General features: G+C 48.6%; 1 protein-coding gene across 2 annotated transcripts; it reads right to left on the bottom strand.

The window, feature by feature from the left end:
* Nucleotides 1-11,599: 11,599 nt before the first annotated feature.
* On the bottom strand, nucleotides 11,600-42,798 carry LOC119462539 (uncharacterized). Of its 2 annotated transcripts, none has more exons than XM_037723884.2 (8): nucleotides 42,689-42,798; nucleotides 33,117-33,655; nucleotides 31,719-31,845; nucleotides 31,173-31,291; nucleotides 29,269-29,424; nucleotides 27,915-28,212; nucleotides 23,259-23,408; nucleotides 11,600-11,741 (listed from the first exon to the last, which is right to left on the bottom strand). In XM_037723884.2, the coding sequence occupies exons 1-8, from the start codon at nucleotides 42,726-42,728 to the stop codon at nucleotides 11,623-11,625; spliced, it is 1,548 nt and encodes a 515-aa protein (XP_037579812.1). In that variant the 5' UTR covers nucleotides 42,729-42,798; the 3' UTR covers nucleotides 11,600-11,622. The 2 variants fall into 2 exon arrangements, with proteins under 2 accessions (XP_037579812.1, XP_037579819.1); XM_037723891.2 differs by having other exon boundaries at nucleotides 11,600-11,736; nucleotides 42,689-42,796.
* Nucleotides 42,799-60,948: the final 18,150 nt, after the last annotated feature.

Genomic DNA, 60,948 nt, shown 5'->3' with positions numbered 1-60,948 from the left:
GGCAGCGTAGAAGTGCCCCCCCCGCTCCCTCCGGCACTGGCTTACCGCTTCCTTGCTAGCGCGTGGGAGAGATAAGAGACTGTGCGGACGAGCGCGGTTGTTGGCAGAGAAGTGCCCCCCCCCCCCACCCCCCTGCTCCCTCCGGCGCTGGCTTTCCGCTTCCTTGCTTGCGCGTGGGAGATTGAGTGCGTTCGCTCTCCGTGATAGCGCGCCCGCACGCTTCCGCTGGGGCATACGGCGCGCGGCGAAGATTTTATCTATACGGAACCTCACGGTGACGCCGACGGCAGAAATCCGGTTGAAGTGTCCATATAATTGCTATCGCAATAAAAGCGTGCCTGCGTAGTGGCCATCCATGATTGCATAGATAGCGACCGCGATTTCGTCTGCAGTTGTTGCAGCGAGCGGTAGTTTCGTTCTGACTCGGGTGTGTGCGTCGGCCGTGTGCCTTGTACGGCCACGCTAGCGGCAAAAACGTGCGCGTCAGCGCGACATAATCTCGCGCGCTCTCGGAACGCGGAATCGCCGTGAGCGAAAAGCGTGCGATCGGACAGCGTTCAGAAATCCCTCCATAGAACCGCGAGAGAATCGTCGATTGAAAACCAGGCGCGCACCGGCGGTGGTCCGGTTGTGATGGCTCTATGACATCATCCTCGTTGCTCTTGATTGGTTCTTCATCTCGCGGCACGCGGCATTTGCCGCAGAAATGGGTCTCGAACTTATTTCGCGCGGCACGCCGCAAAACCCCCGATTCCTGCCGCTTTTGCCGCGCTCGACATGACGCGTTGCCGCGTTTTGACGCGCGTTTCTGCCGCGTGTTTTTGCCATAGCGTGGCCGTATTTACGGCCACGCAGCGGCAAAAGCTAAAGCCCCTATATATAAAAAGTAGCGCCATTCTTAGATCTTGCCGCCACCGCGCTCACCCCGGCGTTCCCTCCTCGCCGCCTCCTGTCGCCCCAGCCTCCTCCGCTCCCGCATTGGCCAATCAGTGTCACGTGGAAGCACGCGTTATGCCACGTACACACTAGCGGCAAAACGCGCGCGGCGCTCCGCCGGCGGCTAAACGCAGCAGCGGCAGGGCGGCCACACCAACCGGCGGCGCGCCGCTGCGGCAATCACGTGACAGACTAGACTCCTCTCCTCTTCTCGAACTATCCGGGAGCTGACGCGTGCAGATGATAGTGCGAAACTAGAAACAAGCGGTCGGGCGGGTCCGCGTGGCACCAGTTTCCCGCGCGCACGTCACGGAAGCGGGCCGCTCTCATTGGTCTCCTTTATCCGCGGCACGCGGCAAACCGCAAAAAATCGGTCCAGGAGCGATCCATGCCGCGGCAAGAAAAACCCGTTTGGCGGCTGCTTTCGCGGCGCGGTTCTTGCCGCCGGCGGCGCGCCGCGCGCGTTTTGCCGCTAGTGTGTACGTGCCATTACGCTTTTGTATATATTTTTCTTTCCAGCGCACTCCGACTGTCATTCTCGGGCCTGTGCGACGAAAGTGCTGTACGCACAAACGGATCAAACGTGTTAGGGACAAGAACTTCATTGTGATAGGATGCTGCTGCGCCTTAAATTGCCGCAACCGACAAGGCGAGGGCAAAAGGCTTTTTTTGTTTACCATCCGGCGTGCGCAAACGCTTGCTGCACACTTGATATTTGCGCCGTCTCGCATCGTCGCGTTGCTACTTCCAAAACGGCATCATTAAGACCAGTTACTGACTGACGAAGCAAAATCGCGCCTCAAAAACTTCTCCGCAGGGCGCGATCGAAGCTTTCCTCGGATTTCCTTTGGTAGCGCGTTAGCTGTCGTCTGCCACGGCAGGCCCGACGCTGGCGGCGCCACTGTCGATATCGCGCCTCGATCGCGCTGGTCGCGCCCAGCGCGATAGTGGAACGGAGGAGGAGGGAAGTGGATGGCGCTACTTTTATATATATGGGGGTTTTAGATATCGCGCCTCGATCGCGCCGAGCGCGATAGTGGAACGGGGGAGGAGGGAAGTGGATGGCGCTACTTTTTATATATAGGGGCTTTAGCAAAAGCGCGCGCGTCATGCCGCGAGCGGCAAGTTGCCGCGCGTCAGCGCCTTGCCGCGAAGGCCACCGTGGCAATAGCGTCTCGCCGCGCGACAGCGCGATATGATCTCGCGCGCTCTCGGAACGCGGAATCACCGCGAGCGATAAAGGTGCTGACAGCGTCCAGAAATCTCACGCGCGCCACGCCGCCCCCGATTCCTGCCACTTTTGCCGCTAGCGGTAAGTTGCCGCGAGGCCACCGTGGCAAGCGCGTCCCGCCGCGCGAGCAACACCTCGAGCGCTCGTTGTTTCATGCGAGCGACGACGATCGTCGATTGAATAAAACCCGGCGCGGACCGGCGGCGGTGCGGTTGATAGCTCCGTGACGTCACCTTCGTCGCTCTTGATTGGTTGTTCTTCTCGCGGCACGCCGCAAAACCCCCGATTCCTGCCGCTTTTGCCGCGCGTTTTTGCCGCTAGCGTGACCGTACCCTAGTGGCACGTACACACTAGCGGCAAAACGCGCGCGGCACACCGCCGGCGGCAAAACGAAGCTGCCGCAGGGCGGCCACATGAGCCGGCGGCGCGCCGCTGCGGCAGTCACGTGACAGCATAGACTCCTCTCCCCTTCTCGAACTATCCGTCAGCTCCGTCCGGGAGCTGACGCCTGCAGATGATAGTGCGAAAGGAGTTTCCGGCTAACACCGGACGCGAGTAAGAAACGAGAGGCTGGGCCTATTAGATCTTCTTGGAGGTTGCGATGATCTATCTTGGCAGGCGTTGGTTGGGGGACGTTGAGGCGGACTTGGGGGAAACAGGAGAGTTTATTAACATTATTTACAGTGAAAATATACAAAGTAATGAACAGTCATACAGTGATCGGCGGCCGGCAGCAAATCGGACGCTGCGGCCCGTGGCAAGAAGAGGAACCTTCTTGATTTGTCGCTCTTCTAACCCCTTCGGTCTCTCGGAGACTCGAAGAATTGAGGTTCTTCGGGGTCCCGTCATTTTCGGCCAATCGTCGAGCCAGCTCAGGTGTCGTCATTTTCCTCCCCTAGTATTGGCCCGTGCAAGTGCCGTCATATTCGGCCAATGGGGACGCTCCGAGGGCTCCATTGTCCGATGGTTGATTTGCCTCCGGCGTTGCCTCCTCGCCTGGAAGCGCTCAGCTGCCAGAGACCGGATGTTCTCGGAACGATCCTCCACAGCTGCAAAACCGCTTTGCTCTCGACCAAGGCCTCCTACCTGGAATCGTGCCCGTCTCCCGTTGCACTTTTGGGAAGAGTCGAGCAGGATGAGAGGCAATAGCTTGCTTGATGTGATGCGCATGATGGGGAGGGTGTCGCCAACCTGTCTAACGGGTCCGGTAGTGTGGTTGATGCGACTCGGCGCACCATAATTGACATGCGATGGCCTTTTGAGATGGTGGGGGAACTTGATTGATTCCGGGAAAGGGGTCCGTATCTAACAGCTCCTCCTCGCCCCGGAAGTTCGGAATGGCCGGTGAACTCAATTCGCTGGCCATGAGGAACGCTGAGGGAACATGTAGAGTACTGGTGACGAGCCTCGTGTGACGAATCCCGGGTCCTGGAGAACATACGTAAGACAAACGAAACATAGCGCTGCACCACGTGTAAGCGCAGGCTCTTCACCCCCGACTCGCCAGGCTATTACTTTATTAAAATCAACCCTGCCAAGATAGATCATCGCAACCTCCAAGAAGATCTAATAACTGGTGGCAGCGGTGGGATGAACCTTCGACCGAAGAATGAGCCTTCGACCAAAGGAGTCCTGAAAGTGAACAGCGAAGGATCTGGGAGCAACGAAGAAGTATGAGCCTTCGACCCAGGGATTCCAGCTGAACAACTGGAACAGCGACATCGAGGAACCTTCGACCAAAGTCCGGAGAAACTGGGAACATCGAAGAAGAACGAGCCTTCGACCCAGGGAGTTCCGAGGAACTGGGAACAGCGGACGGATGGATGAGATGGCGTGGTGCTGCATCCATGGGTGAGCGCGTGGTTTCTTCCTTTGATTCGCCAGACTTCAAATTTTGTGTTTATTTTGATTGTTCTGGGAATCGGGCATTTGTAGCATATTTTTAGTTTGCACAAATTAAGGAAACAGTTCTAGCCACCAGTCGGGGCAGCTACCATGGATCTCATTGGAAGATTGGCGAGGGCAGACTTGCTCTTGGTGTGCGAGGATTTGGGAGTTGAGGCGGAGGAAACAATGGAAAGGCCAGCCATCGAAAGGGCAATAATAGATAGTGGCTTTGATGATGAAAGCATTGAGATTGCTTGGGAGGTAGTACAGCGCGAGCGTGAGCGTCAAGAACGAGAGCGCGAGAGTGAACGTGAGCGAGAACGGCAAGCGCACGAAAAGGTAATGGCAGCCTTGAACAAAGAGATACAAGCGTTGATCGAGCGAAGACAACAGCAGCCAAAAACATTTGTAGGTAATGCGCAGCGAAAGTATGAGGAACTCGCTAGCAGATTTTCGTCAAAAGCCGAAGAGAAGAGTAGTACCTATGAGATTAGCAGCACGTTCATAAGTGAACAAAAAGTGTTATCTGCTAGAAATGCCTTAGTGGCAACAGAGGCCGTTGAAGGTCGTAGTAAGAGCGACGAGGTGCTGTGCCAACAAAGTACTGTAGAGACAGCTAGGCCAGCTGTGAATGAATTGGCACAGTCACCGTGTGTGTACGTCGCAGGTAACGTCCCCCAACTCCCGCAACCAACGCCTGCCAAGATAGATCATCGCAGCCTCCAAGAAGATCTAATAGGCCGGTCCGCATGACACCAGTTTTCCGCGCGCACTTCACGGTAGCCAGCCGCTCTCATTGGTCTCCTTCATCCGTGGCACGCGGCAAACCGCAAAAAAATTGTCGCAGTTTCACCCGAAAGGCGAAGCATCAATTGCGATAGCAAATTAGTAGAGAGTAAGTAAGTAAAATGGCTGAGTAAGAATAGTAGTTTTATCAGCTGTATAAACTTGGACATGCAGCAGCACCAGCAACGCGCAGAACTGTTGTCGACGCCGTCGGCGTTTTGCCCGCGTTCGCACCGAACGCGCGCGGCGTCTTTATATAAATACGCATTTGGTGCCGCAGCTAAACGTCCCCTCCCTCCCTCCCTCCCGTCCCCCCACAGCCTTTCGCGCGACGGAAGAAGTCGCGTTTGCTCTCTATATATGGAAAGGAGGAAAGATACGCTTAGGCTACGTTCACACTCGGGAAGCGGCAAGCGGGCGGAAAGGCCAAAGCGGCCGGAAAATCTTTTCCGCGCATGTCCAAGTTGTTCACATTTGTTTTGCTATCGCCGCTGCCACCGCTGCCGCTTTCGCCCACATCCATCTAGTCTGCGTACGTTTGTCGGCGTGGTGGCGCTCATTATCGCACCATTTCGAGCGGTATGTTCATTCATCGTCCCACCCGTCATCAAAAGTGTTCATTTCGCGCAACTTTGCGTGTCGTCTGCGACCTTCGGTAAATTCCTCGTAGCCTTTCCGTAATTCTCCTCATACGGGCACGGTAGCGCTGTTGAAGTCAAAGGTTGGTGCCTAGGCGTGATTATATTTCTTTAATAGCACTTATTTACAGGTTGTAATAATATTTCATCATTTCGTATTATTGGCGGCGCCTCCAGTACACCAAAGCTAAAACCCGGGCTGGCCCTTGTGTTGGGGCTCGCCGAAGCCTGCGCGTCCTACGTGAGACCTATGCTCCCAATCTATTGTCGCGACGAGAAAACCACCGCGCAACGAAAAAAAAGTTGCAGTGGCTTAGCTCGGCTATGCCAGGATATACGTAGCGTTAGCAAAGGTTCAGCTGATTATTCTTAGCTTTCCTGGTTGTCTAGATTGTCAAGGATTAGCTTGATTGTCATGCTTACTGCTGCTCCAATGACACACACGCGGTATACGTATTATGTGGCACATGTATATAGCCTTCTTCTGTTCATTCCTCCTACGCTCAACCGCTAATTGCCAGGCAACTACTTCGGGATCCGATGAGTCAAGCTTCTCCGTTCTTCTGCGCTGTTGAGCAGCATTTGCGCTCTCCTTCTCCATGGCTATACCACACTGGCAAACGCCAGTCAGAAGCGCAGCGGCTCCAGCGCAGTGTCAGACGGCGACTGCACAGCGAGCGCGCGCCGGCGCCAGTGCGTCTACCACGGCTACGACGTCACTCCTCTGGAATGCGCAGACCGGCGGCGGAGTGCGCGAGAGGTGCCGGCTCCGGTGGCTCCGGTGCGCAAGCCGTGTGACATCACTGATCCTTGCGCATGCGCAGCACGGCTCTTGATGTGCCGCGCGAAACGGGCTTGTAGCTCACGCTACAAAAGCGCCCTGCGACTTTTGCAACATACTGCGCCCGTGCGAGGAGAATTGCGGAGCGCCAACGAGGAATCTGCCCAACTTTTCTCTGCCATGAAAGTGGGAGAAGAATTTTTTTTTGTACTTCTACCTACTTGTTTCCTAGAAATGGACAATGAATAAACGGAAGACGCGGACACCTCCGAAGCGGCTGTGGTGGGTTCGCCCAGCTTTGCAAAAGCGCGAGAAGTTGGGTCACCCCAAGGCTTCGTTGCTGCACCTCCGGTCGCGCGACGTTGAATACTATTGCGAGTATTGCTGACAGTACGTTTTAGTACCACTCTTGTCGTAGAGAAAGTGGTGGATCTATAGATCGCGTCGAGCACCATCGCAGCCTACACATTTGGTGCCATGTACAATTTTACGACCGGATGTTTACATGCTAGTGGAGCTTCCGGTCGAGCGGAACGACTTTCCGCCGCGATTCCGCCTCGCCATGGCGAAAAAATCGGTCCGAGACCGATTTTGCTTTCCGCCTGGTTTTCCACCCGCTTCGCCGCCTAGGCGGGCGGATTTTTAGAAGTTTTTGCCGCTTCCGCCTGCTTCGAGACCAAGTGTGAACGTAGCCTTAATTCTGCAGCCCTTCAGGGAGCACGGCGCAGAACGCGCGTTTGCTCTCCGACGTGCGTTCGCTCCCTGTGAAAGCGCGCGTCCCTCTCGCCCTTTCACTCGCACATACATCGCCGTTGACGTCATACGGAACCTCACGGCGACGCCGACGGCATAAATCCGCTTTGGAGTGTCTATATAATTGCTATCGCAATAAAATCGGTCCAGGAGCGATCCCTGCCGCGGCAAGAAAAACTTGTTTCGCGGCTGCTTTCGCGGCGCGCGTTTTGCCGCTAGTGTGTACGTGCGTTTTGCCGCTAGTGTGTTTAGGGTACGGCCACGCTAGCGGCAAAAACACGCGGCAAAAACGCGCGGCAACCCGTCATGCCGCACGCGGCAAAAGCTGCAGGAATCGGGGGTTTTGCGGCGTGCCGCGCGAAATGGCTTCAGGTACATCCACACTAGCGACAAAAACGCGCGCGACACGACGCGCGCGGCAGACTGGCGCGGGCAACTTCGAGACCAATTTCTGCGGCAAATGCCGCGTGCCGCGAGATGACAAACCAATAAAGAGCGACGAGGGGGGGCGTCACGGAGCTATCACAACCGGACCGCCGCCGGTCCGCGCCGGGTTTTCAATCGGACGATCGTCGTCTCTCGCATGAAACAACGAGCCCTGGCGGTGTCCTTTTCCCGGCGCTCCCATGGGCGCTGCCATGTTTGATCACATGGTGTCGCGTACATTGCTTGCTTCAGCTGCCTCCGTGTTTACAATGCAAGTGCGTGACGCCGGTGCGGCGCAGCAAACCTCCGTTTCGACGCATATCGTCGACGGTGACTATTTGGCCTACACGAAGCTTTGGCCCCAGCTTTAGACGACATGTAAGTGCTTTCAGAGCTCATTACGCCTTGTCCAAACGGCACGAGCAGCGGGACTAGAAATGTATTCCAACCTGTCCAAATTTTCCGCTTATGAATTAAATCAGGATCACTGTGCGCGTTATTTATTTAGCAAACATTTTGAAGCAGCGGCTTGTCATGTTTCTGACTCAGTAAAGTTCCTCTGTGCGGCCACTATTTATTGTTTATTTTCAGCCCTATCACCCGCGGTTGTGCTCTGCTGCGATAGATTTCTTCTTGCGGCTCACAAAGCTTGGGATGCAAATGTTCTGTACTTTGTGGTAGCTTGTAGCAAAGGCGTATTATCGCTAGTCCCTCGCTTACCTTGTGGACCGTCACGAAACGTTCAGCTTCCAGCATTCGTGTCTTGTCGGTGTAGTCGCCGTTATACTCATGCTTCGGCACATTGATTCAAGCGTGCGCCCATTCACTTATTATTGATACGTTGGCGGCACGGCTTGTGTAAGTTTTCGTGAGAGTAGGGGTAGATGTGTAAATAACGTGCGAGAAACTTACTATGCCAGTAGGTGCCGTTACTTCCTTTTGTAACGAGCGGTACTCACTCTTAAGTTGCGGAGTTGAAGTCCTTTCTTTGGAGGTTAGCTATACAGCGCTGGTGGATGAATTCTTTTTTTATCCTCGAGGAAAGCCAGCATCGGGAAGGGCCGGCAACACAGGCAGTCCTTATGTAGCAGCGACGACGTAGGTTGATTATATCGTTTAATATGCGAATCAATATTTTTGCAGCTAACTACCGCGCACGTCTTCACTTTATTGTTACACATTTTGCAGCATGAATTGGGCACAGTGCATTAGCGAACACCCACTTGCATTTCCGACAGCTGATCGAACAGTCGCAGGGCAGAAGCAGTAGTGGTTTCGTATTCTTGTGCATTCGCTGAGGCAACGTATGGCGCCCCGCCGAAGGCGTAATCTCGTTGCTTTAGAGCAAACTGCTCTGCGAAAAGGGTCAATAGGGGCTTTATGCGCGCGCGTTCGGAGAGCGCGGGAAATCTTATCGCGCTGCCGCACGGCGAAACACGCTTGCCACGGTGGCCTCGCGGAAAGGCGCTGACCCGCGCGTTTTTTGCCGCTAGCGTGGCCTAGCACCGCAATGTCGCCGTTCATAATCGCGTCGATAGCGGCCGCGGTTGCGACAAACAGTTTCGGTTTGACTCGGTGCAAAGCTGTCGAGAATGAAGAGCACCGCCTGCATCGCGATGGACGTGCGATCTGTTGACGGTTAGCTACTGGCGAAAAAATAATTGGGATGTGCGCGCGGTAGTGCAAAGCGTGTCGCAAATGATGGTGCGCGCCGCGGCCGTGCTGCGAAGGAAGTCGCGAGGCCTCGATTGCTGCTGCGAGAGCCAATCAGTCACGAGATGACGAGAATTGCAGCTTCCGCACTGCTTTTGTGCAAAATAGCAAAAGGATTTGCTCATCCATTACACTAATAAAATCGTGCTGACGTAGTAAGCATTTGTATATTGTTTTCTGGGTACCCTGATAATTTGGCGTTCGGTTAATTCGGACATTTTTTTTTTGTTCCCGTGAAATTCGAATTAACTAGGTTTTACTGTAATATGGGATATATACTATTCGAACTATTCGATTCGAAATTTTTCGACCAAATCACTATTCGCTTCGAATTCGCTTCGAACCTCAAATTCATTATTCGCCCAACCCTACGAAAAGGCATTAGCATCGGAAAGGCATCGCTACAAAATACCAGCCCAGATCGCTCGTTCTTGTCGCTCGATCGCTCGGTTCTGGGCCACGATTTTGTAGCAATGCCTTATGGCTTATTCTGCGCTGCTGGACAATGGATTGGAGAGATCTTCCAGGATACTAGTCTTATCATCCACCGCTCACAGCCGGCTGATCCCGTTGAAAACGCGAGCGGACCGTCGCTCTGAGCACTGACAAAGCGCAATAAGCACGAAAAGGCATTATTACAGGCAAGGCATCGCTACAAAATACCGGCCCTGGAAATCATGAATTCTTCGCTCGCCGCCTGGAAGTGCTATGAGCGACTAGCCAATAGCGCGAAGCCGGAACAGGATGTACATCGGTCAAGTACTACCGATTGTCGCACGGAACGAGCAAACGACTAAATTTTGATACGTGCGAGGATAAGAACGTAGTTCAAGACCTTTAGAAATATTTATGCTGCTCTTTACAGTAAAACACATCAGCATAAATTAATAAAGCAGGGTCACGCCAGTTTCGGCGCGTATTTGCTGCCCTCATACCGGCAACACCGGGGAGACGTCGCTCAAAGTCGTCGCTCGCGTGCGGTCCAACTTGTAGGCGACGAGCGAACGCGACAGCCATCTCCATTGTGTAGCTTGTCGCTGTCGCGCGCAAGATCGCTTGCGTGCGGTTTATACTTAAAGGCACGCGCAGTTCCGTCTGTTGTCACGGTTGCTTCGGAGTTTGTTGTCGCTGACTTCTGCACTTGCACCTCTCTCTCTCTCTCTCTCTCTCTCTCTCTCTTTTTTTTTTTAACACGTTATTTACCCATTTCACACAATAAGAAGTCTTCGGGCACGCAGCCTTCCGTGTCGGATGTAGCAAAGCAGTGCACTTGTTTACATCGACATCTACAGCCACAGATCGTTGTTAGCGTCAGATATTGGGGGAAAGGTGCATCCCTGATATGAAATAATGTGAAAACACATAATAAAACACACACATCTGCGCATACTAGCCGCGTTGTTCCGCCGTCAGACGAGTCAGTATGAGCGGCTGAGCCCCTCTACCAAAGGCAACTCTGGTTCAGTTATATTTATTGGGCTGTTAATTTATTAGCGACTCTCGCTTTTCTTTAACTTGCTCATACTTACAGCTTGCGTGTGTCAAAAAGCATTATTTGAGAAAACTGTGCTCGCATAAGCGCTCATTTAAATACCGTGCTGTTCTCTCGCGAAAACGCAGATGGCATCGTTCACACTGGGTATACCTGAGCGAGGCGGCTGTTTATGCTGCTGTGCCGAATGCACCGTTTCTTGTTTGACGCAGAGGTAAACAGTGTATCTCTAGAATTACGAAATGTGCCAGCATAACAACACGTACAGACCCACCCATATACGACCCAGTGTTACAGCGCCATAAACGAGTACGTGAAGTCAGGCACACACTTTCACTACCAGCAAGCGAGGACCGACGCTGCAAGAAGACTTCGGCAGCAATGGAATGTTTTGAAGTGTTGACCAAGTGTAACGCAGGGGTTTATCGATAAATTTGCTATTATAGCCAGCATTGCAAGGGCAACTACAGCGTTACCTGTGCAGTCCGGACAAAGCCCTCGCCACTTTGTTTTAAAGTGGAGTTGCAGTCTTACGCTACGCAAGTTTTCGGCACCTCACCGACGTCGAGCTACCAGTGGGGTTTCAATGCGGTACATGGCACGAATGTTTGCAGTAGCGCGCTTCCGAGCACCTTTTTTTTTCCCCCTCTCGGGGGTCTCCCCCGAGAAGGGGCCGCGCGGCTGTGCGGGCGACCCTTCCAAAACGTTTCGCGACTAATCTGCCAGGGCAAGGCGCATGCACCGTCGGGCCGTGAAAGAGGCGGATTGTCTGCGCTATCGCTAGCCACCCTACTATCGACCCTTCGTTCGTCGTCACCTATTGTACTATACGGGATTATATAACAATTAAAATTAACAAATGTCAACGAATGAATTGCATTTTCTTTCTAGCTGCCACGTTCAACAACAGCCACAGTCAGTATCATTATGCCAGTCAGTTCACAGAAGACTGCACATAGAGGTAAATGCTGAATTTTATTTACATTGTCAATGACATCAGTACACACAGAAAGATGAGTGTCTTTTCCTGCAGTACGTATCTGCTTGGTGATGAATTGTTACTTGGTCTCCAACGTAGCTGTAGTGCTAAACTCTGTGCTGCAAAAGAGGTGGTTCCATCACTCAGTAACACCAGCATGCCATTTGCCAGCGAAAATCAAATGGGCAGAGGCTATAAAAGGGGTGTCCCTTATGCAGACTGCTGCACTGTGACAAATAATTTGTTCAATAAGGATACAACTTTTGTCTGTTACTTTCCCATAGAAGAGGGCCTTTTTATTTTTCAAATGATGGTGAGCTCTTGAGTGATCGGCATGAAAAAAAAAAAATTAACCTTGTAGTACACAACAAAGTAATGTATACAAAATGTTCTGCATTGATTCTCTTGCAGAAACATGACTACAAAATTGTAAGAGTTGGCATTTCATTCATCCACAGCAATTGCATATCCCTAGTGGTGTGCTCTGATGCAAAACTTCATGGATTTCAGAGTTACGGAGTGGGGCCCTCCATTCCATTGGGAGAGTGGAGATGCCCGTAATTCCACTCCTTCGAACTCCTCGAAATGGCGAGAGTTCAACCGTTCCCACTCCTTGAGTGGCTGAGCTGATCTATTCTTCTAATTCCAGTATATAAAATGCTTTCTCTATAATTGTTTATTACTTAAGCTTACCCCCTTGCGTGCCTAGCAATTAAAAACATTTTTGAAGTCGTAATGTCATAATGTTGCATATTTTTTTTTTCAGACAAGAACAACGAACACGCTTTGTGACCTGTTATTTCTGCAGTTGTTGCCTGTAATCTATTATGTACTGCTAAAAAAAAGCCTTTTCTCAGTTTTGGTTTCAGAAAAAAAAAATCTCTGCCTATGTGCAATGAAAGCTTCAGCATTAGCCCTTAAAAGAAGCATTCTGTGGCCACTCGGATGGTCGAAAGCACATGTCTATTCCTGATAAAGCGCATGCCTGGTCAATTCAGTACCCATACTTCAGGAACTAAATACATGAAACTGGACACAAATTAAAACATGTAAACCATCTCAACCAACAAGGTTAGCAAGAAGACGTGAAAGCCCTATTAGCTTTTACATGTTTTGTTTTCTAAAACATTGTATAAAAAATTAGAAGACATTAGAACATGTAGTCAAGGGTTCGTTGCATTATCCGCGCACAAACTAAAAAATGTCAGTTTCGCCCTAAGGGCGAAGCAATGAATGCGATAGCAACACAGCAATGTCATACGAAGTAAGGTGAGCAGCTTTGGTAGCAATATGAATTGTAGTAAACATGAGCTGATTAAGTAAGCAGGTGTGCTGCGGCGTAAGTAGACCGACATGAAGAGAGACTCGATGACCACGAGAAGGCGCGTGTGAAACGGTGGTGTTGATGAGAAGCGCTTCCCGTGGGCAGCGCGTGCGAAGGGACACACCTGTAGCGCTGCACTGCCGACCCGGGCAGCATTGCATGTGTAGCGTGCGTTGGAAAATGTGGCCCGACTATTACTAACTGATTGAACAAGCGTGGTGTGAGCGCGCACAAACAAACATGAATAGATCACACTGAATGACTGCAGACAACGACTGTCAAAACGCTGGCAGCAAGCGCATACGCCGCACCAACGGGCGAAGGTACGTGTGGTCTATCGCTTCAACGGAAACTGAGCGGCGAATGCACGGTGCATAAAGGTCAGCGCCGTGTGGAGATAAGCGACGGTGCGAGCGACGAGCGCGGTTGTTGGCAGAGAGGAAGTGTGCCCCCCCCTCCCCCCACCCTCCGCTCCCTCCGGCGCTGGCTTCCCGCTTCCTTGCTTGCGCGTGGGAGATTGAGTGCGTTCGCTCTCCGTCATAGCGCGCGTCCCCGCACGCTTCCGCTCGGGCATACGGCGCGCGGCGAAGATTTTATCTATAGGGAACCTCACGGCGACGACGACGGCGACGGCAGAAATGCGGTTGAAGTGTCCATATCATTGCTATCGCAATAACATGGTAAACGATGCTTGCAGTACTGGCGATATTGCGCTACCCAGGCGGCGCTGTGGAAACGCGGTCAACAGCGCCCTCCATGCGACGTTAGCGGTTTCGGGTAGTACAAAACGCGAAGCCCTGCTAGTGAATGCAAAGCGGCGCACTCAGCGAAGCAGACTGGGTTTGAGAGACTCGACTGCATTTTTGCTCCATTTATTGCATGGTTAAGTGAAGAACGGGGCGCACGTACTCTCGTCGAGATGAGACGGAGGTTACTCTCAGCAAACGCAGGTACCTTTTACGGTAGCTGAACACCCAAACACACGAAGAAATGAAGTCGGTACACAAAGCAAGCGAGGCCGCCTGTATAGCCCGATGACAGCGTAACTCAATGCGGAGAGCTACGACTAGTACTATCGAGCCAATTTCGTCGCTCGCCACCAGGTCGCAGCGCGGTGTGTTAAAAACAAAGGAGCGTAAGGTGTTGGTGTGTGGTATACTGCACTTTATTAAAACTCGACAACATAAGTTGCATAGCAGTTCTAGGAGAAATAGGATAGTATATAAAGTTCTAACTGTTGTGCTTTGTGAACATTAACTGTCTGAAATGGCGTCGCACGAACGTCCCTTTGTGCCTTCGCGATAAGAGACTACGTAGAAAAGGCACAGTCTATATCTACCGATGTGCTAACTGCAAATTCACTTGAGGCCTGCGTGAGCAGCAGGAAGCGAGGCGCGTTTGACTTACAGAAGCTTAACTGTGTCACCTCGTCGCCGCTAAAAAAGCAATTAAAAGTTGCTTTTTCTAAATGCACTTCAACCTTGTAATGCAGAAGTATAGAATGTGTGCAGAATACTGTGTTGTTCCTATGCTGCGGCAGAGGTAGTCTCTGAAAGAGCCCATACTCTGTAAAAAAATTAGAAATCCCATAAGTTGGCCGTGTCTAGTTTACTCTAATTGGCAAATTTACTAGTTTTGTAGTGTCGCTCAAGATTTAGTGCTGCATAACTACGTGCCAATTCCATTCCAACTTCATTCCGGAATCTCGGGTTCCGCGATTCCATTCGCATTACATCTGCCCGACTTGTGCCATTATTCCACATTCCTCAAGTTAATTATTTCCCAACTGATTACGTTGGCCAGCGTGCTTTTCGTATATATATATATATATATATATATATATATATATATATATATTGAACGAGATAACACTACAACATAGTACAATTAAAACAGCAGTCGGCGTCTGTTAATTTGATATCGTCAGGACATTCAGAATCCGAATTATATGATGTTCGAATTAAACGAGTTCGAAATATGTAGTGAAAAAAACGTTTAAGTATCTTGTACGGTGCTCAGCATCCGGTAACGACTTGAAGTGCCAACAAATCTACACCATAAAGTGTGGTCAGTAGTAGAGATACCGAACACCGGGTGATCGGAGACGAATATGCGAGAAGCCGCGCTGGTGGCGCCATCTTGTGGCGCAGACTTTTACCAGAAAGGACAAACAGCTATTGTTGCATTGACAAATCATATTCTACGTTGCTGCTGGTATAACGCGTACGCAGTGACGTAATCGTTCACATACATTTCCTTTTCTTTTTCTTTTTTTCGTCGGCGAGAACACCTTGTAACACCCATTTTGAGCTTTAAGTGATGACTTTAGTTTAGATGACTCAAGCTTCTCACATAAACCGGATGTTCGTGCAGGTGTCTATAGGAACACATCACCAGGGCGGTAGGAAACGACGCGGTGAGAGGCATCGTACCGATGTTTCCGATCGTCTTGGCTTGCTTCAGTGTTCATACGGGCGCAACGACGACATTGAGCAAGACGAGACACAAACTGGTCGCAAATGAATGGTGAAGTGTTGACGGGGCCAGAGAAGAAAGAAACGTCGAGTGATGAGGTTGGGTGGCGGCCGTGTACTAAGATAAACACGGAGAGTATCCGGGGGTCCGTTCAACAGATGTATTGTACACAAATGTTACAAATGGGAGAATCGCATCACAGTTACGATGGTCAGGTCGAATATACATGGATAGCATGTCGCACAGCGTGCGATGAAATCCCTCTGTTAAGCCATTGGTTTGAGTGTAGCAGCTAGACGTTGTCTTGTGCACGGTGTTGAACGCTTGCAGAACTTTTGATTATTAAGAGTGCTTGAAAAAAATGCCTTGTCTCGGTCGCTCAAAAGAATGTGAGGGGCCCCGTGACATAAGTAGATAGCCTGCAAGAAGAAGGCCGCTACCTCCGAGGCAGATCCTGAACGTGTTGAGGCTGTTTCAGTGTACGGGGTCAAGCTGAGGCTGTTTCAGCGTACCGGGTCAGCAGTGACGACCCATCTGTTGCCATCTGGAGTAGTTGGGAGGGTCCCGAAAAGGTCAATGCCGACGACAGAGAAGGGTTCTGCTGGACAAGAAAGTGGTTGTAGCGTCCCAACCAGAGCAGTAGTAGGTCGCTTACGGTGTTGGCAAAGCGTGCACGAGGCAACATATCTATAGCTATGCTCGTGGAAAGACCTGGCCAAAAAAATCGGCTGCGTATGCGCTCGTGGGTTTTGTGGTACCCCAAGTGGCCTGACGTAGGGTCATCGTGTGAGGCCTGCAGAACTTCAGCGCGAAGAGAGTGCGGTACAACGGGAACCCATCGATGGCCTTCCGGGTGAAAAATGTAACGGTAGAGCACGTCGTCTTCGAACTTAAATAGTTTGAGCTGTTTCCGTATCCTGGCATTAGGTGGCGATGAAACACTGCTAAGGCGATTGATGATACCATGGCAATAAGAATCGGTGCGTTGGTGAGTGGAAAGCACTGAAGGGCGGGTTGATGGAGTCAAGGAGGAAATCGGTGTAATAGACGATGCGCCCTCCGTGCGGCCAATTTGACACGGTGATGCGATGTGCTCCGATGATGGTGGTAATGGGCATCGTGAAAGAGCATCGGCACCTCGGTGCTTCCTTCCGGATTTGTAAATGACATCGAAATCCTATGCTTGTAATCGGAGTATCCAGCGGCCAAGGCGTCCAGACAAGTTTTTGATTGTCGACAACCAACATAGGGCATGATGGTCGGTCACAACCGTGAAATGTCAACCGCGGAGGTATGGACGAAATTTCTGAATGGACCAGACAACAGCCAAACACTCTTGTTCGATTATCGAGTACTTCTTTTTCGCAGAAGTCAGAACGTGGCTTACATATGCAACAACCTTCTCTCAAAATTCGCATTTGCGCTGCAGCAGTACGGCACCAATTCCTTGACGACTAGCGTCAGTGTCCAGTAATGTGAGTGCCTTGTCATCAAAATGACAAAGAACAGGTGGGGATGTTAGTGCGCGCTTGAGTTCTTGGAACGCGGCTTCACACTGATTGTTCCAATCGAAGGAACTGGAACTAGCAAGGAGCTTTTGGAGGGGCGAGGCAATGGTGGCGAAGTTCCGGATGAAACGTCGAAAGTATGAGGCGAGTCCAAGGAAGCTGCGCAGTTCTTCTGCACGAAGTGGGCGTGGAAAGTTGAACACTGCGGAAATTTTGTCCGGATCGGGCTAGATGCCGTCTTTGCTAACGAGATAACCCAGGACTTTAATCGAAGTGCTAGTGAAACGGCACTTATTAGTGTTTATTTGAAGTCCGGCATTAGAAACGCATGTGAGCACTTCATCTAGGCATTGCAGATGGTCACTGAAAGTCGAGGAAAACACGACAATATCGTCGAGGTAACATAGGCAAGCTTTCCACTTGAGGCCGCGAAGAACCGTGTCGATCATTCTTTCAAATGTGGCGGGAGCATTGCATAAACCGAAAGGCATGACGTTAAACTCGTAAAGACCGTCCGGAGTAGAAAAGGTGGTATTTTCTTTGTCCGCTTCGTGCATTGGAATTTGCCAATATCCGGAGCGAAGATCAAGGCTGGAAAAGTATTGCGCGCCTTGCAAAGCATCGAGGGCGTCATAGATATGGGTCATCGGATATACGTCCTTGCGGGAGATCTTGTTTAGCGCTGTTGTGTCTGGCGGGCCTTCGGGACAAGGGAGGCCGGCGCCGACTCAGACGCGCCAATCTGGCGCCCCTTTCTCGCGGCCGAGAATTGTCACCTGGGACTGAGGGATTAGCAGTTGGTCTCCGGGCTATCTCATGCGTCGCTAAACGGCAGCGTCGCCCCTTCGGTGCGGTTCCGTGATTTACCAGCGCCGCCCGAACCACGACGAGGTCTGGCGTCGATTGCGACGCGCCAAACTGACGCCCTTTCGAGAGAGCCACCGCCCTCCCTGGTTCCGCGAACTGACCGCTATGGAGAGGCGAATCTTGAAAGGGGCCAGTGTCTGGCAGTCCCGGGGGAACGACATCAACGTTCGGTTCCCAAGGTGTCAACCGCTGCCTGTGTTCGGGGGCGACCTAGCAAGATTGGAGGCGGAGCCCGGCGGGAAACGACGACACATCACGTGCGGGATATGGCTACCTGACCAAAGACTGTCATTGGCTAAAAGAACTAAAGTGTATTCCCTCGTCGAGTGAAAGAGGGAAACGGAAGGGATAAAACAGGGGACTTGAGTGTTATGGGAAAACGCTTGACGATGTAGAGAGGCTTGACCATGTAGGGACGCTCGACCATGTAGAACGCTCGGAGATGTAAACGCTACTTCATGCAAAGATGTTAGCACGTAGACGGCTCCAATATCATGGAGCCCTTCTTGTAAAATGCCATGTACAGTGTATATAAAACAGTTTTCTAATCTCCCTGGATATCTCCTCCTCTCGGCACCTGGCACGGCGCCATACATGGAACCCTTCGTGGCCGCACGGACATCGGCTTTCGCAACAGCGCACGGTAGTCAACACAAAATCGTACCGATCCATCCTTCTTCTGCACTAAAACGACGGGTGATGACCAAGAACTGGCGTAGGGACGTATGATGTTTCTTTTCAGCATATCGGCAACGTTCTCCTCAATGATTTTGCGTTCGGCCAGAGAGACTCGGTAGGGCCGACGGCGTACAATAGTCTGCCATCGGTGTCGATACAGTGGAAGGCAACGGAGGTCTGTCCGAGTGACAAATTATATTAAAGGAGGCCTGATGCTTCGTGAGGAGTTTTAGCAACGCTTCACACTGAGCAGCAGTAAGGTCAGAACTTATCACGGAAGCAAGGGCAGATGAAGCAGATTTGCCCTGTTGAGGAAGAGCTTGCGAGGCGGCAAGAGGAATCAGAGAGACTGCTTGGGTGTCCACATAACAGGCTACTGCAGAGCCTTGAGGTAGGAGGATTGTCTCAGTGGTCGTGTTCAAGGCGATGATTAATGCAGAGCTTTCTTTGAACCGCACCAGGCTGGAAGCGAAGACAATCCCACGGGCAAGAAAGACAGTGGCCGTAAGGAGTGATGAACACGGCGCCATTGGTGATGTCCGTAGAAGAGAGTCTTATGATTTGGTCGTGGCCGGGAGGCAGTACAGAATCGGCAGCAGTGAGAAAACGCACTTGTGGCTCATCGGCACTCCCGCTGCAATGAACGGTCTCGGTCATATAGACTACACGTTGGCGGCAAGAGATTAAAGTGGACTCTGACGAGAGGGAGTCCCAACCTAAAATTAGTTCATGAGTGCACGGGAATAAAATCGTTAACTTAATGTGATACCGGATACCATCAATGAAGACGCATGCTGTACATTAGGCTGATGGTCGAATGAGTGTTCCATTAGCCCCAATCAAAGATGATCCAACATAAGGTGTCTTCACTTTTCGCAGACGAGAGCACAAGTCCGCATGCATAACAGCAATAGTAGCTCCTGTGTCAATCAGAGCTAACAAACTCACACCCTCCACAGACACCAATAACATGTTCGATGGACTTTCAGGAGGGCTTGTAGCACTTCGCGGCGATGCAGTTTTCCCTCTAAAAAAGTTGTCGCAGTTTCACCTGAAAGGCGAAGCATCAATTGCGATAGCAAATTTGTAGAGAGCTATACGGAGTAATGATATTAGCTTTATCAGCTGTATAAACTTGGACATGCAGCAGCACCGGCAACACGCAGAACTGTTGTCGACGCCGTCGGCGTTTTGCCCGCGTTCGCTCAAAATGCGTGCGGCGTTGGTGACTGTTGCCGGAGCCTCTGATATAAATAGGCACTTGGTGCCGCAGCTAAACGTCGCCTCCCTTCCCTCCCCCCCCCCTCCCCCACGGCCTCTCGCGCATCGGAAGAAGGCGCGTTTGCTCTACATATATGGTGATTGTAAAGGAGGAAAGAGACGCCTACTTCTGCAGCCCTTAAGGGAGCACGGCGCAGAACGCGCGTTTGTTCTCCGCCGTGCGTTCACTCCCCGTGAAAGCGCGCGCCCCTCGCTCCCTTTCACTCGCACATACAGCGTTCGGCGCTCGGCCACGATTTCATCTCCATTGACGTCATACGGAACCTCACGGCGACGGCGACGGCAGAAATCTGCTTTTGAGTGTCCATATAATTGCTATCGCAATAAAACTGCCCTGGTTAGTTTTCCAGTCGCTGGACATGGAGTTAGGAGACAGGCCGAAGTGGTGAAATAGAACGTCGGAGCGGCGATGGGGAGTGGCGTCTCGAGGCACGTGTGTTGTGGGCGGTGTTGGAGAAGTCGACCGGATTATCGGCATAAGGGTGGTAGACTCGAGGAGAGGTGGCTCATCGCGTTCAAAGGCAGCGTAACCACGACGTTTGTCTTGCTGGTGGCGTCAGCAAAACCGAGAAATATGTCCTCGAAAGCCGCAGTATAGCATATAGGCCTCGACGAACGCCAGGCAGAGTAGTAAGGCGGGTTCGGTGCTCGGGCGACTATAGGGGCCAGGTGATCGTGAACAGGCGCAGGCGGTGTGATTGGAGACGGTGCGGCTGGCATTGCAGCAACCTGTGCGTAAGAAGCCGGTTGTGGGCAAGGAGAAGCATTAGCATAATGGGCGCGCTCTGCAGGGAGGCCAATTCCTCTTTAATAATGCCACGCAGGTGAGTATAAGCAGGTTGGACGTGAGCGCTGCTTCAAGGTGGTGAGCCATGCGCTTGCAATTCCTCACGAATTATGGCTCGAATGATGGACCGGAGCTCAATACTTTTTGCCAGGGGGTTGTCGGAAAAGTCCGGTTGCAAGCGACTTGATTGCAGGGCATCGAGGCGCTGACAGACGGACATGACGTCCGACATCGTTGAAGGGTTTTGAGCGGCGAGTGCGTTGAAAGTAGTAGATCCTATACCCTTAAGAAGATGTCGCACGCGGTCAGTTTCTGGCATGGCACTGTCGACACGGCGGCAAAGCGTGAGGATGTCCTCAATGTACGAGGTATACGACTCGCCATAATACTAGATGCGCTCAGACAGCCTCTTTTTCGCAACTTCCGAATGAACCGTGGGTGTGCCAAAAATCCATCCCAGCTGCTCCTTGAAAGAAGACCAATCAGGGAACCATGTCTTGGCTACTTGAGAGACGTAAAATGGTACGTTTGTTAACTTCGATGCCTCGTTCCAGTTATTGTACTCGCTGACACAATCGTAGTTGTCGAGCCAGTCTTTAACGTCCTCACCAGTCCAAGCCAGAGAAGATTTCAGGATCGCGATACCGATTGTTGGCAGGGCTGGGAGTGGGGGCGGCTAGCACTTGAACCGAGCTGGCGGACACTGTAGGCTGGTGTAGCTCCAGGAGAGATCTTGAAGTAGATTGAGGTCGAAGGGATCTTAAAGCACTTCCAGCACTTGAAATACCACGGTCGAGACGACGCTTTTTTCCAAGAAAGAAAGATGGCGCCGACGCAGAAGAACACGAGCTGATGATTGATGATGTTTTTTTTTTATACAGATGAAGATGAAGTCCGCATAAATGCTTACAATATATATATATATATATATATATATATATATATATATATATATATATTTCATTTATTTAACGACTGGAAACTATTACGCAGAAGCGACCTCCTCGATGCGTTCGCTCAGCAACTTTTGGCTCTGTGTAGCAACCTCGGCTCCTCTGCAGCAAAATCATTCGGAAAAATTTCCAATTGCATTGGTCTTTGTTCCTGTATGATGCAGCAACTCTCGTTATTCCTTATAGTATTCGACAGAAACGAATATTCGACAACTTCAAACAGTATACGAATTGAATAGCAAAGTCTATTCGATCCGTATTCGAAATTTCAAATATTTGCACACCCCTACTAATAAGCATTAGGTTAATGACAATTGTAGTGGTTTATCAGTATTAGATTTAACAGGACGGGGATAATAAGGTTAGACTAACAGAACTAGACCACAATATATCCTGTATCAGTCAAGTATAGTCCTAAAATGCCACTCTAGTCGACATACTGGTGCACCGGATAACTAGAGCGTTTTCTCACAGCGTGTCACAGTGGTATGCATGTACAGTGTGTGCAACCTTGTAAAGACTCGCACATATATCATATTAGCCTGATAGGCAGCACACAAAGAAAACTAATACATGTTAGATTAGTGCAAACTCCTGCCAAACAAATACATCACTACGTAATACGACTAATAAATTAAATTCTGGGGTTTTACATGCCAAAACAGCGATTTGATTGAGGCATGTCGTTGTAGGGGACCCCTCGGCTTCTTTGACGTACACCCAATGCACGGTACACGGCCGTTTTTGCATTTCGCCCCCATCGAACGCTAGGGCGTTGCGCTTAGCAGTGCAACGCCCTAGCCACTACGCCACCACGGTGGGTGTATAAGATTAATAGAACAATGAGTAATACTAATGTAAGAATATTTACTAAGGCCGGTTTAATGGTTAGTGTATGCCCATCGGCGACTCCCGAACAATACGATGTTCGACGTTATCAAGTCAGAAATAACGAGATTTTTCAAATGACGCGAAGCTCGTTTGAGCCTAGCGAGGTAGCAGCAGTAGCGAATAATGCGAGCAAAGCCTCGTAGCCTGTAACTGTTAGCTGTCTGCGTCATGAGGCCGAAGGCAATGGATGTATGACGCTTGGCGAGAGAAGATATATTGCCAGAGGAGTACGACGCACATCTAACTACATTTAAGAATTATATATCCCTTGTGTCATAGGTGCCGACTACGGGGGGAAGGGGGGAGTTACTTTTGTGCTTCAGTGCATAAAACAACGTTTCGTTAAGAAAGAAACTGGAACGCCAATGCATTTCTCCGCAAAGTTTGTGAATTAATATCCCGAAACTGGTGCCATCCTGACAATTCGTTCCAAGTGGATGCGCCTTGCGAACTCCACGGCTAGAATTTGTAAATTGCAATATGGGCCATACGGTAATTAGTTAAAAACTTAACTACTGCATTTTTGTTAATGTGTCTATTATGCATTTCAATTTTTGTGCAAGTAATGCCCGCCTCTTCGAGTAGACCAGCTCATGAACTAGAATTACACTATCTGCCACAGGCAACCTTTAAAATTTTGTGAAAGTGTTCGCTGAAACACCCTGTAGATCTGCAGGCCTCATATGGTTGCCAGTCAAGCTGTGGCGCACCATGTTTGAGTCACGATCGCTTTAACTACTTGACTTAGATTTGGTGCGGTTTGAAAACTCACAAAATATACTATTCGGATCACTCATCAGACCTTACTCTATATTGCTATATTAACATCCGTAGGTACAAGGAGCGTACGTAAAATTTCTTTAGTTGTTTACCTGTGTCGCAAGATCCCTTGGCCAAGTCTATGATGGTCGCCACAAGCGAGTTTGTAGTCTTCTGGAGGAAGTGTAGATTGAAGTCATTCAGCGCCGTGACGTCATCACATACTTCGTGATAGCACTCACGCATTGTCCCACGAAACGGTCCTGTGTTAGCAAACAAATAGCAGCAGTTGAAGTTAAGGCGCACAATTTTCAAACATCACTCCCGCACGTTTCCATTGTCGAATTACTCGTGCTTCGCGGAATAACTTTAGCCGTGCTTATAGCATCTCCTGATCAGTGTTGCCAACCACTTCAAAAAATCTGAGGACACCTACGCACTTCTTATGTGTTGTGAATACGAAAGCATTAATGTCCATTTGAACGCCGCTGAAACGGCGGACGATGACATGACAGCGAAGGAATTATCACAATGGCATGAAGGCGATGCCATTTGTAGATTATCCATTTGCCATTTGCAAATTGTAGATTATCCTTTCACAATCACAGCCATACCATTCTTACTGCAAACAGATGTTTAATAAGCGAGAAAATAACGAAAAACTGAAGGATAGGTGCTGACGCTCCTTCGAATTTCCCGCACTACACGTTCGTGACGTCGGAGATTACAAATGCAGGCCGGTCGCGATTGGTCGAGAGCGATTTATCGCTGTTAATAAAACGCAAAATGAAGTACACCGTAAACGTACATAAACAGCATTTGCCAACTTTTTAAACTGTTTCAAGCGAGGAAGTACAAGTTGAGCACAAAATTAAATAAATAAGAAAAAATGGCATGGCGATTCATCCGGTCGTGATAGTTTCGTAGTTTCGTTTTTGGTCAATGCATCGTCGCGCGCGCCTCTTCCGCTCTACGGTGTTTGGTTGCGTGTTGCGTGGCTCGAAAAACGTTGACTTCGCGGGAAACAGCCAGAAAATGCCTCGTGTGTGTAGTGTTGAGGTCTGTATAAATGCCCCAAGGCGCTTGCTCAGGGGCAGCGGCAGTGTTGACTCGATTGTGTCCTTTCATGTGGTGTCGCGCGGAGAGCCCCGGCTCCCCGGCGTTCGCAATGGCTCAGTGCTCTGCCGATGATAAAACGGCAAAAGAGCCAGAGAAACCGATGGTGTGCTCTCTGCATTTCTCGCCCTCCGATTATGTGTATAATCCTGCCCTCGGAAAGTATCTTGGCGTGCCCCAGATGCCATGGTCCTTTCTCGAGCAGCTGTTCCCTCAATGCGGCCTTCATCAAACCCCCTACCGGTGCCCCTGCAGCAGCAAACTGGCGGCTCGGTGAGTGCTGAATGTCATTAAATAAAGCCACGAAATAACCATACCGAGTACGTGCACAACTTTCTACGCTTGTTCTGTCGGGAACATCGTCTCCTGGCGGACCGGACGCTTCGCCTTCCGTCGACGAAAACGAAGCTCTCCTTTCCGCCGGTGCGGCCGGGGGCTTACCGCCATCGCACGCGGAAACACCTACCGCTCGAGCACGGAGGATCATTTCGCGCTCCGTTTCACTGAATATCGCTGAAATGCAGTCCTGCTTCCCTGGCAAGCTCTTCGTTACAAGGTTCAGCGGCAGCAACGGTATCCATCGCGGCGAACGCAAACGCAGCGACCATGCATGCAGCCATGATGCATCCAGTGCCTCGGCCGGTTACGCAAGCGGTGACGTGTCATGGCGCATTCTGATTCGCTGAGAGCAATGAAATCTGTGACGACACTGCTTCAGCGCCAAATCTGGGGTGAGAGAAATTGAGGAAGAGATATTTGGTCTTTGTTTACGAATTTCTCCGCTAATAACTCATATTTTTGCACCCAACAAAAACTGCATGCATTCCTGAAGGTCCCTCTATTATTCTAGCTTAACTTCCTGTTTCTCTTTAGTGTTCCTTCGTTTGTTTACACTGTCTGACAACCTGGCTGTCTTAATTCGCACTATAACCGGTGTTTGCACTACGTCCGGTACCGTGGAACCGCCTTAATTCGCACTATATACTTCGTTTGTTTTACACTATGCCTGGCACCGGCCAAACGGGCTGTCTTAATTAGCACTACATTCGGTTTTTGTTTGCACTATGTCCGGTACCGTGGAGCCGCCTTAATTCGCACTATACAGGATGTCCCGCGTAACTTTAACCAAGTCTTAAAAATATGCAAATTCCACGTAGCTAGACAGAACCAAGGTAATCTTGTTTGCCGTCGCTTGGAGATACTCTGATTAGTTTTTTTTGGCATTCCGCCTAATTACATAGTTAGTCTTAATTAATTAATCAACCTCTCAAATATTAGATGAAAAGTTGTAGAACAACATGAAAAACTCCCGATACAGCTTTCTGTTCAAGACGTGCTTTATAAAAGGGTTTTTCTGTGCGTCAAAGAAGCCCGCGAATACACGCAAAATTGCCGCGCGACTGGCCGCTCGAGGCACTTGTGGCCCAAGAAGGAGAGGCAAGGCATAATGGTATATGCATACAAAATGCTATAGACCGCTAATATAACATTGAAAAAAAAATGGAAGGGGGGGGGGGGGGAGAACACCTTGAGAAAACAACCAAAAATACACAAGACAGCAATTTTACCCAAACTAAATATTGAGAACGTGAGTTTCAAGTACCTAAATGAACTATTGGGAATGGCAGTTTCAAGTGATTCTGCAGAGTTAAGATAATGAAAAAGTGTGGCATTCCATTCTTCTATAGTTGTGGGGAAAAAGGATTACTTAAGGTGGCGGTCCCACTCCGGCGGCACGAGCCCCCCGTTTTCAGTAGTTTTGGAGCAACCGTGGCGGCTCTTCTACTTAGGATATGAAGTTGTCGTATAAACCATAGAAAGCTTAATTCTTGTAGATTCCAACTATATATAATATAAAGAAATTGATTGATGTGATTTAGAAATAAGTGTTCAAGAACAAGCATGAGATACATGGTTTTTGCGAACTGTGTCTTAGTTGTGACCATATTTAGAAGAAACTACCGCACTTACTGCATCGCGGCTTGCTCTGTAGCTTTAGGACATATTTATCTAGTTCCTAAACATAACAAGTTAATTTTGAATTTTTACTTTTTGGATAATTTGCTTTTAAAAATTGCCAAATATTGCAATCTTCTGTTGTAAACAGCCCGGCAACTACATGCTCAAGGAAGCTACATTTTGGATAAAGTAGAGCTCAAAGAATTTACATTTAGGACGCAAAATTTCATTCATGTAACTTTATTAGTTTTGCTAATAATGCGCCGAAATTAAGCAATATTTAGAATTCTGGTTTTATTTTTGCCTATTTTTGCGGGAAGGTAATAAAGCTACGAAGCTGCGCTTTAAAACTAATACAGGTACGTCAGTTAAATTTTGCGTCCTAAATGGAAATTCCTTGAACTCTACTTTATCCAAAATTTAGCTTCCTGGAGCATGTAGTTGCCGGGCTGTTTACAACACAAGATTGCGATATTTGGCAATTTTCAAAAGCAAATTATCCAAAAAGTAAAAATTCAAAATTAATTTCCTACGTCTAGGAACTAGATAAATATGTCCTAAAGCTACAGAGCAAGCCGCAATGCAGTAAGTGCGGTAGTTTCTTCTAAATATGGTCACAACTGAGACACAGTTCGCAAAAACCATGTATCTCATGCTTGTTCTTCAACATTTATTTCTAAATCACATTAATCAATTTCCTTATATTATATATAGTTGGAATCTACAGGAATCAAGCTTTTTATGGTATATACCACAACTTTATATCCTAAGTAAAAGAGCCGCCACGGTTACTCCAAAAGTACTGAAAACGGGGGGCTCGTGGCAAGGTGGGAATGGCGGGTTTTTCTGGATGCAGAAAGAGTGAGGTATGGGCTAGGGTCTAAAGAAAGTTTACGGTTTATTAATGAGTAAAATAATGTCGGTTGTAGCATTTATCGCCTCGTTTGAAGGGTGTGAAATTCATTAGTGCGCAGTAAATCGGTTACAGGCACTTCACGGCCGTATTTGGAAGAAATAAAACGAATGGCTCTTCCCTATATCCTCTCAAGGGCATTAGTGTTAGTTTTAGTGAATTGATCCCAAATAACGCAAGAATATTAGTTTGGATCGAATAAAGGATTAAACTGAGGAAGACATGCACTGCGTTAGTACAGAGTGGTACGTGCGCGCTGCACCAGTCTAATTTCGGCTGTATATCTTAGCAGTGTCTTCAGCCTTTAGGTAGACTTCCGAGTCACGAAATATTTTCCAGCGACAGGTGTAGGGTCTTAGGTGTAGGACTTAGGGTCTAGGACTAGGTGTAGGACTTAGGGTCGCACATGCATACATGGAACAGTTTCTATAGCGAATTTCAGACCAAAATAAACTCGCATATTCAAGTTTTTCAATTCATTTATCCGTAAACTTTCAACCACTTTCATCCTTTCTTTCCTTCTTTGTGCGCTACATGCAGTAATTTTGGCACGGAGCCGACTGCCTGTGACGTCGTCGCTGTTGGCTGGAAAAGTGGCTACTCCGAGAAGGGCGCGCTGGCTATCATTTTGAATGTTCAGCTGTTTTCATGATTTTGAAGACGCGATCGTCACCGCGTGCCACGCACCGCGCTTGTCTGTCTGCTGTGACTAAACATGGCGAGGAGTTCTTAAAACTGTGTGGGAAAGAGTGTGAAAGCATGCATAGGACGACCTCCTCACCGGTGTCCGTGAGCAGGATGGCGCTGAGGCTTTCTCTGTAGACGGGGTGGCTGTGGTACCAGAACATCACGTGGTCGCTCCGCAGGAAGTTGATATGCTTGGCAAGACTGGCTGCCTGCGGCTGTGGCCCCAGCGGGATAGCCAGGCTGTGCAGGCGGAAGTGAGGTTCGCCGTCGCGGCGCCAAGCACGGCCGAACGCCAGTGCCAACCGCTCGTCCATCCGCCACCGGGACATGCTGGCCAGAAAGTTGCCGCGGAAGCCGTCCGCCACGATCGCATTCGCCACCATCGGGCTGGCCTATGCGCACGAACGTCACGATGGTGATGTAACGGCGGTAAATTCTGCCAGCCAAACTGGAGCGCACTGCTTCATTCGAGCGCTCAGACAAGTGTGAATGGGACTGTAATACAACCATAGCCGTCTACTCCCTGCACCCCCCCCCCCGCCCCTGTCCTTGGGCGGGAGGGAGGGGGGGGGGGATGTCCCATGTTACATGTCCCATGTTACATGTCCCATGAGCGCCTTCTTGCTTTTGCCTTTTGTTGAACAGGGCACTGTGCTGTCTACCAGCTATGCTTTTATCACTCAGCATTGATCAAAAGAATGCAGCCTTTTGCTTTAAATAGGTGAGGGGAAGATATGCGTAAGCGCTAGAACCTTTACTCAGATTAACCATGTTTGTTAGCATCATGAGTTGTTAATAATGCCTATGCCTTGAAAAGCACAGTGCAAGATTTTGTGTAGGTTTTTATCCATTTCTAGGAAACTGTAACTGTTTAGGTGTCTTTGCTTGTGCTAAAGGAGAGTTCTGAAAAGAAACCTCATCATTTATGACTGTGTGACAATCAATACCTAGTAGATTTTCTTGTACAAAAGGAGAAAGGCCGTTAATATTGTTTCTTTGCACGCAGATTGCGTCATTCTTCCTGGTGCATGGTTCCTGGTGCATGGTTTCTGGTGCATGGTTGCTGGTCGTTTCAAGTCAGCTTTGGACCAAACAGACATTGCACAAGAGCCTAGCATCATACAGCATGGAAGACAAGTGTCAGAGGTTATTGAATAAATAACTAATACGATATTCCATGGTGGCTTTTCAATTTTTGTTGAATGTGCGCGAAATGCCCCGGGGTGGATAGAACGCGCAAAAGAAAGTGGATGAGAAAAGGGAGGGGGGAGATGCAAGATAGTTTGGCCTAAGTGTCTCAATGCGCTCCCTCTCCCCAGAGGGATCCCCAGAGGGAGAGAAAGCGCTTGGAGACAGCCTGGTTGCCCCCCCCCCCCCCCCTAATGAAAATCCCTGCGAACGCCAATGAATATAGCTGTGATACGACATATAAAAATGACTGAACTTACGTCATGAAAATCAACGGGAATGTCTTGAGAGTACATTGTATCGTTGTAGTGCAGGATGGTGTCCATAATAATGGCACCCTGAAACTTGGATCCATCTCGGAGTAGCTCGTTCGAGATCAAAAAGTCATGCACGAAGTAGTAACTGCCGATGCAGCCCTGCGTGTGAGAAACAAGCAATAACGTAAATCGATGCTATCAAGACACTATAATTACTGTTGCACCGGTTCTCTGCTAGCCGTTGTTTTACCGTTTAGGACTAGGTAAATGCATTTATAACATTATAGTCGTCGTGCTATACTACAGTTGTAAGTCAAGTCCTTTATACTAAGTTAAAGGAACTGACGTCCCTTGTAAACCTGCTCACGCGAACTCAAGCAGACACACTCGCCGTGGTGACTCAGTGGCTGTGGCGTTCCGCTACGGACCACGAGATCTCGCGTATGATTCCTGGCCACAGCATGCGGCGCCGCAACCGATGGAGGAGGAATGTGAAAACACGTGTTAAATCAGTTCAGGAGTCCTTTAATGAATCCATGCTAGTAAAAATAATGTCGCAGTTTCACCCGAAAGGAGAAGCATCAGTTGAGATAGCAACTTAGTAGAGAGCTATACGGAGTAAGGATAGTAGTTTTATCAGCTGTATAAACTTGGACATGCAGCAGCACCAGCAACGCGCAAAACTGTTGTCGACGCCGTCGCCGTTTTGCCCGCGTTCGCACCGAACGCGTGCGGCGTTGGTGACTGTTGCCAGGGCCTCTGGGGGCGGCTCGGAGGTTTTCGACGCGATAAGAACGGGAAACTCGTCGAGCAGCGTCGGAAGTCTTTACCACCTTCTCGCGTAGCAACGTTTTTATATAAATACGCATTTGGGGCCGCAGCTCCCCTCCCTCCCGTCCCCCCACGGCCTTTCGCGCGACGGGAGAAGTCGTGTTTGCTATATATATATATATATATATATATATATATATATATGGTGATTGTAAAAGGAGGAAAGAGACGCTTAATTCTGCAGCCCTTCAGGGAGCACGGCGCAGAACGCGCGTTTGTTAGCTGCCGTGCGTTCGCTCCCCGTGAAAGCGCGCGTCCCTCGCGCCCTTTCAAGCCCGTTTCACATGGTGCGATTTTGCAGTGCGTTTTTCGCAGATGCGAAGTTCGCAATCCCGTTTCACATGGATCCACGGCAGCTGCGTTTTTCACATACTCGTTAAGCATTCAGACTGGCGATAACGTATGAGCGAGCCGCCTCCTATTGGTCGTCTGTTTCCACCGCTACAATGGCTACCAACGCATCTGCGTTTTCCGCAGAGAAGTTCAGCACGCCGAACATCGAAAAAACGCACGCAGGAAGGGTCCGGCGGCCTATTTTCCGCAGCTGCGAATTCGCAGACAAAATCGCACCATGTGAAACGGGCTTTACTCGCACATACAGCGTCCGGCGCGCGGCGACGATTTCATCGCCGTTGACGTCATACGGAACCTCACGGCGACGCCGACGGCAGAAATCCTCTTTGAGTGTCCATATAATTGCTATCGCAATAAAATTAAGACGGAACCATTCGTTACGATGTCTTCTCTAACCAATCGAATTCAGGTACAGGAACTTAGTCTACACGACAAAAATAACGTTAATTTTTTTTTCTTCTCCATGGTAGTCAAGATACGGCGAAAGCAGTCATGCTTGCAATACGTAGGGGCATAATCTCTGAAAAATTGAGACTATGTAATTACTCTTCAGACCAATATGCACGCAACTCGTCTGCAGGTCTCTATGGAGTGCAAATGGAATACTAAACACATACGCAAAGGACTTGAGCTGCCAGCTGAGTGTAGGAATATTTTTTTTAGGCAGGGTACAGATAAATAATGAACATATTACAAGGCGCGTGAATGGCACGTGGACTTACGATTTCTTCCATGTCCAGAGCGACGAAAATGACGGTGTAGTTGAGATCACACTGGTGCATCGTGAGTACCCGCGCCGCCTCAAGCAAGGCGGCGACACCGGAGCCGTTGTCGTTGACACCTGGGACTCGTCAACGTTTTGTTGACATCAGAAACAGTGCGAGTAGAACACACCATTCGTACAGGCTTCAATACTTAAGCAAGCCTTTCATATATCGGGATTGTTATTGTAGTATGCGCATACTTCAGAAAATAGCGCGAATGCTCCTTAACAAAAAGAAACGAAGAAAAAGATGGAAAAAAAAACGCGACATTCGTTTCATTCTCTCAGCCGTTCTCTCTGAGCGGTTGTTTCTGCGCATATTTCAGCTGCATCTGTGCACTGTCCCTCCTGCAGGGCGATCTAGTTTTCGACATAAACGTATCATGCGATAGTTTACATCAAGGAATAAAAAAAATGGGATTAGCAAGACTTGGTTGCGTTATGTTCACTATTTCATGCACACGAGTATCTAATGTTTGGCGGCATACAGCTGCGTTGTTCACACCTTTTGTTTTTTTAAATGTATCGTAATGCGCTCCCAAAACGATGAGCTGATCCTCGGGGGTCCTTCTGCGTTTCCCAGAGAGGACGCCAATAATGTTGACACCCGATGCCGGCTGGCTGTTGTCCATCTGCATTGCAGAGTGTGGGAAAATCGTGTGAGACCTGTCGCCACAGTTATCACTGATATGAAGTTATTGAGTCAGCGAAATGTATGTGATGTAAAGTGACAGCATCTTGGGACCACAAAGGCGTTGAGTGAAGACACTCGTTAAGCGACATGATTTGCTCGCATACATGCTTCTCCTTCTCCACCTGCTTTTTCCCACTCTCCTATAAAATAATTTGATCCCCTATCCCTTTGCAGAGTAGCATGTCAGCGGTCATATGAACGCCGGCAAACGTATCTATTTTATAATACAGAGCCCTTTTTCTCTTTCTCGACATAACTTTGTGCTCTTTATTAATTTCAGCCTATGTTGTGGATCATAAATTGTTTTCGTAATCCATTGTATTTTGAGTTTACCTGTCAGTTATCGTTGGTTTAAACAATGTCGTTTTACCCTGAAGTGGTGAGAATAAATGTGATAAGCGCCCCTCCCAATCTCAATGAGATGGCTCACAGGAGCGCGTGAGACCTAACCCTCCGCGACACCACCTATTCTGGTCGTGACCATCCCCGCGAGAAAAGGGACCCTCCCTCCACATACAACGAGATCACAAAGCGCTTTTATCTAGACCGCAGGATATACAGCACACCTCACAATAAGTTCACCAGGCCTCAAGCCCTCACCTTCAGAATGCTTCAAACCAACACGTACCCCATGCAGAACAGACTACACATCACTACATGCCTGAGCTATACACATCATATTGCGAAAATTGCCTTAGCACACTAGACGTACATCACTTGCTCTGACCGTGTGGTCGGACCCACGCAAACAAGAATCAAGACTCCGCCAGGCTACAAGAAGCACTACGCAGCATGGACCTGGCGCAACAGCTCTGGGCCGTCCAGCGAGCCCACGATGCGACCAGGGAGTTAAAACTCCCGGTCCCAACGTGGGAGTAGCCCGCTCTATGGTGCCTTGCTCCCCGTAGCCCGCAGGACCTTTCAATAAAGTTATTCGATCCATCCATCCATCCATCTGATATATATATATATATATATATATATATATATATTTTGTCGGCCGCAAGCAACATTGCTAGAGCAACAACATTTGGAAGCAGGACTTGCAAGCGTTGCGTTCCAAATATCATCAGTAAACGGCTATACCGCAGCTGGTAATATCGAATGGTGGGAAACTACACTAGGCTTTTCAGTTGGCTGACATAAAAACCCAAATAGCAGAGAGCAGATAGCTAACGTGGTTCAAGGCAAGCCAGCCAATATAATTACCAAATCTTTGTAAAGCTCTCCTGTGAAGTTTTGGTACCGTGTCTCCAGTCCGTATCCGAGAAATTCATTGAATATTCGAACCCTGGCTCTCTCCTTCAAGGGTACGTCGAGGTCGTTTCTCATATCACTGAGAAAGCTTTCTAAATGCTCCCTTAGAACCTCGGCGCTCGATTTCAATGAGTCAGCTGCTGCGTCTTCCTCCCGGTCTGGGGCCATGGGTTCCTCAGGTTCGACTCCCTCGGGCTCTCTCGACCTCCCGTAGGCATATCCATCGAAGAAAGGCTTATGGTCAGCGGTCTCAGGACTGCGCTGGGACTCGGAAGGATGCAGTGAGGCGAAGTACTCCTCGTCGGTGAGGACCACGGTGGTCCTAAACGCTTCCGAAGGCCTGTGTCCAGAGCGGCCTTCTGTTATCCTCCAAGGCCGAGGTCGTGGCCATGCAGGTTCCGGAGAATGCACGATGGGGCTGGCCACCGAGCGCTTCGGCATCTTCAGCAGATGAGTGAGGCCGCTGGGCACAGCGCATGCGTGAACGTTCCCTTCGAAAAACAAGCAAAGTTGGTAAGATGATGTTCCCTCTTCACATTAAAATAGTGAAGCACTAATCAACGCAGGACGAAAATAGGAACAGGCTGGTCCTGCGTATCCTCCCTTAGCCCCGTGCACTTTTGCACTTCACTCAGTAATTAGTCAGCCCAAGAGACTATCTTAGCTGACTTCTTTCATTATGAGGGTAGCCAACAACGTGCTCCTATATACGTCACCCCGAAGCAATGTCACGACGGAATCTATCATGTACAGTGTAGCGCAAACGGAACACTCAAGGTGATCGACGGAAAGACAGGGACACGGCGCTAATAACTGAGGGTTTTATTGCACGTGATCGATACAAATGTCATAGCACAACAAAGGAAAAAAAAGCACAAACAGAACCGTTCTGTTTGTGCTTTTTTCCAAGCAATCCATGCGTCACAGGCCACTAACGGGAAAGAAACAGGATTTCTTTTTCTGACACGGATACAGACGGTCAACTGAAGGAATCTATTTCAGTTATTTTTCTTTTCTTTGACCGAAACGTCTCGAGACGCCATCATTCTCTCTCGCAAATAGACCCGTAAGGCTATGCAAGGTTTGATTTCGCAGTGTCTGGAACGCAATGCAAGACACATTACGCCATGTTCCAGGCGCGTTTACTGAAATCACATAAAATCAGGAGCCACATTGCGCAATTGTGCACTGAATTTAATTGAATTGAATTCTGGGGTTTTACGTGCCATAATCATGATTTGATTATGAGGCACGCCGTAGTGGGGGACTCCGGATTAATTTTGACCACCAGGGGATCTTTAACGTGCCCCAATGCACGGGAGACGGACGTTTAATTGTGCACTGTGCAAGCTTTGGGCGCCAACTTCCCCATCCTCACCTCACAAATGGTTGAAAGGCGTGTTCGCTTGTGAACGGACAAAAACAAAGTTGCGCTAAGACTCGTGCACCATACGACATAGCCTGCAATTAACGATTGTCCCGTAAATTGCCACGGAGTGGAGTAAGAGCCATTGAGACTGAGGAGAACAGCGCTGTCATCACCTGTGTGGTACTTGTGACGGGCGTCCTTCGCCCCGTTCATTCGCAAAGCGGGTGTGCTTTCATACGTGATTTTGTTTTGTGCCCGGCAGCATATACGCATTACGACATATATCGCACGATTCTGCCGCTCCCCTCCCGCGCCTCTGGACGCTGCCGTGTCAACTGCGTCGTTGTTCTTGTGCCGCCTTCAGCCGCAGCTCCGCTGTTGCACGCTTCGTTTGACTCCCCCATCTCGCGACCGCGCTGCATGCAGCAGTGCGGACAGTGAAAAGGGCGCGGCTCTTTAGCGCTGCTATTTTGCGCGTGTACAATTCTATCGGCTTTTGGCCGACTTTGCGTCGCGGTAGCATTTTTTTTTTTTTACTTGACTTGTTTGCTCTAGTCAACAGCGTTACTCCGTACTCAGAACCCCAATAGCGTACAATTAGAAGCACTCTTGCAGTGATTTCACTGAGAATATTGTAGCTTTGGTATAACAAGGTTAAGTTTATCACCGCATCGCGAGACGGCAGATCGCTTTGATGGGGTCACACGTGCATGGGACAAGAATGTAGACAAAGGCACGTTTAGTTAGAGGCGATCCGTTAATATCGTATAGAAAAAGAAAGAAAGAACGAATAAACATTGCAGTAGGTGAACTTCAAATTTTCGACGACAATATCGCACCAGCGGACGTCCTAAATTGTGTGATAATCACTAATTAACCCTAAAATAAATAAATTTTATAATTGTAGTGCTTAATTATTATTTCAGGGTGCAATTTAAACTTTCAGAATCGACGCCTGCCACAGCTGAAGGCATTTCTACTTAACACAAATCCTGAAACTACAATCACTTCCGACATGATTCGTCTCTAAACATGCCACAAAGTGTATTCCACATAGTTTTGTCCAGTAAGCAAAGGCTTTCTGAGAAAATAATTAGTTGTTTGTGGACACGTATCTCGAAATTGGTGTTGTAGACTCAGCTATATACCTTCTACGTTAACATCTCTTCAGCATTTACTGGCTTAAATATCGCATCTGCACTATATTCCATAAATTAATTAATGAGAAAGTTAAACAGTGAGCGTTAGTTAATTAGATAGTTATTCAGTGATGACCGCACACATTCTCATGTCCACCGAAGCAAATTATGTGTCCCCTCCCCCCTGCTCCTTAATTAAAAAATTGAAAACAAAAGAAAGAGAGAGGTAGCTGTTTATATCCCCTTACTATTTTGAAAAATTAATATTTTGACCAAGTACCTGATATAATGAGTGAAAGATATAATCCCGTTTCGAGCCACGGTTATTAAGTTGCTTCAACCGTCACTGCTACCGGTAAATGCGCTGACGCCACTGGAAATACGTGCTCTGCCGAGCGGTTTCCCGCAGGACACAGAGACCGGTTACCCTTAACGACCGACTAGCAGGAAAGGAACTGCGCTTCGATCGTGCACTTGCATACAGTGCATTCCGGCGCCCGTGCTATGTGTACGCCCCATATATGTAGGTCCCCGATACGACGCAACTTCCCAGAAAGGTATACATTGTCAAGGCGCCTCTTGGTACGTGCTAGGTCGTTCGTTCCCCGAGTGACCACGTGCGGAAGAGGAGGGGGTCGCGCTGTGTCCAGCCGTGTCCGGCCGACTGTCCTCGCCCAGGGTGGTGGCTACCTCCGCTGTCACGCTGCAACAGGAGCAGGGGACGCGGAACCGCGAATGATCTCCTCCCTCCTTTATTGTCGCTGCCGGCCTTTCGAGACGGCCGGGGTTGAAAAGGCGCCTCGGCCTAGATTCGAATCTCTTCCATCGCAGCGTGAAGGCGCGCTCGAGGTGGGGAGGGCGCAGACGCAACCTTGGCCACGAACGTTAATTGTAATTCGGCGGCCGTTATCTCGCCCATGGTGCACATCAAAGCCGCTCGTCCGTGCATGCAGCGAGCGCTGGGCGGGGGCCCTGCTCTTCGTTCGTTTCTTTCTTTTTTTTTTTTTTTTTTTTTTTTTTTTTTCCAGCGCTCTTGGCAGCTGCTGTGCCTCCCGCCGCGTGCGCGGGTCAGCTTGGACGCCGAAAAGGGTGCATCTGAAAGCGCCTCTAAGGAGGCGTGCCGCGGCACATGCCACGACATTGAACGCACGTTGTGCGCGCCTCAATGCCAGGTTACATCACGGCGAGACTGCTTATGTAAGCTCACTTGGCAGACGTGAGAAAGAAAGCGGCGGGGTGTGCGGTTACAGTCGCTTGTGCTCTGTCTGGCTCTTTGCTTTTGAAGATTTTTCTTAGTGCTAACCTAGAAGTGCAAAAAAAAAATGCTTTTTTTTTTTTTTTTTTTTGGGGGGGGGGGGGGGGAATAGCGGGGCTGAGTTTGTTTAGCTGCACAGTGTACGGGACGAAGAAACGCGGACAGCGTCAAATTTCATTCGACGGCGCCTCACCACACGCTGCTAGATGGAAATTTACAAATACGGCAAGAAAGAAATAAGGAGGGAAAATCTGTACGATAACACAAAGGGCAGTGCCGTGCGTTTGGAGGCCTGAGCTGGTTGCCTGAGAACAAAAACATACCGTAGCACATCCTCGAAATGCGAATGTATTCACCCAGCGAGACGCGTAGGAAACGTCCACCTTCCAGAAGCTATGGAATTTAAAACGAATGGAAGCATTAACTTGGTCAGTAGTCGTCATACATTAGAGACGTTTAGAGTATTGGTTAAAAAAAGAAAGCAGGGAATACATTGATAGAACCGGAGTCGTTATAGACATAGGTAACTGTACAATATAGGATAAAGAGGTTTTAATGAAGAAAGAAAAGATCAAGCTGAGATAGCCAAAATACTAGACTGCGATTGGTGTAGTAAAACCCGATTAGATCAAGCAGGCTAGGTGACTTGTGATTTGTGATTTGGCTAGGTGACTTGTGATTTGTGATTTGGCTAGGTGACTTGTGAATCACCTAGGTGGCTAGGTGATTTGTCGCCGCCCCGTTCCAAAGGGGATGTCAATAAAGATCATCATCATCATCACAACATCATCAACATCTAGAATCCAGTGACTCTGTACTGTTATGCTCCTCACTCCCTTTGCGCAAGCATACTCGTACACAGCAACTCTGTAACGCTACCAAAACATGTTCCGTTTCGTATTTCCGGCCTCGGTGTACAATGCGTTCAGGAAAGCCGACACAGATAAGGACGTTCAAATGCTCGTGCTGTCTATTAAATATTCTTTAAAATCAAGTGCTTGCGTTTATCAAATTTTCCCCCATGGCACGAGCAATTTATATTCAATGCCGGCCAGTGCGCATGACAGTAAAAAAAAAAAAGTAATTAAATTATGGGGTTTTAGGTGCTAAAACCACGATCTTATTATGAGGCACGCCGTAGTGAGGGACTCCGGAATAATTTTGACTACCTGGGGTTCTTTAACGTGCACTTAATCCACGGGTGCGTTTGCATTTCGCCCCATCGAAATGCGGCTGCCGTGGCCGGGATTTGATCCCGCGATCTCAAGTTTAGCAGCGCAACGCCATTGCCACTAGGCCACCACGCGGCGTGTGCGCTACACGCCGCAAAAACAAGCGCAACACAACAAAACGAAAATTGACACGCAACGCTTTACAAATGCTGTTTTTCCTCTTCGTTTGTTTCACGCTGTTGCTTATTGATGCCTTGTGCTCATGTTTTACGACTGAACGCGGACGTTAATTTAGCTTAGAGAAATAAACCTGTCACAAGGATTATTGGCTCGGGCGTCCTGCTGCGACAGCAAACGCGTTTGTGGCCGAAGTACTTCGAGTCGTGTCGTGCATCACCAAGAAGAGTGTTCTCGTGGCCCTTTGTTACTATGTTATACAGAACTATTCTCACAAATATAATTTTGGTGGCTTGCATCGAAGAACCTGTGCAACATCCGTGAACATCGTGCTGCGAAAACCTCTCTGCATGTCTAAGTATCCTGCCAAGGGCGATTTTGCGACGTAACGTTTTCTAATTTGTGCTCTTCTTGGCCATGACCCTATTTGTGGCCTTCTGGGTTTGGAAGTGTGTTCGAATTGGGACAGTTTGGGACACAGCTGACAGTTCATGCATGCTCTACGTGTTGTCTGTATATAGCTAGGGAGCTTCTTAATCTTCTTCGTTTTCTCTTGGACCACACAGTAAACTGTCTTAAAGTTTTATAGCTTGTATTCAGTCATGCAGGATGATATCGCCATCGGTAAATCTTCCACCTGTATCGTAAGCAGTACTCCACTCGTTGTTATAAGTCATGCAATGTCCTTGCGCCGTGTATGCCTATGCCTTAACGCCGCGTTGAATTTCACGAGTGCTGAAAAGGGCCATGCGGCTCTGTTCTTGCCGAAAGTCTCACTTTTCATGGCCCCGGATATGACTGGGCAATTCTGCGATTTTCTTAGGTCGACGTAATGATGCAGTGCAGTACCCAGTTCATAAATACTTTATTATATATTAGTATTATTATCTATTCAGTTTATATCTGGATACGTGAAGCCGATCAGACCAATTTGAGCAGGCCAGTTGTACTAGGAAACCGTAAGTGAATTGTACATGTTACAAATGTTACGTTCAATCGGGGTCAAACGGTCACGGGGCGCGGTTTATGCAAACCAAAAAGAGAGAGAAAAAGCTTAGTTTCCGGGTAGTTTTGCCGTGCATCCTGTCAAGGAGTGGACGACTCTGCTGACTGCCCATCATATATACCGCAAGCTGCGACTCTAAATTCCAGGATGCGTGCCCTGGCGTTGCAAAAATTTAGCTTTCTCACAGATCCCGCGCTCTGCAAACTTTTAACGCCAAAAATGCACAAATAAAACGCGAATACAAGATTTTTGGTACAAAATGATAGACAAGACCTCAACTGTGCAGCACACAATGTATATTACGAATGCCTGTGAAGAAATAGCTTAAATCAGTGGATACTATGCATGGGAACACTGTTGTCTCGCGACAATTCTACATGTCCGTTTTGACACACGAGTTGCCTTCTTTATTAAAAAAAAAAAAAAAAAAAATCCGGCGTTTTACGTACCAAAACCACGACCTGATTATGAGGCACGCCGTAGAGGGGGACTCCAAATAAATTTTTACCACCTTTACTTCTTCAACGTGCACCTAAATCGAATTGCACGAGCGTTGTTGCATTTCGCCCCCATCGAAATACGGCCGCCGCGCCCGGGATCGAATTCACGACCTCAGCAGCGCAACGCCATGCCACTGGGCTACCGCGCCGCGTTCTTCTTTCTTTTTCTTCTTTCCCAGAGACATAGTTTCCGCGCTGCTACTCTTCATTAAAGGTGGTTGTACGAAAGCAGAAAATCATCGCATATACCCCGAATAGTAACAAACGTGCTGCCTTAATTAGATCTCAGACGGGCTGCGTGGTCAGAAAGTGAAAGCGTAACCGTATAAGTGGACGGTTCACTGAAGCCCGAGAGCTTGGATCTTGTACTTGTATCGTGTACTTGGATCTTAAAACTTGTACTCTAAAGCAACGTTTCAATCATTTACCATAATTAGGCGTTACAGTAAAAATAAATAAATAAAAAAAAGGTCTTGCAAGGACAGGACAAGAACGTAGACGCGTACGTGCGCTTTCTTTCTTTAACTGCGACAGCAGGAAATGAGTTTACGTTGTCCTGTCCGTACGTTCGCACCATGCAGCATTACCTCCTCGCCGAAAAGCCCGTAAAGGCAGAAGTTGGCCCGCTCAGTTGCCTCAATTGAAAATTTGGGTTAAAAGGAATCAGCGGCCTGCGAATTGCTCATCGTTCGGCTCGTGCGATATCTATGTTGTCATAAATTTCGGAGGAACAGATTAACGAAAGACAGACAGAGAGCCCGATCGCGCGAGGAAGTTCTGTGTGCAGACTGCACAGAATTTGCATAAAATTGGGCAAATGGCGAGAAATTAGGAGGTTGAACAATATTTGCATAACATGTTGCATCACTGGGGTACTTAATCTACTCTCTGCGTTACACGAGTCCCATGAATGGAGTGATTCATTGGAGTCTGGGGTGTCCTGTTCTTTAGCTGTGATGTTGTTCCGTTTACTTCAAAATATGGTACCACTCAAGCCAAATAAATAAGCGCATGAAATCTCTGCTTTCCCCGGCTAGGTGCCTAAGTGTGAACAGCTCTATTGAAGTTTGTTATATATACCCGCCGCGATGACTCAGTTGCTATGGCGTCTTGCTGCTGAACACGAGGTCCCGGGTTCGATTCTCAGCCGCGACGGCCGCGTTGCAATCAGGACGGAACGCAAAAGCGCTCGCGTATGCTTGTGACGCATTCGATTGGTCGCTTCAGAGCGCTCTGGAAGTGCTACGAAAGTCGCGTAAGTGACAGCTTTACGAGAATAAGGGGGTCTGTAGTAGTGATCAGACATGGCTGCATTATCGTAAGTGTATTTTTTTTTTACGCCCGCAGTAAAACTTAGTCGCTGTATTACACGACCTTTGTAGCGCTATCGCAACTTTCTGAAACGACCAGTCTAATGTGCCGTTAGATTTAGGTGCACGCTAAAGAACTCCAGGTGCCCAAAGTTGATCAGGAGCATTTCACTGTACGGCGTCCCTCGTAACCCACTGCGCATTTTTGGGACGCAAAACACCATAATTTGATTTTTTTATAGTTTGTTACGATGAATCCTACAGTCTCTTTTCTGGCTTCTGTCGCGCTATATATATTCATATAATGTCGCGCTCAAAGGGACTGTCGCATCGCTTACATTCAGCTTGCGTTTCCACCACGAAAGCGAGATTGTCGGAGTTATTGTGACGCTGGAGTCTACAATAACCTCCAAGCATTCTTGAAACTTGGAGCAGTTGTCATATTTCGAAATACATATTTGTACTAATATATTTTTACCAAATATTACGCACAGTTTACCCTGCCGATCGGCCTTTAGAAGCACACAGAACTAAACAAACAGCACATTTTGGACGGCGTTCCACATGCCAACTTCCACATAAAATTAATTTTATATAATGTCTTAATTCTTCTAATTTGCAAAAAGGTTGAAGCTCACAACATGAGACCACAAGAAAGTCGAACGGACGGGATGGGCGCCCGTGCTGTCCGCATTGTCTTCCTTGTGGCCACATGTTTAGTGCTTCAACCTTTTCCAAATATGTTACCACCAACCTGCCCAAAATTCTTCTAACTTTGAAACAAGGCACAGTATTGGTGCGCCCAAAGAAGCCGTACTCTTTTTTTTTTTTTTTTCGACAGTGAAGTTGGAACTATGCGCAGGCATACGCCAATCGAGGCTAGCGCGCACCCTGAGGGCTTCCAGATGGCTGTACACAAACAAAAGTCGACTCCCATCACCCGTATACAACATGGGACAACGGAGCAGCTTATATAGTTCAAAGCTCCCGCGTGCAGCAGAGCCCTTAGGACGCATAGTACTTGAACACCGCACTTTCTTTCGAGCTCAGACAGCATAGAGATGACAGAGCATTATAATACATAGTATACGCTGCAAGCAAAACGTACATTTCGATGCGCTCCGCTCAATGAACGTATAGGCACTTTGATACCGTGACCAGTAAAATTCAAAGCTTCGCCATCCACCACATCATGTTCAAAACAAACGGTGCAGCAATCCTGAGAATAACACATCCCATCAAGTTTGCTGCACGCACAGACGTACGGCTTCTGCACGCTCGCTCGAGCGGTGCATGCGCGAATTGAAAGTGAGCGCTTTCCACGACCTGAACCAATTACATACTTTTTTTTCCAACACTGCATGCTGCGCGGTATTGTTGTTAACTGCCAGCTAGCCATAACTTTCGCGTGCTGTCTGTCTCATACAGAAAGTCTCAAACGCAAAGCTGCAGTCAGCGATAACTCCTGTAAACGCGCGCGCAGCCAAAGATGGGCGCGGAGGATGCGCCCCGTCTCAACGTTACTACATTCCCCGTCTATAGTCGCCCGCTCGTGTTCAGCGCGCGAAGAGAGGGCAGGAGAACGGGTGCTCTCACCGACGAGGCGCAGGAGCAGGAGCAGGACCCAGCATCCCATCCTGCACGGGGCGGCCTAGTGCCGCGGACGGGGCGGCTGTCGGCGTCTTGCGGCAGGCGCGCGGCGAGGAGGCCTCGCTGGGGACCCTCTCCGCGACCGCCGCCCATTCTTCCACTATGCAACGCCGAACATCAGGGGCGATGGCGCAAACGAGGCTGGTGCTGTGCTGGTCACCGGCGAGTTGCTCCTGCTGCGCAGCTCGAGCTCACGCGAGAGCGGTCGCGCTTCGTCAGCAACTTTGGGAGCAGGAGTCACGGAATGACACCATCCTAGCGCCGGCAGAACGTTCTCGCATTTTATGCTCACTGAAATACCTACGCAAGCACGGTAGACAAGACCTGTCGCCACGTGCTGTTCACATCGGTGAGCGACATTATAGAAAAGAACACAGTGCGGACATATGCTCTTGCGACATGTAGAGATTGAGAGCGGAGTTATAGGACACGTGCGAGGAGGACGAATACGAGCCAGTTCGCTGCATGTAAATGACAAGCATGCTTGAGGTATAAAAACAGCAGTCGTGCGCTCAGCGATAACAAGTGGCGTATCACAGTGTGAAAAATATCGAAAAGTCCTCTGAAGAAAGCGTTACCAAATCGTGCGGGCACGCAAGTATCCCTGTCGTTCCCACATAAAAAAGGCCAAAGTAATGAGTTTATGTAGAACGCACGCATGGCTAGGAAATGCACAAATAGAAATAATAAACCTTTGTCCCTGCAGAAGAGTGCTACATTTGTGTGTAAGGAAGCACGGGTATATATCTCTCTCGCTCCGTGCTTTGAATGCCGCATAAGAACGATGTTTGGGACCGTGCATCTGAAACAAGAAGAGCGGTCATTTACGAGACTTCCTCGTTGCATATAAAGCACAGAATGCACCGGGCTATAGCAATATTGCCACAATAATAGTACTGTGGCAGGACGTTCGATCAAGACCGGCGCACCCGCTGCAATTTCGGTTTCGGAGGTTGGCAATTCAAAGGTATATCGCAGGCGCTGATCGCAGGTTATCAATTGTGGCGCCCTCAAGTGGTGCCCTCAGGAAATTTTGAGTCACTTGCATCGTTGTTTAAGGTTCCGAAACCTCTCTCCACACACACACACACACACACACACACACACACACACACACACACACACACACACACACACACACACACACACACACACACACACACACACACACACACACACACACACACACACACACACACACACACACACACACACACACACACACACACACACACACACACACACACACACACACACACACACACACACACACACACACACACACACACGCACGCACACACACACACACACACACACACACACACACACACACACACACACCACACACGCACGCACGCACACACACACGCACGCACGCAGAGAGACAGAGAAAGAGAGATCGAAACAGGTTTGCTGAGCCGCAGTGGGGCGTCATGCACATCCATTGTTAACACAGAGGGAGCTGAGGCAAGTCATGGACGCGTCACCACGTGATCAAACATGGCAGCGCCCACGGGATCGCCGTGAAATGGGTCGTTCCCATGACGACACAGCGCTCGTTAGAAAACTTCTATAAGCGGTGGTGCCAGATTTCCCTCTATGTGATACAGTGAGAAACTATGGTGGGCGGTACAGACGGCTGGTGACCCAGCGCACAGTGTTTACGTGGTAGGTGCCGCGGTGAAACCACGGTCGGCACAATCCCTTGGATGCGCTTTTTAAAGGTTGGTTTTCTGGCTCTAGAAAAGATGTAGTCTGCAATGCCTGCAAACATACGCTGACCTATGATCGAGGTTAATAGCATTCGAGATCGGCGTGCACGCGCGATGGAGATTTCGGAAGCCACGCGAGGTTGCGCTCAGGGAGTCCGCCAGCCACATGTAGCGCTCGCGACCGACACTATCAAAATCACGCAAATGAAATCAGGAAAAAAAAATTATGATAACTCAAAGAGAAGCTCTTTACTTTTCGAAGCGAGATCAGGATGCCTTAGAACACGCACTTATAAAGCGAGATACAAGGAAGGAGAAGTATGTGCTTGCTGCGGTAAAGCTAGGGAAACGATGGAGCATGTTTTATTAGAATGTGGAGATATCTGCCCAGCGGTCGATTTAGGCACCTCTGGCCTCCTTAAGGCGAACATTAAGCGTCCTCCAATTTTTTATGCAGCTGCTGTGGTACAGTCTAGAGCACCGCCTTGGGTCTTGGCTACGACTACGCATTTCCTTCCGAATAACCCGACTGGATCATGGCGCATTCGCACTGGTTTTGAACCCTCCGCAAAATATTAAATATCATCGCTAACCATTTAGAGCATCACGTGTAAGCTGTGCACCAATCACAGACGCTCTGAAGGAGAATAGAGAGAGTGCGGAGGACGGCACAAAGAACAATTAGTGGCGATACCTACCATCTAAATAGATGTAAAAGGAGAATTCGTTCTTCTCGGCAACCACTGCACTAAATTTGACGACGTTTGTTGCATTTAAAAAAAAAACCTTAAAATCTAGCGACTGCTGGTTTCGAATTTTTGATTTAGGTCGTCATTTTTTTGTTAAAAAATTTTCAGAAAACAAAACTATCAAGTTTACAACTCTGTAACTCAGCAATGAAAAATGATATAACAATTATGTGCACTGCATCTAATAGTACATCTAAAGCAGACCAGATTGATATATTACACATGAATCTCAAAACATTTAGTAATATGGAAATGCAGCTTTTGCAGAACCCTTATACACAACGTAACGAATTCACGTAAGATATAAATTGACAATATCCAATTTGTTCGCTTTGAATGATCTAATGGATGCCGTTCACAGAACCCCGCTAGCTGTTCTTGATGCAGAGCTATTAATTTGTAAACATCGTGCTTCTATTTTTCTCGAACTTTCAAATTTTTGAAAATTCTTTTAAAATAATTCAGGCTCTAAATCGAGATTCCGCTTTCAACAGTCACTAGAATTTAACTTTCTCTCTCAAATGCTACAAATTTCAATAAAATCGGTCCAGGGGTTATCTCAGAAACGCGTTTCTGCGTTTTACATGTGTCTGAATAGGCCGCATTGGAGTTGGGCCCGAGTGGGAAGCGGGAGGGAAACCAGGCTGCATATACGTGCCTCATACATAATGGGTCTCTGTGGCGGCATTACGATGTGTCGCTTCATTGTTAGAATGATAATCACATTTACGTTGACATTCATCGTAATATGGCTTCTGCCGGATTTTTCAAGCGCAGCTTGTATTACGTTACAGATTTCGGTGGCGGCGCAGTCACGCAAAAGGTCACGTGTGGCGCATGCCCGCATTGGATATGCGGCTATGAGCCAGGGACAGGAAATAAAGAAAGAAAGAAAGAAGGAAAGAAAGAAAGGAAGAAAGAAAGAGCATGTGCGGGGAAAGCTGCGCCAACGCCGGATCACGTGACGCGCGCGACCAATCAGGGTCGTTTAGTGTGTCGCAGGGAGGGAAAGGGAAGAAGATTAAAGTCCCTATATAGGGACTTTAAAGAAAAGTGTGTTGGCGCGCGCTCCGCCGGGCTTCCCTCGCCTCAGATCAGTTTCGGCGGCGGATGGAAAGGCCGCGCGTGGTGTTGGTGCTGAGCCGTGCTCCCTCAAGGGCTGCAGAAGATAGCGCCAACCTTTCCTTTTTCCAAAAGAACCACTTAGTAGTAGTGGTGCGTGCCACCGAGGAGCAGACGGCGTTTGAGCAACGGCGCCGCGAACTCGCTCGGGAAAGGGCTCGTCATCGACGTGCCGATTCTAGCGTGAGGGCTTCCGAAGCGCAGGCGAAACATCAGCGAAGAGCCGCGGACCCCGAGTTGCGGGAGCGCGATGTTGAGGCCACATGTCAGCCAAGAGCCGCCGACCCTAAGTTTAGGGCAAACGAGGCGGAACGCCTGCAACAGCGTCGTCTTGTCACAAGCTTCGCTTACCATCATTTCCTCGACAGGGGAAGAGCTCTGTATTTTTTTTTCTTTTTTGTCTCACATTTACTGCCGTAATAACGGGCACGTTTTTCAAGCCCACCTCTCTGATTGCCTGTTATCGCGCCTTCTGGATACTCGACAGTGTGCGAAAAAAGATGGCGCACTTTCCAAATCACAGTGGACTCGCGCAGGGTGCAACTTTTTGCTACATGACCGTCTTTGGCCTCCATCCCTTTGTCGTAGGTCATGCATGATCTTGCAAAATCGGAATAATTCTTGAGAACTGAACTCCTTAACTAACAGTTAGGTAGTTACTATGTCTAAAAGTAGCTGACTACAGGTGGTGCTACGCCGAAAATACGTCAGAAATACGCGTGGTTGCTGCTTTTCCCGAAAGCAGGTTTCTCTGGGTTACATTTTTCGAAGAGAGAGGGGTCAAAGTTTTGTTATCCATGAATGACGCAGTACAGGACACAGTGCGTAATCAAGCACATTAAGTACGCACCTTGGTACACGCGCTTAACAAACTTTATTTGAACCACGTATTTGTACCACGTAAGTAATGGTATTTCCGGATACGGGCTTTATAAGAAACTGCAAATTCACACCACATTTGTCTGGCTCTATAACCGTCTCACGCGAGGTTGCACTGCGCGCTTTTAAGTTTACACATCTAGCTGTCAGCCAAAGAAAAGCGAACACAAAAACATCGCGAAATATCGGCTAAGTATGCGCAAAAAGGAAAGTGCTTCCTTTTGCTCGTTGAAAGGAAACGGTAAGAATGAGGAAACAAAGGGAAAAAAAGCTTATATTTTTGGTATCTTGGAAAGACCTTGACACCGTAATCCAGTCCAAAGCTTTCATCACGCTGCTGCAGTCGAAGCACGGTAAATTGTACAAGGGGACATCACAGGAACGCCTGAAGAGGTCTGATTTGATCCACGGAAGCAGCAGCAAAAACGTGATGACAAAGGCGGGACCCGAAGTTCAGGCGCAACGATCGGCAGCGTGGTGCGCCGTGTTGAAGATAGCTTTCTGCGGAAACTGGAGCGGGTCGTCCGTGTAGTTGATCGTCCAGCCGCCGGCGCCAGTCTGCGCGCAAGCCTTCTCAAATTTTGGTCCTGGAACAGCGTCAGGCTCATATGCCGCCACAGGTTCAAGCTGCAACGGCGATGCCGGCCTCGTACCAAACATTGTGGCATGCTGACGATCGCCTTTACCGAAGGCGTTCGGGAAAACCAGCTGCTCACCCGGTGGTCGTCGGTCACTCATGGTGCAATCTATAGCTGCAGCCGCCGCGTACTCGTTGAAGTCGTGCTACGTTGGTATACCGGGTCTTGCTTCGCAGCTACAGCCTGGATGCCGAGACTGGAACGCACACAGAACGGAAGCAACGTGGCTGCGCGTGCACGCTTCTTCGGATCAGCTCCACGTGCTCGTGCCACCGCCAGGCTTCGACCAAAGCAAAGAAATCAAACAAATAAATAAACCAGCACCATGCCCGTCTCACTAGTTCCTAGCCAATAAGTCAAAAAGCATAGAGTGTCATAAAGTAATTACCAGAGGGAATGTCTCCTGGAGTTGCAGTCGCGGTAGCTATAGCATGGGAATTTATGGTTAGTGCATGGAAGGGTTGCCGGATGGCCCCAACAAAAAATAGCAAAGTCATCTCAAAATGTAGCCCAAAAATAGCCAGACCCAATTTGTCGTGAGCAAAAAGTAGCCAAAAACATAGCCAAAATGTTTGATGATGTTCTGCAGGTGTCTTATAGAGGGTGTAGATTGTGTCCGAATCTAACCGCGTATTTCCGGCTCCAAAAGTACTTCCGCCGCATGCAACCAGCACAACACTGGCCTCAAGATCTGCGTAAAGAATTCTACTGAGAGTTGCCACTCAGACGTGGATTTGGACACCACTTATTGTTACAATGAGCCGACGAATTTGTTTTCCGATTTACTCATGACGTTATTGGGACTTACTAAGCCACGTTCTGAGCTAACTTTAGTTCACGCCTCGCTTTACCCGAGGCATTTCAAGCATGAAATGGTTTTAGCTCCCGTTGTCGGCGACCTTCAAGTAACCTTGAGCCAAAAGCCAGAGCCATTATCCGGACACTCAAACGAGGACACCCGGCTATCGTTGCGAGAACAAAACGAGATCATCCGGGCAACCAGTCTAAAGTTAAAAAATGCGGTCTCTGGCTTCCAACCCTTTGTACAGGACCGCATTACATACGTACGCTAGTTGATCCCCAAACAAGTTAGAAAAAATATTGCTTCCGAGTTCTTCCTAATGTTTGTTCACAATATCACTGAAGTTGTAACTTCTAGTACGCTGTGGTTTTATTGGTCCTTTCTAATAGCGACGTTCAAAAGACAGATACAGGGCACCATACACTTGATTGTCATCTTTTGGCGCTGAGACAGGGTTGCCCGTGCTCTTTTCAACCCCAGCGGTCCGTGGGTTCCGTGGCGCGGGTTTTGCGCCGCGTCCTTCGAGAGATGGCGCCACGCTGCGTGACCAGGCCGGCAGCATCCGGCGCGCCGCGGATGGTTGTTTGGACGAGACGAGACTCGCAACGAGGTTCAGTTCAAAACAGGTTCATTTCGGCTCAGTAAGCTTTCAAGCCTGCGTCGCGGCAGCAGTCTGCTCTGCCGGCACCCATTTCATGCTTACATCTATACTCTCGATTGCGGTAGAGCCAGCAGCTTTTTACAGCGAAGCTATAGTGCGAAGCTGCATATGCCTAGACGAAACGTCCGCCCGTGCCCAGGAGGGCGATCCGCAGGAACCAGTGCGCGTGCGCGAAAAAAAAAAAAAGGAAAGAAAGTTGGTGAGGAGTTCGGAGCAAGAGGAGAGGGAATGTCTGAGCAGAGGAGGCGTTGGTCTGGGTCTTTCACATCGGAGAAACACGTGTTGGTGACGTACAGTGCCGTCCAGTGCTCCATAGAGCGCGCGAGCGGCCTAAAGTCCCTTGATAGAGCGGCGGGCTTTAGGGCGACACCTGGTGGCAGTTGCTGGGTCCGAGATAGTGTGCCCAGGAGCATGCGCGGCCTAATAGTAATGAAGAACTGCTTTTGATGAGTGGCGAAGTTGAAAAGCGTCTTTGTTTACCCTAATCTGCACTCGGTCTGAGGGCGCTTGTGCCATGGCAATCCGCCTTTTTTCATTTTCCTGTGCTGCCCTCTGCCGCGCGCCGCTGGAAACGTTTTGGTAGGGGGCTGTGGCTTTCGCCGGTTGATTTGTGAACCTGCGCCCGTGTTAAGTGCGCATCGGTTGTGCGTTTCGTGGATTGCGAATAACTATTAATGGCTTCTGGGGGGCAGCATGTCGTTCCTGGAAGCCATGTAGCACTCACCAACTATATACATGTAGGGTGAGCAGGCCTGAGTGTGCTGTTTTGTTTACAGTGCGTCCGATAAAGGCACGCTGAGTTCCCTCTGCCGTAGCGGCTGCTTTGGAGTTTCTTGGCGCTAGCTCCTGCACTTGCATCTCGCTTTTTTTGTAATTCTTTTTACACATTCTTTAGACATTTCGCATAAATAAGATGTTTTCGAGTGCATAGCCTTCCGCGTCGGATTTAGCAAAGCAGATGCACTTGTTTACATCGGCATCTACAGCCACAGATCGTTGTTAGCGTCAAAAAATGGGGGAAAGGTGCATATATGAAAAGGCGCTGATATGAAAGAATGTCGAAACGTAGAATAAAACACACATATCTGCTCATATGAGCCGCGTTGTTCCATCGTGAGACGAGTCAGTGTGAGCGGCTGAGCCACTTAAACAATGGCGGCTGTGATCCAGTTACAAATATTGGGCTGTTAATTTATTACTGATTCTCGCTTTTCTTTAACTTCGCGATAGTTCGTTTGCGCGTGTCATAAAACATTATTAGAGCAAACTGTGCTCGCATAAGCGCTCATTTAAAGGCCGTGTTGTTCTCCTGCAAAAACGCGGATGCCATCGCTGACACCGTTGGTATATAACTGAGCATGGCGGTTGTTTATGCTGCTGTACCGAATGTCCGTCTCTTGTTTCGGGTTTGACTCAGAGATAAAGAGTACATCTCAGGTATTAAGAAATGTGTCAGCATGCCAACACGTAAAAACCCACCCATCTACGTTGCGAATACGACCGGCAGCCTACGGGAACGGTGACGTACAGATGTTGGCACAGGCGTTGGGCACAGCGCTGTGTCCCCGCTTGCAGCTTATTATTGCGATAGCAATTATATGGACACTCAAAAGCAGATTTCTGCCGTCGGCGTCGCCGTCGCCGTGAGGTTCCGTATGACGTCAATGGAGATGAAATCGTCGCCGCGCGCCGAACGCTGTATGTGCGAGTGAAAGGGCGCGAGGGGCGCGCGCTTTCACGGGAAGTGAACGCACGGCGGAGAACAAACGCGCGTTCTGCGCCGTGCTCGCTTAAGGGCTGCAGAAGTAAGCGTCTCTTTCCTCCTTTACAATCACCATATATGTAGAGCAAACGCGCCTTCTTCCGACGCGCGAGAGGCCGTGGGGGAGGGGGGGAGGGGGAGGGAAGGGAGGCGACGTTTAGCTGCGGCACCAAGTGCCTATTTATATCAGAGGCTCCGGCAACAGTCACCAACGCCGCACGCATTTTGAGCGAACGCGGGCAAAACGCCGAAGGCGTCGACAATATAGTTCTGCGTGTTGCCGGTGCTGCTGCATGTCCAAGTTTATACAGCTGATAAAGCTAATATCATTACTCCGTATAGCTCTCTACAAATTTGCTATCGCAATTGATGCTTCGCCTTTCAGGTGAAACTGCGACAACTTTTGTGTACGCGGCGATCGACGCGAAGAGTAGTTTATTTCAAATCGCTAAAGCTAGAACTGTACTATAAAAGCAGTTTCCTTCATCCTAACTTGCTTACTTTTCAGTACAGGTCCGCCGGTAGCGGGTGCGCGAACTCGACGTCGCCAGGCCTAACCTCCGCTGAACAGGATCAACATTTGGCTCAAACTTATGTGCACGGATTAAGAGGGTCGAATCTTGTGCATTTCAACTTCGTAGGCACGTTTTGACTAACTTTGAACGCGATTATTTATATATACTAATGAAGCCGTTGCGGCTATCACGTTATCGGTTCGACGGCCGATCGCGCGGGGTTCGGTCGAATGATGGTCGGCACGCTGATTTTATCGGTGCCGTCGACGAGAAAGCCCATCGTAGTACGACAACTCGCGCTCGTCGGTTACGTCTTGAAGGCCTGGTATGATAAAATGGTCTCAGCGACACAGTGCTGAATGGTCGGCCAATCGTAGGCGTGCGCGTCTTGTCGGTCTCGTATCGACCCAGTGTTACCGCGCCTTGAACGAGTACGTGAAGTCGGGCACACGCTGCCACTACCAGCAAGCGAGGACCGACGCTGCAAGAAGTCTTCATCAGCAACGTGTTTTTAAGTGTCGTCGAAGTGTAACGCAGGGGTTTATCGATAAATTTGCTATTACAGCCATCAATGCAAGGCGGCAACTACGTGGTTCCCTGTGCAGTCTGGACGAAGCCCTCGCCGCTTTCTGTTAAAAGTGGAGTTGCAGTCTTACGCTACGCACGTTTTCGGTACCGCACCGACGTCGAGCTACCAGTGAAGTTTCAACGAGGTACACAGCACGAGTTTGCACTTGCAGTAGCGCGCGTGCGAGCGATTTTTTTTTTTTTCGGGGGCCGTTTCCCCGAGACGGGGCCGCATGCACGGCCGCGCGCGCGACCCTTCCAAAATGTTTCGCGACTAATCCGCCAGGGCAGGGCGCATGCGCCGTAGCGCCGTGAAAAAGGCGGAATAATATGAAGCGTATGGGCTGATAATGCGCGCCGGTCCTTTCGCGACAATTGAAGCGCGCTCACGGACTGTTCGAGATAACAAAGGCGCTTACGAGCATCACCTCTGCTTAAATGCCACACGCGCAAGTTCTTATGTTTATTAGGCCGCGCATGCTCCTGGGCACGCGATCTCGGACCCAGCAACCGCCGCCAGGTGTCGCCCCGCAGAGCAAAGCCGGCACCCTGGCACCCTGAAAATAAAGGGGAAGCGGAATGCAGCAATAATGAAACACAGAGCACTGTGGGGCCACAATAAGTATGAGGTGGTGCGTGGAATCTGAAAGGAGTAATGGTGCCAGCGCTAACATTTGCAAATGCTATTATATGCTTAAAATCGGATATATTGGCGGGTTTGGAAGTTAAGCAAAGATCAATAGGCCGGTTGACTTTGGGAGCCCACGGTAATACCACAAATGAGGCAGTGCAGGGTGACATGGGTTGGGCCTCTTTTGAAGTCAGAGAAGCACAGAACAAAATTAGTTTTGAAGAAAGGCTCAGGAACATGGATGAAAAGAAATGGGTGGCTGAAGTGCACAAGTATCTCTACATGAAAAGCGTGGACACATAATGGAGGAAGAGGACAAGGAAGTTGACAACCAAGTACAGGATAATCGAAACGGTAAATAGACAACCAGGAGTCATCAGAAAGAAAGTGAGAGAAATAGAGATAGAGACCGTGAATTGGATGCAAAGAATGGAAACAAAAAGGACAATGGAGATTTACAAGAATGAGAAGAAAGAAATTAGAAGGGAAAATCTGTACGATAACACATAGGGCATTGTCTCGCGAGACCGATCGGCCGCGGCCGCAGAACAGCAGCAGCAGGAGATTGGCTTCCTCAAGTTCGGACGCAGCTGCTCAGTCCTTGCTCGCCTTTCTCTGGTTCCTGGATCAGTGAACGTGACCATGTTCTAAGTCGGTGTGGTCAAGTATCGGGCGGCAGTATTATACTGTTCGTTTCGAGTTTTCGTTTTTATTTTGAATTGTATATCGTTTCCCTTTTCACCTTCTCGTTTAGTGTGTTGCGAGCTTAAGCCAGTCAGACTAACCTGATGTCTCTCTCTTCTCCCGGTGAAGGGCATTCCCCTTGGCTAGCTTCTCTCCCTGCTCGATATTGGCCGATAGACAAATTTTTAAGCAGTGGCAACAGGATTGTCCCTGTGGCTCTAGTACCTACCAATGGGGGATCAATTCAAATGAAGAACCCGAAAGCCATTCAAGTGGAGCTTCGAAAGGCCACCACCCATTTCCAGAAGATCACCGAGGTCCGTCAATTTGGTCGCGGTGGTATTCTGTGCTGCTCATCAGACCAGGAATGTGTTCAAGAACTTCTCAACTGTTCCGAATTTGCATCAAATCCGGTGAGCCCGCTTATTCCAACACACCTTGCTTGCTCGAAAGGCTTAGTTCGCGGTGTCGACGCGAGCCTGGACCCATCAGAGGTATTGGACTTGTTTTCAGTTGCTGGTGCTGTTTCTGTATACTGATGCAGCCGAATTATCGAGAACAAGAAGTCGCCTACGGAATCGGTGATTGTGACGTTCGCGGGAACAGCCCGTCCATCTGAAATTAAGGCATGGCCCCTAATATACAAAGTAGAGCCACTAACTCGACGACCACTACAGTGCTTGAAATGTTGGCGTTACGGGCACAGCATAAAAGGCTGCAGGTCTGTCACTCGATGCCGACTGTGTGGAGAAAATCACGACAGCGCAGGCTGTAAATCTCCGGAAGAAAAATGCTGTCTGTGTCATGAAGCTCACGCTGCAGACTATTCGAACCAACGTTTATAGAACTTCTTAGGTTCTATAAACGTTGATTCGAACTGCACGGCGAAGGAGCAAGAATTAAGAATACTTGAAGTGGTGGAACGCAGGCGATGCTCCCGTAGAGAAGCGTTTACTGAGGTTCAAGGAAGATCCCAGGGCTATGCAGGTATAACAGCTCGTCAACCCGCTGGCTTAGATATTTCTGTATCTAAGGTCATAGCAGAGGCACCAGAGAAGGCTACAGAAAAGGTCATGGAACGTCTTGCGACAACTATTTTTGAGTCCTTGGCACAAACGCTGTCTAGTCAGCTGGCTCAGCTCATTAACACAACCTCTACCCAGGTTCAAGCATCCCAAGTTTCAAATATTCTAAATATAGGTCAAAACCAAACATCATCACCCAATCCGGTAACTAACTCTCCTTGCGCTGGACCGTCTACTCATATAGAGACAGAACCAGAACCCCTAACAGACGATTATGAAGAATTTCAGGATGTAGACATGGAACTTAAGAGTCTGAAACACACCAGATCTCCTCCCCCCAAACTTTCCCCTAAGTCAAAGCCTAAAGAATTTGTAAAAGAGAATCTTTCCAAGAAAGACTTCTTGAAAGAGAGTATTTTAGAGCAGGCGGTTTCCGCTACCATTCTATCTTCACCATAGGCTCTCTAAAAATCTTACAGTGGAATTGCCGTTCGATTGCTTCTGCTACTACAGATTTATAATATATTTCTTCTGAATTTTCCCCAGACATAATTGTGTTACAAGAAACCTGGCTCTCAAATGATCAAAAGTTTTTTTTCTAAAAAATTATCGATTATTTCGTTTGGATCGCCCTACCAGAGGCGGTGGCGTTGCTTTCTTGATTTCAACAAAATTTAGTCACAAGGCCACGATATCGTATCAATGTAAGTCTGCTGAATGTGAAATTTTAGCATTAGACATAACACTTCCAGGCTGCTCCCCCTTTTCCCTAGTTAATTTATATTTCCCGGCAGGCGTGCAGGATACCCGATCTCTAGACATCGCATTAGCTTCGTGCCAAAAAAGACATAGTACTCGCTGGTGATTTCAATTCTCATCATGTGTCTTGGGGATTTAAAACTGATTTGGGTGGAAAACGCATGTGGGAATGGACTCTTGACAATAACATTTCTTGTCTAAATTCAAAAGTTGTTACGTTTGTTCGCGGCCATTCTCAATCAGCTCTCGATCTCACTTTTTCCAGCTCATCTTTAACTATATCCTCGTGGAAAACTATAGAGTGTGCAACCAACAGCGACCACCTTCCTATTATATTTTAGATTGATTTCTCTGTGATTCCCCTCAGAAGAAAACATAACACATTTGTAAAATATGACAAACTTCAAAAGGAGTTGAAGTCTACGATGCTCTCCCGTATGAATATGCAAGAAGATATTAGGGCTATGAGTCTCTGTGCAGTTTTAAAACGTTCCTTGAAGAGTTCAGCTTTTAATTTAAACTCCGCCACAGGTAATTCAGAACGCACGCGGGCTCACCGAAAACGGAAAGCTGCCTGGAAGAAACTTCTCTGTAATCAATGTCCGAAAAATTGGAGTGATTACCAATTCGTTGCTGCATCTTCAAGCGTACGATAGCTAAAGCCAAATATGAGTATGACGAGAATAAATCAACTTATCTATCTAATTCTAAAAACAAGAAAGCCCTTTTTAGATTTTTACGCTCACGAAAGATGATTCCGGTTCCAGCAAATATTGACTCTTTCGTCCTTTCGCCACGCGAATTGTCCGAATTATTGGAAAATATTGGAAAGGGCCTAGAAGACAGGTTTTCTTCAATGGTTCCACCATACCAATTGAAATCACTACCGCTAGAAGAATTTAAGGAAGTTACGTTTCAAGAATTGGCGGCTGTTGTTCGCTCTCTGCCTTCTTCAGCGCCAGGACCAGATGGAGTTACCACAGCTGTGATAAAAATTCTGTATGAATTGTCCCCGCACGAAATTTTGAATATGGTAAATTATTCTTTAAAAAATGCCTGGATACCCTAAGAATCGAAAATTGCTAAGGTAATTCCGATACTCAAAAAACATGGAGGTGGATATTATTTAGATAATATTAGACCAATTTCTCTCACATCCAACTTGGTTAAACTAATAGAAAGAATTTTGAATGGCCGAATGACGACATACATAGCTGAAAACTCAATACTTAGCCCCAGTCAAATTGGCTTTATATCAGGGTGCTCGATATGGTGTGCGCACGTAGATTTAGAGAGTCGAGTACAACTTGCACGTCGTAAGAGAGAATATTCAGCATTGGTGACTTTAGATCTAGATAAAGCTTACGATTCCGTGGAGCATGGACTTCTGATAAAGCAACTATAGAGATGTACAGTTTTCCGAAATACATCACGGCGTGGATTGCATAATTTTTAAGGGAAAGAGAATTCTATTGTTTTCAAAGCGGATGTTCATCGTCAAGGTATAGGCAGAAACGCGGAGTACCACAAGGATCAGTGTTATCTCCTGTTTTATTTAATATATTTTTAAGCTCCATTCCTTCGCTCCAGGACATTCATGTATACGTTTATGCTGATGACATCGCTTTTTTCGCGTCCAATGATGATCTAAATTCACTGTATCAATCGTTACAAAATTACTTATGCATGCTTGAAACCTGGATTGATAATATACATATGTCTCTGAATGTTAGAAAAAGTGCACTTGTCTTTCCTTTAGATGTTCCCATTAATATTTCATTGGTGTATCGTCAAGAGTTCATTCCCCAAGTGAATTGCCTTAAATACGTTGGAATCACGTATGACGGGTCACTAAACTGGAGAAGCCACATTGAAAGAGTTGCGTCTAAGGCAACTCGTGCCGTGGGATGGCTACGTAAGATCAGTCACCAACGATATGGGCTGCGACGGCATACATTAATTATGATATATAAAATGTATGTCCGACCCATCATGGAATTTGGGAGTGTCTTGTTTTCTGGTAGCCCAGCTTATAAAATTCACTCTCTCATAATATTAGAAAGGGAAGCTCTACGATTGCGCCTTGGACTCCCTAAGTTTGTTGCCAACACCGTGCTGTATATGGAAGCGCGAATACCAAGCTTAAAAAGCAGATTGAGGATTCTTACAGTCCAAACGTATCTAAACATTTACGAATCTCCTCAAAGAAGACCAATGTATATTTTTATTAACGAACCAAGTTCATTCTTTAATAGTCATTGGTCGCGATTACACACCCCTCAGATCGTATTCGTACAGGCACAGCTATCACCATTGAATGTGCAAATTCAACGCATTCACCCAACAAGTCAATCAAAAATAAGCCTCCAGATAGAATTTGATGATATCTTCCCCTCAAATGCTAAACTAATGCCATACCAATATTTAAACGATCAATTACAAGATTACCTCTCTCACCTGGAAACAAACAATATCATAGCCACTGATGCAGTAGCGCACCCAGGATCTCTGCCAGGGGGGGGGGGGGGGGGGGGTTGACAGTTTGCCAATACCATCTAAACAGCACTAATTTCGATTTCTTCACGGGAAATTGTCAAAAAAATGCGCTTTTTGCGAGTGTGCAGACGATTGCGCGTCTTGCATCTTAGTTGCAGTACTCAAATGCGTAAGGAAAGAAAAGGCGTTAAACAAAAGGGGGGGTTAAGTCGACCTCAGGGGGGGGGGGGGTTACAACCCCCTAATTCCCCCCCCGTCGGTGCGCCACTGCACTGATGCTTCACAGTCCGAAGAGAAGGCTGGCGTAGGCATTTTCTCTCCTTCCCTTAATTGGTCCTTTTCTATTCGCCTTCCAGATTACACGCCTATTTTCTTAGCAGAATTATTGGCCATTGTTTTGGCCAATAATTCTTGCTAAAGTGGCCAATTATTGGCCACTTTAGCAAAATCAGACTTTAGTTCATCCTTCATCTTGGCCAGTTCTTTCGACATAGTTTGGCAGTCGTACTTAAGAACAACAGGCGAGAAAAATAGAAATTCAACAAATAGCCCCAGTAAACCTCACGATACTCGGCAGCAGCGACGAAAAAGCACGAATATATGCAAATACAGTAGCTTTGCACTAACCTGGAGGATAGCAGAACGATGCTTAGTGTCGTGCACTGTACTTTCGTCGCTACTGCCAAGTGAAGGCTTCGGGGCTTGAGCGGCTTCTTTTATACGGAGAGACCCGTGACGTAGGCTCTGTCGTTTCAAGCCGCAGGCGCAGACGATGTCCGTTCCTTGCGAGGCCGAACTTTTCCTTTGTAGTACCCTGTGTGCATGCGCGTGTAGCTCAGCGCTTTTCGGGTTCGATGCTCAACCGTCCAGAAGCATACCTGCAGGATAAGCAGAACGATGCTTAGTGTCGTGCACTGTACTTTCGTCGCTACTGCCAAGTGAAGGCTTCGGGGCTTGAGTGGCTTCTTTTATACGGAGAGACCTGTGACGTAGGCTCTGTCGTTGCAAGCCGCAGGCGCAGACGATGTCCGTTCCTTGCGAGGCCGAACTTTTCCTTTCTAGTACCCTGTGCGCATGCGCGTGTAGCTCAGCGCTTTTCGGGTTCGATGCTCAACCGTCCAGAAGCATAGCATAGACTCATATGACCAACAGCGAGTTCTCCTGCGTGATCGTTTGGATACCCTTGACAGACGTCCTCTCACATTGAGCGAAGTGATTTTACCGTGGTCATGCCCTGATAAGCACAGGCGTGCTGTAAGCTAGTGCCCTTCGCGATATGTCTTCTACACTGTGGTCCTTCCTTAACGATCTGATCTCGCGGTGTTGTTGTCCTTATATGTATATTTGAATAAACTTGCGTGGACTCCTTGACTCCTGTGACCATTCTATAGTTGCTGGACTGTGCTTTTGGTGCTAGTTCTCGTAGACGAGACAATCTTTGTGCGCTTTTGTTCGTGTGTGTATCGTGTTTTTTTTTTTCTTATTTCTTTTCTTTTTATTTTTCTTTCGTAACGAATCTGAGATGTTGAGATAGCCGGCTCTGATGCAGCCTACCTTCCCATGCTTTTACATCTAAAAAAATGCACCGACGATTACGATAGTTCCTAATGCGAAATTTGAGCGCAGCTTTATACGTGTTTTCATTTCGCGATATATTGGCTGGAGCGGACAATCTATCACACGCGGCACGTTGCAAACGGAGCGAAGTGTGGCGCGACTGCCTCGCTAATCGGGAGAACGCGAGAGGCAACACGCGAGTGACGCGTGGGCAGCAGTCGCCGCCGACAGACTTCCGCTCATGCAGTGCTTTGTTTCCATACAGACGACACGCACTAGGCTGGCGCCATCTCGTAGCGATCGTCGCCGCAAAACCCGTCTTGCGCGGCTCTACGCTTTTCTTCTCACACTTTCGCCATACCCTCCTCCGCTTTCCGCCTCATGGTTCCGCTGCACTCTCCTCGCACTCTCTTCGCTATCGCCGTCTTAATTTCATCTCCCGCTGCGTTCCGCGTTCGCTTTCATCCTTCGCTGTGCGCGTTCGCTCAGTTACGAGGGACAACGCCGACGCTCGCCGCAGGAACGGTCGCCCCCCCGCCCCCCTCCTAAGAGCTGCACTCTAAAAAAAACATCAATTTACTCAGGTGCATACCTGTATGCGCTTTGCGCTAGGCACATCCTCTTCGCTGACATTTCGTCCGGGGGGTCCGGGGGATTTGCATTGGACGCTGGCAAACGCCGACGGTTTTCTGTCAGGCCCATCTTAATTGTGCGTTGTATTACAGCGCCCGGTCGTGCACAAGCAGTCACGTTGATCGAGATGATGATGATGATGATGATGATGATGATGATGATGCTGTTGTTGCTGTTGTTGCTGCTGCTGCTGTTGTTGCTGTTGTTGTTCTTTCAATTTCGTTTTATCTGATTTACCTCTAACAGTGGCGCATCCCCACTATGGTCTCCGAGATAGACCAAGAATTTTATCGTTAGAGTGCCTTGATGACAGCACCTCCGCGGCGGCATCAAGGCGGTTTGTGCGTTGTGCTCGCTAAAAGTCACCTCGCGGGAGGTAACCAGGCGTGTCTCTCACGTCGTCCTTGAAACGGGTGCCGCTGCGGAGAGCCACGCGCCTGTTTTGCTGCATGTTTCTTTAGATGACGCGGAAAACTCTTAGCGTTGCCCTGTAGTTCGCGGGAATTTTGCCTGCGGCAAATTATGATAATCTTTCCCTAGACAACCTGAGGTTTCTTCTCCAGATCATTGGGCATTCTCTAAATGTATCCAGGAATCGGGGGCTTATGACTGCTGTTCGCAGTAACTGAATTAAGGGAACCACAGGAGCATCAGATGTGTGTGGACTGGCGTCCGCTGGCAAGCGGCTCGAGTCGGGGTAGGCACTGTGCCGCGTACGAGACCATACTTGCTGCTTCATCGCGCGGTGCCAGTTTCAGCAGCCTGGGCCTCGCTGCACCGATACCGCTCCGTTGTTACCGATCGAGGACAGGAGGCGGACTCGCGAGAGGGCATATATGTATACGGCAGCCTAGCGACTTGCTTGGAGGGAATGGGCCTAGCGGCGCACGTCACAACGCTGGACGGTTGAGCATTTCAACGCGATTCCGTACACGTGTTTTTTCTGCGTGTCATGCAGGCGTCTGTAAAGATTTCTAGTGCTGTTCACATGTTTCTTTATGCTCGTTTTTATAC

Source organism: Dermacentor silvarum, chromosome 1 (assembly GCF_013339745.2).
Source record: "Dermacentor silvarum isolate Dsil-2018 chromosome 1, BIME_Dsil_1.4, whole genome shotgun sequence".
Classification (NCBI taxonomy): Eukaryota; Metazoa; Arthropoda; class Arachnida; order Ixodida; family Ixodidae; genus Dermacentor; species Dermacentor silvarum.
This window is presented reverse-complemented; position numbering and strand designations above follow the sequence as displayed.

Excerpts from the sequence above, each read along its gene's own strand:
- LOC119462539 (XM_037723884.2), bottom strand. The coding sequence starts at position 42,728 with ATGGGATGCTGGGTCCTGCTCCTGCTCCTGCGCCTCGTCG. Across the intron at positions 33,656-42,688 it reads CCTGCTCCTGCGCCTCGTCG|GGAACGTTCACGCATGCGCT; the intron begins GTGAGAGCACCC and ends TGTTTTTCGAAG. Across the intron at positions 31,846-33,116 it reads GAGAGCTTTACAAAGATTTG|ATGGACAACAGCCAGCCGGC; the intron begins GTAATTATATTG and ends TCTGCAATGCAG.